This window comes from Mercenaria mercenaria, chromosome 3 (assembly GCF_021730395.1).
Source record: "Mercenaria mercenaria strain notata chromosome 3, MADL_Memer_1, whole genome shotgun sequence".
NCBI lineage: Eukaryota > Metazoa > Mollusca > Bivalvia > Venerida > Veneridae > Mercenaria > Mercenaria mercenaria.
Window position 1 is genome coordinate 45,448,928 of NC_069363.1, and position 72,089 is coordinate 45,521,016.

The following is a 72,089-nucleotide window of genomic DNA, read 5'->3' on the forward strand; positions in this document are numbered from 1 at the left end:
AAATAAATAAATAAATTTCCGTTGTGAGTAGGTTTCTTGGCAAGGAAACGTACTTAGTCATGAATCCCGAATCAAGTTTCAATTCGCTATTAAAGTCAAATAAAGAAGTCCAGCACTTAAGGCTTTTAACTTCATGTACAACGGCAATAGGACCGGAAGTTGATTTGTTGATAAGTAGGACCTAAATACAGGTTCAATGTACGAAAAAAATCCAGTTAATTCAAGCCTGTCTTCAGAATCGCATGTTTGCTAGATTCTCACGAAACTGTTTATTACCTTTATAACTTGAGTAATGTATATAAACAGGGCATTTATGTTTAAATTAAATATTTTATTTTCTAACATGGAAAGTAATGCCAATCAGGCTATGATTTAGATCCCTGACCAAGCGATGAAAATATACATGTTGTTACATGTGTACTTTTACATGTATAAACACCTAATATAATTTGATTTTTATGCACCCGCTGACTTAGTGAGGCTAGAATTTTTATCAGCTTGTGACAAGGAAATCGATGGAGATCGGTGACAGTAAAATACTTTTATACGTGAAGTAATTGACATAATGCGACGTTAACCAACAGCTATCGAATGGGGCAATATCTGTCTGCTGACATTATCTTGTTGGAAGCATTGTACATGCTGAAGCTCAATGTTATAAACCGAGGTCATTTATCAATCAAAGCGTACCTCCAAGTACATTGATGACGTCTCTGTGAAGGTGGTGACTCTGTGATAAAATCCACCAAAATGTGTTAGGAATCTTGGTGCAGTATTGACAACAGTATGGATAAGGAACAAAAGTCAACTCTGTGTGCCGGGCTTGGAATATGCACAACTACGCAGAATAGGTAACATCAGACGGTATTTACCAGTGATGCCACAAAGCCCTTATCACACAGCCTGGTTACTTCACGGTTAGATTAGACTACTGTAAATGCCTTGTAAGTGGTATTCCAAACAGCACACTTAACAAGTTGCAACTTGTCCAGATCACGGCAGCTCGCGTCATCACTAAGGACGGCCCCGTTTCACAATCATATAACACCGGTTCTGAAGGAGCTCCATTGGATGCCAGTGAAATACAGGGTGCAGTAAAAGGTTCTGACCCACACCTTTAATTGCGTGAGGTCCAATTTTTTCAGATCAGTCTAGGACAAATTCAAGCACACGACCCTATCCTTTTTATTTGCTGAATTTTCTAGGATATTTGAAGTATGAAAAAATCAGAGAGAGTTTAATCATATTCTACATTGTAGAAAATTTCGACCAAATTCGTGCAAGAACTACCTTAAAGGCTTTACACAATCCGTCCCTGTCTATATTTGGAATATGTATTAGAAGTGTGTAAAACCGGTCAGTAACCTAAGATCACCAAGTCCACGCTGTAACTGGTTATGCCGAAAACAAAACCATGATGTATGGGCAATCGCAGCTTTTCGTCACCGCTCATAGCTTTGGAACTCCCTTCCGTCAAGATCGGGGAAGCTTAACACGGCTAGCTGCTTTCAAAAGCCTGCTTAAAAACCCCACTTTTCAGCGTAGAACAGTATTTTATCCTAGGGTCACTTAAATACTTTTAAATATGTATGTGTATTTGTCTTGTTTTATCTATATGTTTTACATTGAATTTCATGATTTTTGTTAATGTGGAGTACATTATTTTTGTATGCGTATTTGTTTGTATTGTTTGCAATTTATTCTGTAAAGCACGTTTGAACGTGTACATGTGCATGAAAAGAGTGCTATATAATAATAATAATAATAATAATATCTATGTTATGCTAAATAGTGTCTTCATATAGTGTCTTGGTGGGAGAAAAAAAAATTTGCAGGGTCTATTAACAGGGCTTCAGTTCTATAAAAGATTATCATAAATGAACGTTTATTAATGCTTAGGCCAAAAAAATTGTATTTGTTTTCAGTCTCCATGAAAAAAAAGATTGAGGTAGGTAGGTAGGATTTTTTTATCGAAGGACAGGACACCGAACAAAATTCTCAATTTTTAACTAACGCAATTGCGGCAATATGATGTAGACAACGAGGGAGACTTCTTTAAAGAAAAAGTAAACATGCTGTCTGTTTCTGCTTGCAAAAAAATCCTATAGAATTATCTGGAAATAAAGACAATTTGAAACTTGGAACATGTTGTCTGGGACCTTTGCTGAATTCCATTACAAATACAATATCCTGATTTCAGGAGGTGTTTTATAGGAAAAATGGCCTCTTGATGTTCCTGTGGCACTATTAAAACTGAACTCGACTCTTGACAGCCAGAAAAATATTGATCACTAGGTGGCGTTTGACATTTGCATGTTACCACGGTTCGTAGATGAACAGACTGAATAAACCTGGTTCGCAATATTGTATTGTGACTACATCTTTAGTTCCAGACGATTGTCTTTGTGTGCTGACTACATTTAAGCAATTATTGACATCTATTAACAGCCAAAATACTATAAAATAAACCAGATACCGAAAATGTTTTCAAATATAATGCCAGAAAAACTATAATTTCAAATGTTATACGTGTGTATTTAGAATTCATACACTATAAAGGCAATGTTTATAAAAGAACAGCTGTTGCATATTATCTACATTTTCATTAAACTGGTTATAGTCTATTATTGTTATGCTAGGCGGGTGAAAAAATAAAATACAGACAGGAAAATTAAAATCCTGTTTATTCAAAAAATATGTTTTATAGAAGGATTGAATGGAAACATGTCTTGTCAAGTTTTAACACATGCATCTATAAGTGTTTGTATAATTTTCAGCTTGAAAAACCAGAATTTTGCTATATATATGGAATCAATTGACAACTGGCGTTTCATATAAAAATGGTTATTTATTTTAAAAGTTCTTAACCGTTTTAAATTTTTACCCATCTAGAAGAGGTTTAGGCATAGTCACTAATAAAACGAAGTAAAAATGCACATAATTCTCTTTATACAGTTAAATACTCTTGTATAATATTATTACAGAGCCGATTAATCATGGTGTCTTGTTTAAAGTGGCATTATGCGCATCTTACTGTTTTTGCGATTGTTTTTAAATTAGTCACTTAGTGTTTTTAAAAAAAATTCAAGTTATTAAATATACACTCAACAAAATTCTTAATCGGTCAGATTTTATTGTACTTACTATTTTTGTTAATAATGCATGTATTTACACCGAAATTTCATTACCGACATTTTAAATAGGTCCTGCAGTATTATTGATTTTTTTTGAAGACTAACGCCAAAGTAACCACATTAGGCGTTTTGACCAATTTAGACGTGATAATGAACATTTTGACATGACTGATCGGAAAGTCCTACCGAAAAAAACACATATCATCCGTGAAACTGCACAAGAGCAACGCGCCCGGGCAGTCGGACTCGGAATTATACATCAAAATTCAAAATCGGTCACTTCAATGAATTGTACTGTGGATTGGATTTCGCCAGTAAGAGCGCGAATGGTAGATAAACAACGTTTCAGGTTCTTGTAAACGGAACTAAGGTTACAAATGGAAATTAACCATCAAAAGTAACAGCTACAAACAAATTACATCAAATATTTTTTGGAAATGCAACAATAATTACACACGTCGTAAATGTAAGTCCCGGCTAGGCCACATTCCGACAGCTCGCTGTTCAGCGTGTTGATAAAAAAAAAAATTTTATTGTCAATTTCACCATGATATGTGTTTTTCTAGTTGAACTTTTGTCAAAAATGCAAAGTGTTAACGAACACCTGCATTGTGGTGCCACATGCCCTGCACGTGCAATCAGCTATCCAGTATTAGGCAAACGTCTTAATGCGGTTACTTTCTTGGTGAGTCGGTCAAAAATAAATTTAATAAGCTGCAGTACCTATTCAAATGTCGGCATGTCGAAATTTCGTTGTAAATACATGCTTTATTAAAAAACCGTAATAGAAAATATTTAAACTGACGATAGGAATTTTGTTTGAGGGTAGATTAAACACTCCCACAAAAAGCAGAACTGAAAGGCCATTCTGTCCCCTGCAGACAACAACCAATTAAAGCAGAGAACCAAAATTACAATAAAGTGATGTATTTTATTCTGTTCTTGGAATGTGCTGATGTCATCCAAGTCCTTACCAGTTTCACTTGAGGTGGGTGAAATCAAAGGCAAAGCAAAATCTCTTCTCTGGTGGAATTTGTTCCCAGTGACCCCCGGATCTTAGAGTCCGCTTGCTCTACCACTGCTACATTGAGACCAGGGAGTCCAATTTGTGGGTGACTCATACAAGTCATGTGCGAAAAATGTCACCCAACAATGATTTGGACGGCACAACAAAATTTGTAATATTATGGGTACATATAGTATTAGAAAACAATGGCAAAATCTTTGTGCCTGGACAGACTTCTGGAAAGTCATTGTCCTGACCGAAGTTTTTTGCACTAGGTCCTGCGATTTCTCAAACAATGCTGGACAGTTGTTTTTATATCCGACAGCTTTGTGAATAGAAATATTTTTATAAAAAGACGGAAATACGTATCCAGTCGTACCATGTCAGTCTTTTCAGGATAATTTCCAATATGGTTTTGTCATAAATGCCTCCACAACTTCACATTTGTAGTGTTTACATTTATTAAAAGGAGCTCTTTTTAGGAAAACCAAAAAGGGAGAACGACTTTTCTGACAGGATAATTTTTTCGTTTGGACTGGCAATATTTTTGGCTTTGTCGGTCCGAATGACCAGTTAGAAATTTTTGTAAACTTTTAAGAAGTCTGCGGGAATTTCAATTTTCACTGCGTCAGGCTTTGGCATGCAGTGATATACAAATCCTCCGGTGTATTATTAAAGACAAAAATATTTTACATCAAGATTCACAACGAAATTTATACCTTCAACTTTGTAACCTCTTGTTTCTTGACCACTTCTGCCTGTCGTGCGGGAGGTCTTTAGACACTTTCGGACCACCAATTCATGTGCAATTTTTTCCTCCAAATGATTAGTTTGAATTATGTCAGACAGACGGACAGTGCTCAAAAATGTTCTTAAAACGTTTAGTTCTTTCACCAAACCTTTGTATGCATATTTGCGAAATGGCGGGGAAAATATTTTTGAATATATTAACACGTATAATGGCAGTACAACACGAGTCTCGGACTCTCAATTTATACAATCCATTTGACCCGTACAGATTTTAACCAAGGTGAAATATTTATGTACATCCACATCCGGGACTGGTATTTGATAAAGACTGTGACAACGTTCATACCAAGACGAAAGGGAGACAACCGAGAAACCCTTGTGTAATTTGTGACAAAGGATTAATTAGTCTTAGTATAGCTATCAGCTGTGAGTTTTGTGAAAATTTGATATATATTTATATCTGGTGAGCAGTATGAAAACCCCAGTGGCAGTTTAAGTTTTTGTGTCAGAAATGAAGTTTTGTGTATTTACCATTTAACCAAATAGACTCGGGGCGTTGCATTTTTCATGTGAAAATGTCATCCAGTTTGCTTATAGAAGGTCGGTGGTTCTACCCAGGTGCCCGCTTAAGATGAAATAAGGCAAGGAGGGGCATCTGGGGTTTTCCTCCACTATCAAAGCTGGAAAGTCGCCATATGACCTAAAATTATGTCAGTGTGACGTTAAATCCAAAACCAAAAATAACCAAACAGAATATAGTTTAGCTTAGAGTATGATAATCATACTGAATACTATATACATATCAGCATTTTTTTTACATATGACAGTTTTAAGAAGATAGGACTGTACTTTATATTGTTTCACACCTATATATTTTTAACCAATTGGAAGCTTTCCTGTCTATCATGCAATACAATAGAAACCAATATTGTACCGCATTTACATTTTCTTCTGTATAGCAACATCCGAAATCTACAATCTACAAACTCCATATTTTTTCATATTGGACTCCAGTCCCAAAAATCCATATTTTTTCATATTGGACGGGACAACTCTTCCGATTCCTTTCAAGGAGACATTTTGAATTACTTCCCTTGTATATACCGATAGAAGTAAAATTAAAAAGAAATGCGATAACTTTCTTATTTTTGAACAAAACATGTAAGTGTATGCACTCAGCTTTTTAGTTAGAACGTTTCCTATCCAATAATTTTGGTTTCGGTCCAAGATTTCATTAAAAGTTGTTTTCGAATTTTTTGGCACTGGGAATAAATATCATAGATCTACGTGTTATCAGAGAAGAACTTATTAAACAAATGTGTGTAGTTGATTGTGAGTTAAAATGCGTGAATTTTTGTTTTTACATTTATGTTTTTTATGGTGTGAAATAAAGAGGTAATGTAACAATGTGGAGTACAATACTGAATTCTATTGGACTCGTACACAGCAGGAATTACCCACATTTGGACTCGGTATTCGCCTCGTCCAAATATAGATTATTACTGCTGTATACCCGTCCACTAGAATTCAGCATTGTAAAGGAAAAAAGCCGGAAAATGTCCAGTATGAGAAAGAATGGACTAATCCACTGGCGCCAGACTAGAAAGAAAATGCCTCTGTACAGGTTATAACCTACCCCTAGGTATTCTATAATACCTAGGGGGTTGGTATAACATGTACAGAGGCATTTTCTTTCTGTTCTGGTGCCAGTGGACAAATCCAGGCGCAAGGCGCCGAAATTGTCCATTCTTTTACATAATGGATAGTTTGAGGCTTTTCTCTGACTTAAAACATGGTCCTCACGAAAAAGTCAAGATTGTCGTGATATTGTATAATTTCTCTAATATTTTCCTCTTTAAGGCAAATACAATTTATTGATTTGTGTCTCTACTTAACTAAAAACAAGTCAAACGGAGTTAGAGTTACATTGCATATAAAGATATATTGCAATTAAAAGAGTTTTAAACATTAATGATATTCAGTGCTGATTCATGGAAAAGTTTTAAATAGGCCTTGTTTTGTTATATTTGCATGTTTTGAAATACATTTACAACACTAAAATTTAACTTGGCCTTATGATATGTACATGAATAACTGTCCACGTTTTTTTCGTGCTGAATTTGCAGTTTTATTTTATATCGAGTAATTTGATTCAAAGACGGGTCCAGGTGAACAGGTGAAGACATTCTAAAATGTATGTATATATTTTTCAAATTTTACTCAGCATTTTTAGCTCGACTATTCGAAGAATAAGTAGTGCTATCCTACTCACCACGGCGTCGGCGTCACACTTTGGTTAAGTTTTTCGTACCGGTCCACATTTTGACAAAGTCTTTTGAGGTAAAGCTTTGAAACTTGCAGCACTTGTTTACCATCACCATGACCAGTTATAGGCAAGAGCACATAACTCCATCAAGGATTTTGGCTGAATTATGGCCCCTTTTGACTTAGAAATCATGGTTAAGGTTCATCAAAAGTGTTTGGAGACCATCACCCCTCAGGTGAATTTTGATTTTGGAAATGTATTCCTCAAAGACCGTTACTATTTATTATAAATACACTGAATTGTTTAGAGGAAGTAGGGAATACATTATACAAAGGTAAGCTACTTTAAGAATAAGTATTTTGTGTAAAATTACATGTACTCCTATCGTCACAGTTCTATTTTGTAGAAAATATCAAACTTCTTTTTCAAAAGTATTTTTTCTTTAAATATGTTTTGTTTGTGTCTGTAACATATTTATCTAGGTACTCCCAGTGTTGAAATACAGTTAACTTACATATTTTCTGAAATATATGAGTTTTTTGTCATTTTGACAGCTCTACTTTCACTTTCGTTTTGCAATTTTTGCAACGTTTTGAAATGTGCATGTATCGTAACAATTTTAACACTGGGAATACCTGGAGAAATATGTTAGGCACACAATAAGTATAGACCTAATGTCAAAATAGTTTTGAAAAAGAAGTTTGATATTTTTTTACAAAACAGAATGTGGACAAGCAAAGTACATGTGATATAAGAGAAATTTTATTATACCGAACAAAACAACCTCTCTTGAAAGACATTTCTACTCTTTCTGAACAGTTTGGTATACAATTTATGAAAAACAAAGGCTTATGAGGCCTAAAGACAGAAAGCGAAAATTCACCCGAGGGGTAGTCTCAAACAATTCACATGAACCTTAAGTTTTTCGTACCAGTTCATATTTTGACGAAGTCTTCTGAGATAAAGCTTTGAAACTTTCAACACTTGTTTACCATCACCATGTCTAGTTATAGGCAAGAGAACATAACTCCATCAAGGATTTTGGCTGAATTATGGCCCCTTTCGACTTAAAAATCTCGGTTAAGTTTTTCGTACCAGTTCATATTTTGACAAAGTCTTTTTAGATAAAGCTTTGAAACTTTCAACACTTGTTTACCATCACCATGTTCAGTTATAGGCAAGAGAACATAACTCCATCAAGGATTTTGGCTGAATTATGGCCCGTTATGACTTAGAAATCTGGGTTAAGTTTTTCGTACCAGTTCATATTTTGACAAAGTCTTTTGAGATAAAGCTTTGCAACTTTCAACACTTGTTTACCATCACCATGTTCAGTTATAGGCAAGAGAACATAACTCCATCAAGGATTTTGGCTGAGTTATGGCCCGTTATGACTTAGAAGTCTGGGTTAAGTTTTTCGTACCAGTTCATATTTTGACAAAGTCTTTTGAGATAAAGCTTTGAAACTTTCAACACCTGTTTACCATCACCATGTCCAGTTATAGGCAAGAGTACATAACTCCATCAAGGATTTTGGCTGAATTATGGCCCCTTTTGACCTAGAAATCTGGGTTAAGTTTTTCGTACCAGTTAATATTTTGTGTAAAGTGTTTGACATATGGCTTTGAAACTTTTATCGCTTGTTCAGTATAATAGTCTCTATCTGTAGGAAAGAGTACATAACTCTGTCTTCTATTTTGGCTGAATTATGGCCCTTTTTGAACTTGGAAATTTGTTCGGTTTTCATACAAGTCCATGTTTTGTCAAAACTATTTGACATATTGCTTTTAAACTTTGAACACTTGTTTATCATCATGATTTCAATCTGTAGGCAAGAGTACATAACTCTGACAACGTTTTTGGCTGAATTATGGCCCTTTTTGGACTTTGAAATTGGTTCACACATTACCATTTAGTGCAAGACTTATCGAAATCCACAAATACAAGAACATTGTTTGTCTATTTGTTTTTCTTTTGTGTGAATATCTGTGGTAATATTCTGAGCCCATTCTTCAATCAATTCTTCGAATAGTCGAGCGCGCTGTCATCCGACAGCTCTTGTTAATCAAACAATGAAACAGATATGCAAAGAAAATTTTTATTTTCTCAATAAGTATTAAGTTATGAAAATAAAATTTAATTCAGTTTCTTTTCATTTCTGCTTTTGGAACTCGTTTTAGCTCACCTGAGCCAAAGGCTCAAGGTGAGCTTTTGTGACCGCTTGATGTCCGGCGTCTGTCGTGCGTTGTCCGTCGTTCGTCGTCCGTCGTCCGTCAGTCAACATTTTCTAAAATCATCTTCTTCAAAACAACTAGTAGATTCAACCACCACGTTTTAGCTCACCTGTCCCGTAGTGACAATGTAAGCTTTTGTGGTCGCCCTTCGTCCGTCGGCGTCCGTCCGTCCACTATTTCTTGTGAACACGATAGAGACCACATTTTGCAATTGATTTTAATCAAATTTGCACACAAATTGTATTGGCATAATATCTCGGATCCTTTCAAAACCGATCCCGTCATGGGTTCTAGAGTTACGGCCCCTTAAAGGACAAAACTTTGCTATTTTAGCGTTTGCAGCCATATAGAGACTTCATTTATGGTTTGATTTGATACAAACTGACAAAATTGCAAAATATCCTTAACAACAATAGATCTTGGATTCCATGATGTGTCGATCAGATCCATTCATAGGTTCCGGACTTACAGCCCTGATTGACCCCTGAAATAGCCAAAATTTAATAATATTTACCTTGTGAACACGATAGAGGTGAAATTTTACATTTGATTTTAACCACACTTACACACAACTTAAGTCATAAAAAAATCTCGGTTTCTTTCGAAAACTAGCTAGATTCCATTGTGGGTTCTTGAGTTACTGCCCCTGAAAGGGATAAAATTTTCTATTTTGGCCATTTCAGCCATATAGAGGTTTCATTTATGCTTTGATTTGATACAAACTTGTACAGGTTGCTTGTCTTGATGGTTTCTAGTTCGAAGCTGTGTCATGTGGGATAAAAAAAACTAGGTCACCAGGTCAGATCAAATCAAAAGCTTGTTAACACCCTAGAGCCAAAATTTTTAATCCTGTCTTTATAAAACTTGGTCAAAATGTTTATCTTGATGATTCCTATGCCAAGTTTGAAACTGGATTATGTGGGGTCAAAAACTAGTAACCCGGTCAAATCACAAGAAAAGCTTGTTAACACTCTTGAGGCCACACTTATGACCCTATCTTCATGAAACTTGGTCAGAATGTTTATCTTGATGATTTCAAGGCCAAGGTTAACAGGTGAGCGATATAGGGTCATCGTGACCCTCTTGTTTGTTAGTTATTTTTACAGAACAAAAATTGTGTTTCTGGACTCTTATATGTGTATAAATGACAAATCAGTTCTGTTTTTGAAGATAAAATTTACTTATAAAGTTTTATTGAGAGTTAAAGTCATGTCCTAGATTTTGACACGTAAGACGGATTTCAGGTTTTTTGTGCAAAAGTGACCACAGCTAATTACATTTTTTTCCTGCTATATGCAATTGATTTATTTTAATATGACTTAGGTATCTATTACAAGGGATGATTTCCCTAATTTCTTTAGACAAATTACGCAGCCATTCAATAAAATTATGAAAATAAAATTTTGGCCCCATTCAAATACATGGTACTTTCAATTTGTAATTCCAATCTCCACACTTTCCAGTCATAAAAGTCGCACAGTATTTAAGATACCTTCTATGCAACACAATATTGGTCAAGCCAGAGTTCTATAGGAAAAACATGAAAAATGTTCTTCTCTGAAACCTAGAGGCGCAGAGCTTAGATATTTTACATGTGGCATTGTCTAGTGGTCCTTTACTAAGGTTGTATAAATCATGACCCAGGTTCCATTTAAAGCCCCACCCCGGGGTCACTTAATTTCGACTACACGAAGTATGGAGGGCTGTCCTACTCGACCCGGTGTCGGCGTCGGCGTCTTTCCGCGTCCCGACCTTGGTTAAAGTTTTGATGCACTTTCTCTTTATTTCTGTAATTACTTGATGGATTTGTTTCAAGCTTAAAGCAGTTATTTCTCATCATCACCCACATCATACGGCACAAGGGATATAACTCTTACACCAATATTTCATGAATTATCCCTCCTTTTAATTAGAATTTCAGGTTAAGGCATCGCCATAGTGGCGGCCATTTTACTCAAAATTTTACATGCAAATTTTCGTAAAAATTAAAGATGACTAAGAAGTAACAATAAAGTCAATAATTTTGTCATAATTATGTTCTACATATCTATGTGAACATATGCAAGTAAAAGGATGTGCATTTCACTACCTGTATAATGCCTTTATTCGATATTTTTCTCTGGCCAAAAAGTCTTGGGGAATTTATTTTGAAATTTTACCTGGCTACTGAATTTATCAAATTTGTTTTATCTGTTCACACATAATTTACAGGTATATAAACATGTGATATTATAGGTCGACTGTTTCTATATACATATAAATCAATATATTTAGTGTAGTGTTGCGATGAACAAACGATGTGTACTGGTTTACCTGGCTGGCTGTGGTCAGTAATGCATGTTCAAACAACATTTTAAATTAAATTTACATGGGGTTGTCTTTTTGTGTCTAATACAATAACCAGGAAAAAGGGAATTTATTTTGAAATTTTACCTGGCTACTGAATTTATCAAATTTGTTTTATCTGTTCACACATAATTTACAGGTATATAAACATGTGATATTATAGGTCGACTGTTTCTATATACATATAAATCAATATATTTAGTGTAGTGTTGCGATGAACAAACGATGTGTACTGGTTTACCTGGCTGGCTGTGGTCAGTAAATGCATGTTCAAACAACATTTAAATAAAATTTACATGGGGTTGTCTTTTTGTGTCTAATGCAATAACCAGGAAAAATTTCGACAAAAATTCCGTAAGATTTTGTAGTATACATATTGTACTTCAAAAAGAACTAAATTTTATCTTTGCAATATGCATTGTAATGGAGTTTGACTGAGTGTAAGATTTCAATATTTTGAGGTAAACTTTCGGTCTAAACGTGACTCGAACATTTTACAGGCGGCGTATGTACTATATATCATATGCTTCTATGTTGATGATAATTGACCAACTGTTAAGCCCGCCCGCTTAGCTCAGTAGGTAGAGCGTTGGTCTACAGATCGCGGGGTCGTAAGTTCGATCCTCGGGCGGGGCGTAATTGTTCTCCATGACTATTTGATAAACGACATTGTGTCTGAAATCATAAGTCCTACACCTCTGATTCATGTGGGGAAGTTGGCAGTTACTTGCGGAGAACAGGTTTGTACTGGTACAGAATCCAGGAACACTAGTTAGGTTAACTGCCCGCCGTTCAAAAACGACGTTAATCCCAAAACAAACAAACAAACATTGACCAACTGTTAAGGCTTTAGTGCAATTTTCAAGAGAAAAATACTCGGCCTAAAAATATGAACTGCTACTGAGTTGTGACTGTGGCGATGCCTTAAAGTTTTGGTGCACTTCCATTTTATCTCAGTTATTACTGTATGTATTTGATTTAAACTTAAAATAGTTGTTCCACATCATCACCCACATCATATGACGCAAATCCCTAACTCTAGCAGCAACTTTTAATGAACTATGCCCCTTTTTTCTTAGAATTTAAGGTTAATTGTGATGCATTTTCACTACATCTCTGTTATTACAGAGAGGATTTGATTAAAGCTTAAAACAGTTGTTCCGCATCACTCACATCATATGACACAATGAACATAACTCTTGTACCAATATGTCATGAATTATCCCCCTTTTAACTCCCTGGGGCCACAATGCGGCTATAGGCGTTATATTTTATACCCCTGTAGCGTCAATCCGACTATACGCGCGTTATCAGGTCTCTCCAGGACGGCGATCGACGAGTACTGTCGCAGCACCGAGATGATGCCGATTGCGTCACGTACTTGTCAAAACAAAAGCAAGATCAATTTTCATACTATCTTTTATTTCGCATATATAATTATCAATTGTATTAATAATCAGTTCCATTATCAAAATAAATGTTTGTAAATATGCGGTCATGTAAAAAAAATAAAGACGAGCTTTTTCGTTCATAATGTATTTGACTTTTCAAAAAGAGTACAATAATGTCGTCTGGAAGTGATCTTTCTAAAAATAAATGAAATAATCAATATCATTCTGATTCTGACATATCAGTTCCGCCGGTTGATGATTCCGACGATGAAATTTCGTTGATTCAGTTAGCTGAACATCAGAGAAATGAATGGTTGGTTGAAATATTTGTACACGTACATCGCATAAAATACAATTGATAAAATTAACACAACAAGACATGTTTTATAAAATAAAAAATGTGTGTGTAAATAAAAGCATATTTGTAAATATAATACTTCAAAGATGGTTGTAAATATCACAACTTCCCTGTACTTTACACACGCTCAGCACGTGTCAGACAATGTTCGTGTACATGTTTATAAATAGATTATACATCGATATAAACGCATGTAAATATCAAGTAATTTTGATGTAAATATTCTTTTTAATAATGTACATTTTTTTTAGCTCACCTGTCACCTGTTGTTATTTTTGGCTTGTGAACACGATAGAGACCACAGTTTGCAATCAATTTTAACCAAACTTGTACACAACTTGTATTGGCACAATATCTCGTTTCCGTTCGAAAACTGGCCATATCCATCATGGGTTCCAGGGTTATGGCACCTTAAAGGGCCAAAATTTACTATTTTTGGCTTGTGAACACGATAGAGACCACATTTTGCATTCAACCTTAATCAAATTTGCACATAAGTTGTATTGGCATAATATATCGGTTCCTTTCGAAAACTGGCCAGATCCCGTCATGGGTTCAAGAGTTATGGTCCCTTAAAGGGCCAAAATTTACTATTTTTGGCTTGTGAACACGATAGAGACAACATTTTGCAATCAACTTTAATCAAACTTGCACACAACTTGTATTGGCATAATATCTTGGTTTTTTCGAAAACTGGCCAGATCCCATCATGGGTTCCAGAGTTGTGGCCCCTTAAAGGTGCAAAATTTGCTATTTTGACTTTTGCAGCCATATAGAGACTTCATGTATGGTTTGATTTGATACAAACTTGCAAAATATGTTCAACAACAATAAATCTTGGATTCCATGATGAATCTGTCAGATTCAGTCATAGGTTCTGGAGTTATTTTAAACCTGATTACCTCCCCTGATTTTAATCAAAATGGATTTATATCAGTAAGTACTTATAATACTCATTTGAAATTTCATTATTGTCATTAGTTGGACTGAGACAATCAGGGTATATAACTATGGACTGATATTATGTTAAATTACCTCCCTTTATTTCAAATTAAAATGGGTATATCTCCGTAACTAATGAAGATACTGATCTGAAATTTCATTTATGCCATCAGATGGACTTGGACAATCAGTGAAGATACATATTGACTGAATTTAGGACAAATTACCTCCCTTTATTTTAGCTCACCAAAGCACAAAGTGCTCAAGGTGAGCTATGAGCTATTTGTGACCGGTCATTGTCCGGCGTCCGCCGGCGTGCGTCGTGCGACGTCCGTCAACATTTGCCCTGTGAACACTCTAGAGGCCACATTTATGGCACATTCGTTATGAAACTTGGTCAGAATGTTTGTCTTGATGATCTCTAGGTCAGGAACGAAACTGGGTCATGTTGGGTTAAAAACTAGGTCAGTAGGCCAGATCAAAGGAAAAGCTTGTGAACACTCTAGAGGCCACATTTGTGAATTAATCTTAATGAAACTTGGTCAGAAGGTTGTCTTGATGATCTCTAGGTCAAGTTTGCAACTGGGTCATGTGGGGTCAGAAACTAGGTCAGTAGACCAGATGAAAGGAAAAGCTTCTGAACACTCTAAGAGGCCATATTTGTGGCCCAATCTTTATGAAACTTGGTTAGAATTTTTGTCTTGATGATCTCTACGTCAAGTTCAAAACTAGGTCAGTATGCCAGATCAAAGGAAAAGCTTGTGAACACTCTAGAGGCCAAATTTGTGACCCAATCTTCATGAAACTTGGTCAGAATGTTTGTATTGATGATCTCTAGGTCAAGATTTAAACCTGGTCATGTGGGGTCAAAAACTAGGTCAGTAGGCCAGATCAAAGGAAAAGCTTGTGAACACTCTAGAGGCCATTTGTGACCCAATCTTCCTGAAACTTGGTCAGAATGTTATTCTTGATGATTTCTAGGTCAAATATGAAACTGGGTCATGTTGGGTCAAAAACTAGGTCAGTAGGCCAGATCAAAGGAAAAGTTTTTGAACACTCTAGAGGCCACATTTGTGACCCAATCTTTACGAAACTTAGCCAGAATGTTTGTATTGGTGATCTCTAGGTCAAGTTCGAAACTAGGTCATGTTTGGTCAAAAACTAGGTCAGTAGGCCAGATCAAAGGAAAAGCTTGTGAACACTCTAGAGGCCACATTTGTGACCCAATCTTTACGAAACTTGGTCAGAATGTAAGTCTTGATGATTTCTACGTCAAAGTCGAAACTTGGTCATGTAGGGTCAAAAACTAGGTCAGTAGGCCAGATCAACTCTGGTGAGCGATATATAGTGGCATCATGGCCCTCTTGTTTATGTAAATGATATACCTAGCAGCTTCTAATAAGATTGGTTTGAAACGTTATTTATGTCTTGCATTGTAAGAAATTTCTACTTTTACTTACTTTTCTAATATATTGTTGTAAAGGATTGTACTCTGTATCTTCTACATGCATATACCAATGCATGATTACCTCCCCTGATTTTAATAAAAATGGATTTATCTCATTAAGTATTTATAGGACTCATTTGAAATTTCATTATTGTCATTAGTTAGACTGAGACAATCTGGGTAGATACCTATGGACTGATTTTATGTCAAATTACCTCCCTTTGTTTCAAATTAAAATGGGTATATCTCCGTAACAAACGAAGATATTGATCTGAAATTTCATCACATGGACTTGGGCAATCAGTTTAGATACATATTGACTGAATTTATGACAAATTACCCCCCTTTATTTTTTATGTTAAGGTAAGGAATAGCCATTATGGGCATTATGACATACCCTAATCATTTGTTTGTTTTGGATTTAACGCCGTTTTTAACAGTATTTCAGTCATGTAACGGCGGGCAGTTAACCTAACCAGTGTTCCTGGATTCTGTCCAGTTCAAACCTGTCCGCCGCAAGTAACTTCCAACTTCCCCACATGAATTATCAGAGCTGGAGGACGAATGATTTAAGACACTGTCTTTTATCAAATCGTCACGGAGAGCATACGCCCCGCCCGGGGATCGAACTCGCGACCCCGCGATCCGTAGACCAACGCTCCTCATACTGAGCTAAGCGGGCGGGTATACCCTAATCATCGATGAGACTGACAGAATATATATTGAAGTAGATACCTATAGAAAAGTAAACATTTGTTTCATAGAAATAAATCGAGGAAATGTTTAGAACAATCCTTTGTTAATTTTGTCCATTATATAGGTTATTGTACCGATACTGCTCTATACACACGTTTATTTTGCTATACCTGTGTAACTGTCCATTCTTAAAATAATGGATACTTTAATGGACATCTATAGTAACAATCGTGTGCGTTGAGGAGTGCGAGTACGTTAACTATGAAATAAAAAAATCGAAACGAAAATTCTGCCTTTGCGACCAGATCAGACCAAGATCAGTCTGCACGTCCGTAGGCCAGTAGGTCATATTCATGGTCACTGAAAGTCAGTTTTAACATCGGTGGTCACTGAAAGTCAGTTTTAAGATTGGTGTGCAAAACTGTACATGCCATCCAAATTTCAAGACTGTGTTTAAAAACAAACAAGAGATCAAAGAGTGATCCTGGCGCCCACCAATGTGCCATTTTTGAGTGTTCCAAATTTCAAGACTTATTGACTAGCTCAAGGTCAAATTTCATTTCCGTACACAACACTGTGCATGTGGTCCAAAATCAAAAGCTGTAGGTTGAGAAATGTGAAAGTAGGTCACTAGATCAATTTCAAGGACAAAGTTCTTTGTACACAAAACTATGCATGTGCATCAAGTTTGAAGGCTGTAGTTTGAGAAATTTGAAAGTAGGTCACTAGGTCAGTCTTAAGGTCAAAGTTTATTTCGGTACACAAAACTACGCAAGTGGTCCAAATTTGAAGGCTGTAGCTTGAGAAATATGAAAGTAGGTCACTAGGTCAAAATCAAGGTCAAATTACACTTCAGAACACAAATCTATGCATGTGGTCCAAATTTAAAGCCTGTACCTTCAAAAGTGTGAAAATAGGTCACTCGGTCAATGTCAAGGTCAAAGTTTGTTTCGGTACACAATCCTATGCAAGTGGTCTAAATTTGAAGCCTGTAGCTACAGAAATGTGAAAGTAGGTCACTAGGTCAATCTTAAGGTCAAAGTTCATTTCGGTACACAAAACTATGCAAGTGGTCCAAATTTGAAGGCTGTAGCTCGAGAAATGTGAAAGTAGGTCACTAGGTCAAAATCAAGGTCAAATTTTATTTCGGAACACAGAACTATGCATGTGGTCCAAATTTGAAGCCTGTACCTTCAAAAATGTGAAAGTAGGTCACCAGGTCAATGTAAAGGTCAAAGTTTGTTTCGGTATAAAAAACTATGCATGTGTCCAAATTTGAAGGCTGTAGCTTGAGAAATGTGAAAGTAGGTCACTAGGTCAAAATCAAGGTCAAATTTCATTTCGGAACACGAAACTATGCATGTGGTCCAAATTTGAAGCCTGTACATTCAAAAATGTGAAAGTAGGTCACTAGGTCAATGTCATGGTCAGAGTTTTTTCTGTGCACAAATCTATGCATGTGGTCCAAATTTGAAGGCTGTAGCTACAGAAATGTGAAAGTAGGTCACTAGGGCAAAATCAAGGTCAACTCATGTCAAGGTTCATCTTGCCACTCAAAACCATACATGTGGTCCAAATTTGAATGTTGTAGGTTATTGACAAGAAGATTTTCAAAGTTTTTCCCTATATAAGTCTATATGAACCATGTGACCCTCAGGGCGGGGCCATATTTGACCCTAGGGGGATAATTTGAACAAACTTGGTAGAGAACCACTAGATGATGCTACATTACAAATGCCAAAGCCCTAGGCTTTGTGGTTTGGACAAGAAGATTTTCAAAGTTTTTCCCTATATAAGTCTATGTAAACCATGTGACCCCTGGGACGGGGCCATATTTGACCCTAGGGGGGTAATTTGAACAATCTTAGTAGAAGACCACTAGATGATGTCACATACAAAATATGAAAGCCCTAGGCCCTGTGGTTTTGAACAAGAGGTTTTTAAACGTTTTTCCCTATATAAGTCTATATAAACCATGTGACCCCCGGGACGGGGCCATATTAGACCCCAGGGAAATAATTTGAATCATTTTGGTAGAGGACCACTAGATGATGCTTCATACCAAATATCAAAGCCCTAGGCTCTGTGGTTTTGGACAAGAAGATTTTCAAAGTTTTTCCCTATATAAATCAACGCAGAAAACGCTACAAAACAGTGCTGCCTTCGTTACGTGTCAGTTACCGCGCAAAATTAATAGCTTTTATCTGAAAAGTACGTAATTCTGAGCATTTATTTTTATTTCATCTATTTTTAAACAACAGTTATTTGCTAAAATATGTTTATGAGTCTTTTGCGTGCACGCTTCGTGAGATCCGATCTGGCAAAAACCCGCTCGAGCGGAATACAGCATCCCAGATCTAGCTACTGTTATAATGACCCTTTTATTATATACCTCTACCTTTTTGTTTGTTGTTTTGTTACGAAATCTTCAATGTTTATCGTATGGTGGCATATTTCTGCATACGAAAACATTTTATTTTTACGAAAACTTTACCGTTTTTCATGAATTTTCGCGAAATGTATCTGGTTTTCTTATGTAGAAGTGGGCACTAAGGTAGCAGGGTACACTTCAAATTTTGCCCCCCGTCAATATTTGTTATAATTAGAACTTTGTGATTTTGGATGTCTGTAAATTAAGGTGAGAGATAATGATTGTTAATTCTTTAGAAAATTTAAACAGCCGATACATGTAAAATTCTGATTTTTGTTGTAAAACTAACTGCTGCTAGCTTTGTATGAATCGGTGAGTCACCTTGGCGCGGGAAATTCAAATCACGGAAGGGTTCCGTGCTTGTTGATTGATACTCGGAACCTTTTTCGCTATTTTATGAAAAACGAGCTGGATGGGCCCCCATTCCGTTTATATCCTGAAGTTCAGTAGGGACTATTAAATTGAGAAATGCAATAAAATTGGGCATTGTTCCTGCAGCGGGCTCATTGCAGGCTGTTCAAAAAGTGCAAAATCGATGATTTTGGCATGCTATTTTAAATGGATTGTGTAAAACTTCCGTTTTGTTAACTTTCTGTATTCTTGTATGAGAGTCCTGATATTGCCATTAATTAAAAGCACAAAACATGCACGCAATTTATAAAATGGCCACCCTAATTCTGCTTATCAGGGAAGTGCAATATTGCGACTCGCTACATGTAAGCCTGACCGTGCCCAAAATTTTCTAATCTAAGTGTACCCTGCTACCTAACGCATTTTTTCCACATAATATTAGCAGTTCTTTTAGTGACAAGCTTTTATGTTTTCGCGAAAACTTTTCTTTTTTACGTGAAAACCCATACATTTTCGCGTTACTTACCTGGTATGCAGAAATGTGCCACCATAATTATTATCGATATTAAAATGGAACTAAGGTAAGTTTTTATGTGCGCTATTTAAAGAACTGTGTCAGGTCATGCATATTAATGAAAGTTGTCCGGCAGCATACAATACGGATGGTACAATACGGAATTTAAAAGGTAAAATACGGATTTTTTTCTGCCTTTCCATATTTAATTGTGAAATACAAGCCGATCTTTTACAGAATTTATATAGGTATATAATAATGATCAATATTTTGCGGCTCTTGTGTGGTTGTATTTAAATGTTATGAGGAATGTAAGAAAATGGATGATGGTAACTGATGTTATTGGGAATATAGCTAAGTGAAAGGTTACTTATTACGGCCATTTTCAAATAAAAATTGGGATATTTGTTTGTTATACCTTTATTCCATTTCTATTGATAATTTGGTATATTATATTATAAACTATGCTCTAAAATTGTTCAGTAGAAAATAGTGATTACTTGAATTAAATTAATGTTACCGTGGAAACGAATCGCATAACCTGTATATCTAAATGTAAAATTCAGCTTTTTATCTGTATTTCAGCATTAGCCATGAGAATAATAATTGCAAGCACAATTATTTTTCCATAAAAATTTCAGATGAGTAGTACTGCTGTAAGTTTTTTAAGCTTTGAAATTTATTTAAATAAATGCAAATAACACAAACATATTACTTACTTTAGAAATAAAATATTTTGAATATTCTGAAGCTACATTAAACGCGAAAAGTAATTTTATTTAATCTTTTTCAAATAAATTACGATAAAAAGCAAGCTATAAAATGTTTTTAATGTCTCTGTTGACATGATTACTTTAAACGTTAAAGACCTGCTCCAGTCCTACCTTTTAACCTTAAATTGTCACTGAAAAAGCATGAAAATCCTGACTATGAACAGTGACGCCTGTCAAAATAGAGTCTATTTCATATAAAATTCTATATAAAATATATGCGGTTTTGCGTGCCAAAGTGTGGTGCGTGGCCGTTAACTGTTACCTACTGAATCATGGGTTGCATACACACAATAGAATTTGAATAGCCGCGGAGCAGGGCTTTAAGATAAATAGGGTACCATGTAAAGTGTTGAGTATTCTGCTAATAATATTACCATTATAGTCCATGTTGATTATTAACAGAATATCACTGAAGCATTAATAGCATTAATAAAATCCGTTATCATACATAGTTGTTTAAAAAGAAGAGAAAATGCGTTACCATGGAAACACGAGCCATACGACATATACATTTTAAACTTATTTTAGAAAGCTAACGCGCATACTAATAAAATTATCAAGTACGCAGACGGATAACAGTGAAATCGAAATACACTGAAAAGTGTTTAATATCCGTATTTTCCTTCTTTCAATATAAAATACCCGTGGAGGGATACCTGTGGAGGGTCATGTACTTCAAACCTAGATAAAACTTGCACTCAAACGGACAGAGATAAACGAGCTTGAGATTATAGCAGCGAAAATATTACGAAATGTACGAAATACAATAAACTACGAAATTCCGTTAGGGTCATCGCCTTTGAATATTTTGATCTGAAACATGACGGTACGGTGATGTAAACGCGAAATCACGAAACTACAATAACGAAAACGCGATACTACGATGATGATAACGCGATACTATGATAACGAAAACGCGTTAATACGATAGTACGATGATGATAATGCGATATACTATCGTGTTTTCACCATCGTACTGTCGCGTTTTCAAAATCGTAATATCGTGAAATCGCGTTTTCGTTATCGTACTATCGCATTATCATCGTACTATCGTGTTAGTACAATCGTACTGTCGCGTTATTACCATCGACTGTAACGTTATCATCATCGTACTCTCGCGTTATCACCATCGTACTGTCGCGTTATCACCATCGTACTGTCGTGTTATCACCATCGTACTGTCGCGTTACTATCATCGCACCATCGCCTTCCGTTGCGCATGTGCATGCTCAAGATTAGAAGTTTAGAAGTTATACTTTTAGAACTACAGCTCTCGCGATAGGGCGGTATGTAGATTCGAACGCGGGTCCTCGTGTGTTAAAATCATGATTTTTATTGACGATCCTCCTACAGCTGCTAGTTAGCCAAAAGCAACATAATCAATCATTCATTTTGTATACCTTTTCAGCTTTCGTCAACTTTAGAGACATTTACAGAAACTGAATTTAAATAGGCGAAACGTTTGGGATTTTGAACAGGTTCAAAATGCAATGCAGATATAATTTGACTGCATTTCTCTTTCCTGTAAAATCATAAATAAAATTTCTGAGAAAAGGGCGTTAACTCTGACACTTTTGGTTGTAATCCGCTTTACCTTTTATTTTGACATGTGAAAATCGAAAATGAAATGCTATCTATTTTTGCAGAAAATTGCCAGACTTTGATGCATTAAGATGAAAATATGTGCCATGCAAACTACAAAAAATATTCTTCGGTTATTTGCGATGCTCCGATTTCAGTGTGATTATGCGTCGATAACTTGACCTTTACAAGACATGCAATTGCTTCAATTTTCAGTGTAGAAATAAAAGTCATCATATTTGTGAAAATATTCATCATATTCATCATCATATTTGTGAAAATATTCATGTCAGACCAAAAACAAAACAAAAAAAAAACGCTCTGATTATGGTACAATATGACATTCTCTATTGTTGTTATTATCCCCCGACGAAAGTCGGAGGGATATAGTTTTGGCGTTGTCCGTCCGTCCGTCCGTCCGTCCTTCCGTCCGTCCTTCCGTCTTTCCGTCCGTCCGTCCGGAGCCATATCTAGGAAATGGTTGGGAATATTTATTTAAAACTTCATATACATGTTCACCACAATGAGTGCTTGCGGCCCGTCAAGTTTCAGTCAGATTGCCCATGTAACACCAGAGTTATGGCCCTTAGAAGTTTCTAGTGTTAACTATATAGGGTACTATAAATATGGCAATTTCCGCATCATAACTTTTGATATATTTGACCTAGAACTATGAAACTTAAACAGAATTTAGATAACCATAATGTGGTTGTGTACACACAATTTCATTTGGATTTATTTGTAAATTAAGAGTTATTGCCCTTTAATTGTATAAAAATCCACATATTTGTACATAACAAACTTACCATTTTGTAGAATTTCATTAAATTTCTTTCATTCTTTTCCATGAACATTTATTGTAAACATGTGAAGTTGTGTACCCACACCTGGTCACCCCCTTACCTTGATCACACACCTCCCCCCCCCCCCCCTATCTTCCGACCCCCCCCCCCCCCCAACAAAAAAAAAAAAAATCATTCCTTATTTTAGATTTTTTTCAAACAAACTTCACATACATGTTCACCACTATGAGGTTATGGGGCCCATCAAGTTTCAGACAGATTGCCCAAGTAACACCAGGGTTATGGCCCTTAGAAGTTTCTAGTGTTAACTATAATATAGGGTCCTATAGATCTATAGATATGCCAATTTCTGCATCATAACTTTTGATATATTTGACCTAGAACTATGAAACTTTAACAGAATTTAGAGCACTATAATGTGGTTGTGCACAGACAATTTTGTACGGATTTCTTTTTGTAACTTCAGAGTTATTGCCCTTTAATTGTCTAAAAATCCACATATTTGTACATAACAAACTTACCATTTGGCAGAATTTCATTAAATTTCTTTCATTCTTTTCTGTGAACATTTATTATAAACATGTGAAGTTGCGCACCCACACCTGGTCACCCACTTGCCTTGGTCACACCCCCTCCCCCTCCCAACCCCACTCCCCCTCCCTCCCAATTTTTTTTTTTTTTTCATTTCTTAATTTAGATTTATTTCAAACCTTCCAAGTTGTACTATTCCCCCACCTCACTTCTCCACCCAGTCATGCCCACCACTGATCATGCATCCTCCGCCCCCCCCCCCCCCCCCCCCCCCCCAGCTTCACCCTTTTACCTTTTTTTTTTTTTTTTTTTCATTTTTAATTTTCAATCAATACATGTATATATAATCAGCATGTGAAATTTTGTTTCCTCTCCCGTTCCCCTGCACCCCCACCCCCTAAAAAAATAAATATATACATATATCTATATATAGATATATATATATTTCCATTCCTTTTTTTTTTTTTTAAATGTTCAAACCTTCAACATGTTAAGTTGTGACTGCACAAACCTTGCCCTCAGCCATGTTCAAGATATCTTATCTGTGTTCTCTTAAGGACATCTGATCTTTTATGTCAAATGTACATGTAAAACAGCAACACCTGGTGCCAAACCACTCAAAGACAATATTTCATTCCAGTTAAACTTCAAGCTCACATTTCAATTAACTGCATTTAATTTTAAAAGCTAAGCTTATTACAGTAAGCATATCCCATTCAAAATAAATTCTTTAGTCCGGATCAAAGTATCATACATTTATTGTGTACTCTTTAATTAAACATTTGTTTTCTGTTAAATTGATTTTGACTAATGAAATTATTTGCTTCTTATTAACATCCTTAACTTTTTGCCGGATATATCTTTTTGCCATTCCTCACCACAAACCCTTTCGGCGGGGGATACCAATTCATCGAATTTGCTTGTTAATCTTATACTATATAGAAAACTCAAAGCGATTGACCTGCAGAGTTTGTGCCAAACTACATATTTGGTTTTAGCTGAAAAAAACGTTATACAACCAGTGGAAAAGCAATAGAAATCATTTTGAATTTTAACAGTGCTTAAATAACAAGATAAATAGAAACCAGAACACTGGAGGTGAAATTCTTCTGTGCACCTTGGTACCGGAAGTGCAACTTGGTACCGGAAGGCGATAGTACGATGATGATAACGCGAGAATACGATGGTGATAACTCGACAGTTCGATCATGATAACGCGATAGTAAGATAATGAAATGGCGAAATTACGATACTACGATAACGAAAACGCGATAATACGACAGTAGGATGGTAAAAACGCGACAAAAACGATTGCGAAGACGCGATAGTAAGTCGCATTATCATCATCGTACTATCGTATTATCGCGTTTTCGTTAGCGTAGAATCGCGTTATCACCATCGTGTTGTCGCGTTTTCATTATCGTACTATCGAGTATCGCGTTTCAGATCAACATATTCAAAGGCGATGGCCCTAACGGAATTCCGTAATAAATTGCTACAGAATTTACCCTAGAGTAACAAGGTAACCTACCTCCTTAAATACAAACAAAAAATTGATATTAGTTTCTTCCGCATCCTCGCATGCTTTTGCGTAAGCCTGGGATCCTATTTCTTTTATTAAAAAGGAAGGTATTGTGAAACTGCACTTATTATCCCCCGACGAAAGTCGGAGGGATATAGTTTTGGCGTTGTCCGTCCGTCATTCCGTCCGTCCTTCCGTCCGTCTTTCCGTCCGTCCGTCCGTCCTTCCGTCTTTCCGTCCGTCCGTCCGTCCGTCCGTCCGGAGCCATATCTAGGAAATGGTTGGGAATATTTATTTAAAACTTCATATACATGTTCACCACAATGAGTTCTTGCGGCCCGTCAAGTTTCAGTCAGATTGCCCAAGTAACACCAGAGTTATGGCCCTTAGAACTTTCTAGTGTTAACTATATAGGGTATTATAAATATGGCAATTTCTGCATCATAACTTTTGATATATTTGACCTAGAACTATGAAACTTAAACAGAATTTAGATCACCATAATGTGGTTGTGTACACACAATTTCATTTGGATTTATTTGTAAATTAAGAGTTATTGCCCTTTAATTGTATAAAAATCCACATATTTGTACATAACAAACTTACCATTTTGTAGAATTTCATTAAATTTCTTTCATTCTTTTCCATGAACATTTATTGTAAACATGTGAAGTTGTGTACCCACACCTGGTCACCCCCTTACCTTGATCACACACCTCCCCCACTATCCCCCGCCACCCCCCCCCCCCCCCCCCCCCAAAAAAAAAAAAAAAAAAATTCATTCCTTATTTTAGATTTTTTTCAAACAAACTTCACATACATGTTCACCACTATGAGGTTATGAGGCCCATCAAGTTTCAGACAGATTGCCCAAGTAACACCAGAGTTATGGCCCTTAGAAGTTTCTAGTGTTAACTATATAGGGTACTATAGATCTATAGATATGCCAATTTCTGCATCATAACTTTTGATATATTTGACCTAGAACTATGAAACTTTAACAGAATTTAGAGCACTATAATGTGGTTGTGCACAGACAATTTTGTACGGATTTCTTTTTGTAACTTCAGAGTTATTGCCCTTTAATTGTCTAAAAATCCACATATTTGTACATAACAAACTTACCATTTGGCAGAATTTCATTAAATTTCTTTCATTCTTTTCTGTGAACATTTATTATAAACATGTGAAGTTGCGCACCCACACCTGGTCACCCCCTTGCATTGGTCACACCCCCTCCCCCTCCCAACCCCCCTCCCCCCAAAATCTTTTTTTTCATTTCTTATTTTAGATTTTTTTCAAACCTTCCAAGTTGTACCATTCCCCCACCTCACTTCTCCACCCAGTCATGACCACCACTGATCAAGCATCCTCTGCACCCCCCTCCCCCCCCCACCTCCAACTTCACCCTTTTACCTTTTTTTTTTTTTTTAATTTTTAATTTTCAATCAATATTTATAATCAGCATGTGAAATTTTGTTTCCTCTCCCGTTCCCCTGCACCCCCACCCCCTAAAAAAATAAATATATACATATATCTATATATAGATATAGATATTTCCATTCCTTTTTTTTTTTTAAATGTTCAAACCTTCAACATGTTAAGTTGTGACTGCACAAACCTTGCCCTCAGCCATGTTCAAGATATCTTATCTGTGTTCTCTTAAGGACATCTGATCTTTTATGTCAAATGTACATGTAAAACAGCAACACCTGGTGCCAAACCACTCAAAGACAATATTATTAACATCCTTAACTTTTTGCCGGATATATCTTTTTGCCATTCCTCACCACAAACCCTTTCGGCGGGGGATACCAATTCATCGAATTTGCTTGTTAAAATATTAATTTGTCAAATTATTAAACGCGCATTAGAAGGTTGTCCTGCTTTTTCAATTGATTTGATATATTCAATGCATCTGTATAATAGAATTCCACTGAAGCCGGTGCGTGTGACCTATAGCACATCTCAAAACTTCTCACAAACAAACTCAATCAAACCGACTTTGCTATTAGTTTGCTTTGTTGCGGTCTATGCTTCCAAAGCATCTTCTTACAGATTTAATTATCCCTCGCCAAAGGTGGAGGGATATTGTTTTGGTGTGTCTGTCCGGATGTTCGTCCGTACGTTGGTGCGTATGTGCATGCGTGTGTGCGTGCGTGCGTGCGTCCGTCCGTCCGTCCGTCCGAAATTGAAAATACTTATAATTCAAAAAATATTTAAGCTTGAATCAATTAACCTCACATAATATTATTATCAATGAGCACATGACCTTTGCTCACACATAACATTATTCCCATTAAAATCAGAGTTATCCCCCTTGATTTGTTTTGTTTGAATAAAAAGGAAATGCTTATAATTCAAAAAGTATTGCAACTAGAATCACTAAACCCCATATAGTTATTATTTAGCACATGACCTTCGCTCAGTCCTAATATTATCCCCGTTGACCCAGTAAAAACAGATTTTCTCCTTGTAAAACAAATGAGAATGCTTATAATTGAAAATGTACTTTAATTACAATCACCAATCCTTACATAATGATTAATTAGCACAAGACCTTTGCTCACATGTAGTACTATTCCCCTTTACCTACCCCCCCCCCCCCCCCCCAACCCCCACCCCTTGATTTTGTACAAATTAAGGGTTTTTAGCTGTAAGTAACCTATTGATCTATCTTCATGAAACATTTACACAAATAAGGATCACTATAGGGCAGTGTCGCAAGATCTCTTTATTACCCAGAATTATTGCTCTTTAATTATTTTACGATTCCTAAATTCTGATATAACAAAGTAATCTATCGTCAATAAATTAATACAAATATAGATAACCATGGGTCGGTGATGCATGCGTGTCTCATCAAACTGCAAAGTTATTGCCATTTAATGAAACTTATAGATCACTAAGGAATTATGTCTCCCACACCACTGTGGTAGGAGAATTTAATGACAAGTTTATTTCATTTCCTCCAGAAGGTCAGAGACTCGATGAGGAATAACAAAGCATATATACAAATATGGCGATACAGTAAATATGATATAACCGAAAACCATCATAACATATAACATGTGATTATATGATTAAGTTATCACTTTAGACATGTGTTCTACAATAACAGGGTCAACAAACTAACACAAATACATCGTATGTACTATAAATACAAGTTCTTGTGTTATAAAGTACGTTACAAGCGAGTATAACTGACCACAAATATATGTTTCTAGCTGATGTAAGAAAATAAACGGTCAACAATATCACATGCAAGGTATATCTTTCTTTACGATTACAACATGTTCTTGTATTTAATCTAACCTAGTCACATGTTCTGAAGTTCATATACTAGTTTAAATGAAAAGTATGCATCAAATATACATAGATTATTACAAACAACGAAACATTACTTACTAACTAGAGCTATCACTAAAGGTGATGAATGTACCCCCCGCATGCACTGACACAGTACATTGCAATTTGACGCACACAAGATTGCATAATTATGTGGACTGTATGTATATAGACTGTATGTATACAGTGTCAGAATAATTTGTATATTTAATATATATTGATAACGTAACACATAAGTACAGATAGTGCTTGACTCCCTTTTCATGTTGTCATTGCTATAATTATTGTTGAATTGCTGTAATTAATAGAATTTGGGTCATTTGTCGCTGATTTGGGTTCATTATATAGATAGCTGGATCCCAGCATCACACAATATGTCATATACAAAAGTTAAAGGGAACCAGATATTTGACAGAGCAAGTACTCGTTGTAAAACGTTATGTTTAAATTTGGACCAATCAGAAACAAGTTCTAAAAATAGCACGTCTGCTGGGGTATAAATAGGTAGATGAATGATAGAGAGCTCATTCGGTATCCAGCGGTCGAAGAAGACACATCGAGGATTCAACTAATAATTTATCCCAGTACCTTGATAAGGAGACTATTGCAGTAACCCTGTCAGGGCGGATAAATTATTAAAAAGAAGACTTTGGAAGTTTTTAGACTAAAGAAGAGTAACAGAATTTCGATAAGGTTTCGAGCTATAGGGCCAGCGCATAGGAGTTTTACCTTAAGGGTAGTTGAATGCTATATACGATAGCATATATAAGCTGAGCATCGGGAAGCGGAGACAGAGACCCAGAGTTTGGTAATCTACTGAGATAGTAGGAGGGTTCCAGCTTATAGACGATTCAGCATTATTGGCGAAGTACAGCCAAGGCATCGGGGATATACCTATATGGTAGTTCAATGCTACATATGATAGCATATAAGCGCTGAGTATCCAGGAGTCAGGGCAATTATATAGAGTTTGAAAGGACAGAGGCCGAGCATCTATGCGATAGGACTCGTATGTTGTTGATTCAAAGACATTATCTGACAGGAACTTCAACAAAAAGACCAGTCAAGTATAGAGTCTCCAGCCTATAGGAGTTTGAGCTAATCATTTTTTATTGAAGATTGATAGTTTGAAACATTTAGTGATTTGCCTGATCCCTGAAATTGACTAGCTCATAATAGAAATCATTTACGAATCATTGGTACACGAATCATTTAGGCAAGGTAGCCAGAGGAAAATTCTATATATGAGATATTTGGTCTCACCAGCTATACGTTTTAACAAAGGACATTCTACATCGTTTGTCAGCTAGTCTAAGACATAGTCACCTTAGCGATTGGACCCAAACCATTGTTCAAGATACTAAAGGCGTAGGCAATTCCCTGGGTCATATAACCAGTATCCTGACATACAGTATAGTAACAAAAAACAAAGTCCCATAACTATGCAGAATATTTATCTAAAAGAATGTAAAATGCACAATGCACCATGCACAACTAGGGTTGGTACTGATCACTTGTGTGAAGTTTCATTAAATTGTGTGTAAGGGTTTGGTAGATTAGGCACGCACAAGATTGCATATGCAGATTGTATGTACATAGTATTTTAACAAGAAACAAAGTCCCATAACTCTGCAATTCTTGTCGCTGGAAGAACCTCACATGCCCCGTGCACAACTACTGTTGTTACTGATCACTTGTGTGAAGTTTCATTAAATTGTGTCAAGGGGATGAGGAGAGATGGCGCGCACAAGAGTGTGTCTATGTATATAGTATAGTAACAAAAAAAAACAAAGTCCCATAACTCTGCAAATTTTTTTTCTGAAAGAACCAAACGTGCCCCGTGCACAACTACTGTTGTTACTGATCACTTGTGTGAAGTTTCATTAAACTGTGTCAAGGGGATGAGGAGAGATGGTGTGCACAAGATTGTGTCTATGTATATAGTATAGTAACAAAAAAACAAAGTCCCATAACTCTGCAATTTTTTTTCTAAAAGAACCTAACATGCCCCATGCACAACTACTGTTGGTACTGATCACTTGTGTGAAGTTTCATTAAATTGTGTCAAGGGGATGAGGAGAGATGGTGCGCAGAAGATTGTGTCTATGTATATAGTATAGTAACAAAAAACAAAGTCCCGTAACTCTGCAATTTTTTTTCTAAAAGAATCTAACATGCCCCATGCACAACTACTGTTGGTACTGATCACTTGTGTGAAGTTTCATTAAATTCTGTCAAGGGGATAAGGAGAGATGGTGCGCACAAGATTGCGTCTACGGCCAGACGGCCAGACGAACAGACAGACAGACAGACAGACAACCTGAAACCAGTATACCCCCTTACAACTTTGTTGTCGGGGGGTACAATAAGTGGAAACGAGAACAATATATGAAAGATTATCCATTTTTCGCTTGACCTTGTTCAAAAATCGAAACGTTTGCAGCAAGGTCAAGCTATGGTGATAACATACGTAGTAACAATATATATATATACATACTGAAGTAGACATATTTCAAAATATAGAGACCCTACCATTATAAAAACTATTCCCGTATACTTGGTCTTATTATATGACATAAGACCTAGCAAGGAATCATTACTTTATATCAATGTAAAATGTCTGACATTTAAATATAATGTGATAATTGATTACGATCATATTCTTATTTGATGTAAAATTCAAATTATTCGTTATTATATAAGATACTGCTTCTTAGGCTAAATGCCTTGCAAATATAGTTTCCCAATTTTTTTTATAATATGTTCATTATCATTGTTAAGCAAGTCTACAAGTTTCTGCATATTTGGGCGTTTCCAATAGTACATAGGTATATATCTCTTTCGTAAAACATTAAATATCTTACATTCTAGCATAAATATTGCAAGCACCGCATTTTCTTTCAATCAACGGCGTGCTTACAGGTTTGGAACATCGACCAGTTTCAATAGCGAGCCTATGTGACGAAACTCTTAACTTTGTTAAACTGGTACGAAATTTTCTTAGGTTTAAAATGTCTAAATATGGTTGGACAGTAAAACTTGATATATATTTACAAAATGTGGCTCTGCTTGAGTCAGTTAATCTACCAGACCAGTTTTGTAAGAACTGATCTTTAATTCGTTGTTTAATATTACATAAAAACAGCTCCGCATTTCCCACATCTTGAAAAAACCAAGCATTATAGAATCCAAGAATGCATTGTAAGTCTTTTAACAAGGAGCACCAACTTTTCTTATTTGGGTTAATATCAACGTCGTCTTTCAGCATAAGATAAACCTTTTTAGTATATTTATTTTCATTCGTTTGTAATAGTTTTACCCAAAATTTAATTATGTTAAAAACATCTATGACACTCAAACGGCATTCTGCCCAGCGGTCTCCTTAAAAAAAGTCATTCTGAGTGTTTTTCTTTACTCCCAGTAAACGCTTACAAAACTGTAAATGAATACTTTCCATCTAAGAACCATGATTAAAACCCCAAACTTCACTTCCGTAATTAAGAATAGGTGTAATGAGTTTGTCAAATAATTCTAATCTATGTTTAACAGATATTTGCGTAAATTTATATAAGTATTTGTTCGTCTTAAAGATAGCCTTTAAGGCTTGACCGCTGAGTGTACTTTGTGCCTCAGAGAAAGAACCACCGGTGGTGAACACAATACCTAAATATACAAACTTATTTATTATTTCAACTTCCTGATTTTTACAATAAAAACAAAGATTTGCAGGTAAACGACCACCTTTTCTGAAAACCATATTTTTTGTTTTTAATGTGTTAACAACTAATTTCCATCTTTTACAATATTCTGATAAAACTTCTAAACTATTTTGCAGCTCAGCACTGCTGTTTGCAAATATCACTATATCGTCAGCATATAATACTACAAATACTTTGAACATGTGCACATCTATGCCTGAAAGGCCATTTTTTTTTATAAAACTGTCTTCTATGTCATTTAAAACATGGAAAATAGGAAGGGAGATAAACCTTCACCCTGTCTAACTCCCACCATGCAATCAAAAGAGTTACTTAACTTATTACAGTATTTCACCTTAGACTTGACTGCAGCATAAATGGATCTAAGTATCTCTAATATATTTTCTCTGATTTCAAGTTTTATAAGTTTTGACCACAAATTATCTCTAACTACATTGTCAAAGGCTTTACTAAAATCAATAAATGCACAATATAACTGCTTATTGCTATTAATCATATGCGTAATAAGTCCATGTAAAACAAAAATGTTATCTGTTGTAGCCATATTTGGTCTAAAACCCGATTAAGCCTCAACATAAACGGAATACTTCTCAGCCCATTCTGATAACCAGTTGTTTAAAATTCGTGTAAAAAGTTTTCCTAATGTACTTAAAAAAGTAATGCCTCTATAGTTATTTTCATCATTGATGCTTCCCTTTTTATGTAAGGGTACAACAAAACCTTCAGACCAGCTGTCTGGAAAGTATCCAGTTTCAAATATGTTATTAAAAAGTGACAACAAAAAGGGTGTTAATACATGTTTTCCATGAATGAAAAACTCGTTTAAATACATATCTGGTCCACCACTTTTATTTGAATTTAACTGGCTAATAGCTTTTGATAATGATTGTTCACTAATAGGTACATTTAATTCTTCAAACATTGTACTGAATTCATCACGTTCATATCGTTCAATAAAGTACATAATATCTTCGTCGGGTGTAAAGAAATGATCACCAGGGTTATTTACAGATTTAAAATATTGCTCTAAAATATCCAAAGAAATGTTAGATTGCTTAATTCCGGCAGACTTTTTAAGCATATTCCAGTATAATTTTGCGTTTTTATGTTTAGCCTCTGCTAATTTTTGAGTTTCTCTTTTATCGTGATCAGTTCTACACCTTCGAGTACAATTTTTATATTGAGATCTAGCATTAACCATATTTAATCTATTGCTTTCAGATTTATCTAATCTATATATATTTAACATTCTATAAAAAATACATCTTTTTTCATATCATTTATTTGTATACCAATTTTGACCATAATTTATATTTGTATGATCATTTGATGTGTATTTACTTGAAGTACGCTTAAATAAAGGGGACGCTACTCCATCAACAATGTATGCTAATTCATCTATACAAGAATCAATGTCATTCTTACAGGTAGATTTAACAACATTATTATTAAAAGCTTCAAGTTTACTGATGGTCTCTAAATAGGACAGTCCCTCAATATAGTCATCTTTCCGTCCACTAGTCCAAACATATTTATCTTTCACATACCCACTTTCCTCACAAGTAATCTCAATGTTCGATATAGTTTTTATATTAAAAAGTTAGCGTAAAGTCAATAAGACAGTGATCCGATGATATATTTGGATGGGAGACTTTAAACATATCGATATACGAAAATAAATTCTGTGTACCAATAACATAGTCAACGACACTCGAGCCTCTGTGACCTACAAAAGTATAACGGCCAATATAGTTATCATCACCTACCCGACCGTTTAAAATGCGCAGACCGGTCTGTTTGCATAATTCTAATAGTAATGATTTACTCCTGCTTGTGTGTGTGTGTGTGTGTGTGTGTGTGTGTGTGTCCGTCTGTCACAAATCTAGTCCCCTCTCTAAGTCGAACATTTCTCATCCGATCTTCAAACTTGAACGAAATGTGTTTGCCAATAAATCCTTGGCCAAGTTCGATAACAAGCCAAATCCGCCGAGGCACTTCGGAATTATGGCTCTTGAATTATGTCTTGTTGCATAAATGACTCATATACAACTTATCATATGAATAGTAATATATGAGTCATTTATGCCCCAAGACCTAATCATGTCAGATGATTAGGCAGTTGAAGTCTTGGTGCATGGTTGACTCATATACTATTATTCAGATGATTAGGCAGTTATGGGAAACATGCGCTTTTCTCAAAAGCGGCTCTAGTTTTCCCCTTGATTTTTTAAAAAACGCTGAACAGTCCTTTTAGTTTATACTACATTGTAATTTATTTTAGCTCGATTGTGATGAAAGCTTCAAGCTTATTTGAACCACTCTCGAGTTCGCTTCTTGCAAAAACCAATGAGAAGTCGTGGTCGTCACCCCAGTGGGGATCAAACCCATGACCCCAGGTCCTTTTGTACATAACTTGCGTATATCTGGGAATAAATGTTTTTTAAATATACCCACCACATTCACAAAACAACTTATTTGGCGGGAGATATTAATTCTCTGTATTTGCCCGTTAATTAATGTTATTCATGTAATTTCTAATGTTCCTGTGTTTTGGCAAGCGTGGTTAAACAACTTGCTTACATACTATTATGATCATTTTGCCAAAAAAAGGAAACATTATTCCATTGTTCGAAGAATAAGCGTATCTGTCGTAGGTTTCCAGATTTTGGTTAAAGTTTCGGTGCTCTTACCATCTTTGAAATCACTTACTCTGCTTCAAACTGAGTATTCGTTTCGTATCATCAAATATATCATTTAGTACAATGTCTGTAACTCCGCTAACAGTATTTGAGCCGCACCATGAGAAAACAAACATAGTGCGTTTGCGACTAGCATGGATCCAGACCAGCGTGCGCATTCGCGCAGTCTGGGCCCAGTTGTTCGAAACTTTAACAGACTGTTAAACTAATCACCTGTTAAATTTTGATTCAAAATACTAGTCTTGGTGGGAAACACTAGTTTGATGTTTTATTTTTACTGTAAAGACATTTTAGTGTTTATAAACCTCAAGTCGTACATTTGTTTTTCTGAGTTTTCTAAAGTGTCAAAATATTAATTTAAAAGTTAATCGGCTGTTAGCTTAATCACCTGTTAAAAGTTTCGAACAACTAGCTCCAGGTCAGGATCCATGCTGTTCGCTAACGGTTTCTCTAATTGTAATAGTCTTTGAAAGCGGACAGCATGGATCCTGACCAGACTGCGCGGATGCATGCTGGTCGAACAGCTCATTTCATGATTTACCATAATTCAGTTGACTGAATCATTTTTCATACTTTTTGCATTCGTTCATCTGATAAAAACAATATTTCAGTAATCCCTTTAAACACGAAGCGATTTGCGATAACCCGTTCTGTACAACATGATAAACAAGTAGGGGTGGGTGAGTGGACGAGGGGGCGGGGGAGGTGGGTGGCTGTCAAAGAGGCTGCCGGTCCCTCCTTCCCTTACCAACCACAAACAAGCTAGCTCAAAACAACTGGGCCTGCAATATTTTCATTTATGTCATGGTGGACGACCTGTAAATTAACCCCCTTTTCTATTCTATTGCATAAAAATATAAGAAAATTATAATTAACCATCATTAGAAGATGATTGTTTTTATTAGATTAGAAGTATTCTTAGAATTGTTTAGAACAGGAGGCTGGTCACATTGGATTTTACTGGGAGTGAGTGGATAAATATGAGACTTAAATCACATAAAATATAACTCCCTGTCGAATATTAAAATGAGCCGTTCTATGAGAAAACCAACAAAGTGCGTTTGCGACCAGCATCCGCGCAGTCTGGTCAGGATCCATACTGTTCGCTAACGGTTTCTCTAATTGCAATAGGCTTCGAGAGAGAACAACATGGATCCTGACCAGACTGCACGGATGTCCAGGCTGGTCTGGATCCATGCTGGTCGCAAACGCTCTAATGTTGGTTTTCTCATGGCGCGGCTCAAATATTTTTTCAGGTTTATAATAAAATACACAGTGAGTAGAATTTAACAGGATGCAATGAGTATGACTGAGTACTTTACTAACCTTTTCAACCAATATTTTTTTGGGGGTATGAATCACCATCAACTATAGCTCTGATGGTGTCCGTTGCCACACTTCTCGGACAGGGAGAAACATCTTCCAACGACGACACATCGTTCCTGTAACACAAATCTATATTTTAATGGCAGATGGTAACATCTCAAGATGGTGTTTAGTTATCTCTTTTATCTTTTTTTTTTTTTATTTTTCAGATTGACCTTTGTTACTTCATCGAGATGATTGAAGGAACTTTGTGGCATTAAGTGACGCAGTGAACATTACGACTGTGCGAAGTTAAGATTAGGTTATCATGTGCAAACTGATACCTGCTCTAAAATAAAGCTGACACACAGAATAGTTATTGCCTACTGCAATTTACAAGAAAAGCGAATATGCTTTTGCAAAAAGTGTTATGTTGTTATAGAAAAGAAACGATAATAAAAAGACTGTTATGGTTGGTATGCATATGTTTAACATTCACAGCATATATGTTCCATTTTATGTTTGCTCTGCCAGTTCGTCACATGACAGGCAATATTTCTCAAAGCAATCAGGTCCGAATCATTGCAAATAGAAACCAAAGTAGCAATACAAACTCACTATATGAAAATCCTTCAAATTACTTACAATCCGATAGATTTGATTTGATAATCAAAATGGTATATGCATATTTCTATGCTCATAAAAATCAAGTTCCACAAGTAGTGCAAGTCGCTTATGCCGAACATTTACGAGTATGGAATAATTTCAAAGAATACTGCAACAAAAGAGATAAATCCTGGTTCGATGGAAAATTACCATGCAGAAATAAAAATAAAAAATCTGACTTCATTTTATCGTTCCATAAGACCATAGAAAGCACCAAGAATTTAGGATTCAATTCTAGCATGTCAAGGATTCCAATAGATAGAAGTGGATTTCTTCTAAATGGTGCACACAGACTAGCAGCTGCAGTAATTTTGTCGGAGGATGCAAGCTTTGAACACCACAAATATACGCGACGTTTTCACTGGGGATATAAGTTCTTCAAAAGCCAAGGGATGTTGGAGATGGAGTTAAATGTGGTTATGTTAGAATGGATGAAAATTCAATTGAAGTTGAAGTTCTTGAACAAAACAGTATCTATTATTTCCGTATTTTCAAACAACCGCGGCAAAGATAAAGCTATGCGTGAAATTGTGAAAGGACGATGCTCAGCAGATAATGACATTTTATATGAAAGAGAAATCAACTTCACTAAAAGCGGAATACGGCAACTGATATCTCATATGTATGGACAACAAACTTGGCTGGAAACTAAAGTTCAACAGATGCTGTTAAATTATAATTCAACACACAAAGCATTATTTCTCTTTGTCTATGCAAACGATGCAAGGGCTCTAGTTCAGTGTAAACATGCAATAAGAAAACTTTACAATGATAAAGTTTTTAAATCTACAGCTCACATTCCCGATAGCGCAGAGGAGAATTTAATATTAGCAGAAATGATATTAAATCCGAATTCTATACAATTCATGAATCACGCTAAGAATGCGTCTGAGTGTAAATTAATTGCGAAAGAAGTTGCCAGTCGTTCATCTATAACACCAGTAAGTACACTACCAGGTATATACGTGGGTAGAGATGACGTCATGATTGACTCTGGAACAGTGCTTGGTTTGTTCGGTCTGCGCAAACGAACAGATGTTGACCTTTTATTCTTACATGATATTGATAAGTCCTTACTTGGAAGTCGCCATGGAATTTCTGTACAAGCTCATGCTTTTAAGAACAATTCCGTCTCACAAGAACGTGCATGGGGTGAGGACCATTTCAGTGACAGTGGGCCAAAGGATGCATGGGATTTATTTTATGATCCTAATAATTTCGGGTACTGTTATGGTATTAAATTTGTATCATTAAAACAGCTGGTTAGATACAAAATGAAGCGAAATGAGCCAAAAAAGGACAGATTTGATGTAGAGCTTATAAATGAATTCCTGGATACCAATTAAATGAATATTTTAACTTGATTTAGAACGGATGTATATTACACTGCAACATCTTATGTCAATATTTGGTATGATAATGTAAGGAGTGAACAGGACAGACAGAACAGATTTTTATTGTGCCCCCCCCCCTCCCCCTCCCATGAGTGGTGGGGGCGGCATATAGATTTGGTCTTATCCGTGCGTGCGTCCGTCCGTCCGTCCGAAGGTCGTGACGCGCCTAGCTCGAATAGTATTTGATACAAATTGATGGAACCTTGCATGAGTGTTTATCATGATATGAACTTGCGCGCCTCCTATTTTTCGTCTGGCTTTGCCCCCTATTTTCAGAGTTATGGCCCCTGAAATAGTCAAAAATGCACATTTTCACCTTGTGACACGCCTAGCTCAAAAAGTATTCGATATAAATTGATGAAACCTTGCATGAGTCTTAATCATGATATGAACTTGCGCACCTCCTATTTTTCATCTGGCTCCGCCCCCTATTTTTAGAGTTATGGCCCCTAAAATAGTCAAAAATGTACATTTTCACCTTGTGACATGTCTAGCTCAAAAAGTATTTGATATAGATACAAGAAACCTTGCATGAGTCTTGATTATGATATGAACTTGCGCACCTCCTATTTTTCATCTGGCTTTGCCCCCAATTTTCAGAGTTATGGCCCCTGAAATAGTAAAAAATGCGTATTTTCACCTTGTGACACGCCTAGCTCAAAAAGTGTTTGATATAGATTCATGACACCTTGCATGAGTCTTGATCATGATATGAACTTGCGCACCTTTCAATTTTTCATTGGGTCGGCCCCTTATTTTCAGAGTAATGGCCCCTGAATAGTCAAAAATGCACATTTTTACCTTGTGACATGTCTAGCTCAAAAAGTATTTGATATAGATTCATGAAAAACTTTCATGAGTCTTAATTCTGATATGAACTTGTGCACCTCCTATTTTTCATTTGGGTCCGCCCCCTATTTTTAGAGTTATGGCCCCTGAAATAGTCAGAAATACACATTTTCACCTTGTGATGCAGCTAGCTCAAAAAGTATTTAATATAAATGGTTGAAAACTTGCATAAGTCTTTATCATGATATGAATTTGCACACCTCTAATTTTTTGGCTGGCTCCACCCCCTATTTTTAAAGTTATGGCCCCTGAAATAGTCAAAAATGCACATTTGTACCTTGTGACATGTCTAGCTCAAAAAGTATTTGATATAGATTCATGAAAAACTTGCATGAGTCTTAATTCTGATATGAACTTGTGCACCTCCTATTTTTCATTTGGGTCCGCCCCCTATTTTTAGAGTTATGGCCCCTGAAATAGTCAGAAATACACATTTTCACCTTGTGATGCAGCTAGCTCAAAAAGTATTTAATATAAATGGTTGAAAACTTGCATAACTCTTTATCATGATATGAATTTGCACACCTCTAATTTTTTGGCTGGCTCCACCCCCTATTTTTAAAGTTATGGCCCCTGAAATAGTAAAAAAAATGCACTTTTTCACCAAATTATGTGCCTAGCTCAAAAAGTATCAGACGTAAATTCAGGAAACCTTGCTGGAGTCTTTATTGTGATGTGAACTTGCACACTTGGCATTCCTCTTGAGAATCTTAGCTCTTATTACAGAGTTATAGCCCGTGAAATAACCAAAATAGTGGATTTTTTGTTTGTGATGCTCATAGCTCAAAAAATTAAGGGCCTAGAATAATGAATCATTTTCATAAAATGATTGTTGAGGCTATACCCCATTAAGACATTTGAATTATTGGCCCTCATTTATGACAAATGTACCAGTGGGGGCACACCCTGTGTCCTACAGACACATTCTAGTTTCAACACAAATGACCAGAACACATTGATTCATAGTGGTAATTTAATGACAGAATATATGCTATGTAGTTCTAGTTTGGATATTGAAATAGTGTAATATAGAGTATGTTTGGTGGCAAAAGGAGCAACCAATGCATTTTATACACGATATTAAGGGAACCCTATAATTACAATACTCAGACCGCAATTCTTTGCAGATAGCAACATTTCATTTCTATTTCATATTAATTGCTATATTTTATCAGGTTTGATTAATTGCATCGTAAGATATCTCAAAAGCAAATAAATCGTTTCTTAAAGACAGCTTTTGGAATGCTTCTGTGCGTGTAAATATTTCAACGGGAATTGTGATGTACCATGTTAAAGTGTATATTCAGTATTCTGTACTGTATCCGTTTTATTTTCAATGTCACATCGACCTACTTGTAGCAATCAAGATATGTAAAAGAATTGAACAAATATATAGCAGAAAGGTGTTTATATCAAATTAAACATTCTGAATCAGTTATACGCCATGCAGAATAATTCACTCTGGTTACGCCTGTACGTGAAATTATTTCAAACTGCATATGACTTCTTCGGTTTGTTTCACGCTTATGCTTTATCACTTAATAAACACAAAAGTTTTTCGCGTGGTTTATCGTCTGATTTACTACTGTTCAGAGTTCAGATGGGCAGGAAGTTAATCATATGGACTTGTAAATATCCAAACATTTGACCAATTAACTGTTGAATATCAGACAATAAAACAGGAGAAGATCTCAGTTATTTTCATTTTAATATGCTCATAGGAATATTATTATTAAAATTATGCTGAAATATATTCATCTAAGCAGCAGTGAATCGGACGTCAGCTGGCAATTTTACGTCATAAGTGACATCATAATGGCCATTCACCGGTCCGCACTCCTAAACCGTTGTATATCTGAGAAATTTAATATACAACGTTTGAAAGTCTTCTTTGATGAACTGACAAAAATCGAGCGATGTTAGAATTTCATAATATAATAATTCTAATTCTGCAATATAATAAATCATTTTACGTTTTTGACAGAGAATGTTTAAACAACGCCTAACGACTGTGGCTAGTTGTGATGACTTAATATATACCTAACACGAATTTTCATTGTATTTGTTTACTCTGTCATATGATTATATATTTATCAACAAATAATGACCAGAAAGAAATTGTTCCAACTAAATGTTTTTTGACTGAAATCTACTTCTTAAAGGGAAGGAATGCCTAACAATAAGCTGGGTTTATATGAAAGCGATTGTCCAGTCATTCATAATATTGAAATCGCTTTTGGAGAGATATTTTGAAATTCAAGAATATTGCTAAATATAGCAGCCATTTCTAGTGTGTTTATGACGTCATTTATACTCCGTCGTATTAATTCATTTAGTAAGTACCTTTGAGATAGGTAAATTTCTATAGATTCTTGACTTTAAGATGTTAAACATGATCATTTCTTTCGTTCTAGTTAGAAAACGTAGAGAACGTAGAGGAATTGTTTACAAACTAAAGAAATACAGTTACAGCAAATATGTAAAAATGAATTAAATTCGCCATTTTTAATGTTACCATGGATACGAATGACTATCATTTTTATAAATCATTGAAATGATGTTTCTTATTTCTTAGCCGATTTCGAAAATTCTTTCACTGCCTTAGATATTTTAAGAGGGTCTCTCAGATTCAGATGAAATCAACACTGAAACAACGCTGCCTTTCCTTTTAAAAAAACTTATCTGAAAAGAACCGATCTAAAATTTCAAAAACATCAGTATTCTGTAAAATAAAAATACATTCTTAAGATTTTTATCTTATTTCATCAGTAGTGGTTCGAAATAAATGCAGAAAAATAATCAAATATATCAATAACATTGAATTTGTTCTTTTGATCTTCAGTTTTTCAAATCACCTATGTTTAGATGAATATATGATCGCTCAAAACAAACGTCCTGGTTATTTCACCAGATATGTTAGCTAGTATTTGCACGTTATATATAGCATTTGTACTGACTTTCTGTACATATAATAGTTTAACTATAAATCAGTAAAATGCGCGAAGTTTACAATATAAGGCATTCTAACTGTGTGTTTGAAATATAAAATATCCAGAAGTATACTGTCAATCACGATGTTTCAATTATATCTACAACAAAACCCCAAGGTTATCAAAGGGTATTGATTCACTTAATTCTTCAACAGACTCATAAGAACATGTAGCCATGCCGACGTAGAATTACTAACCTTGACACGATTTAGTGCCTTTGGGTATATGGCCAGCTCGTTTATTAATAAGTTATACAGTTTTTGATAAAAAAGAACTCGAATTTATTCGTAATATTACAAAATACAGTGGTTCGGTAAGTATAACATCCATACATTGGAGTCCAGTAAATACTGGTATATTTGGTAACCTATTAGAAAATGTATGTAAATCTATCATGTACCGTTTAGTTTGTCTTTCTAGTACCGTTTAGTTTATGCCTATTTTGTCCCGTTTAGTTTATGTTTATCTTGTACCACTTAGTTTATGTTTATCTTGTACCGTTTAGTTTGTTTATCTTGTACCACTTAGTTTATGTTTATCTTGTATCACTTGGTTTAAGTTTATCATCATTTAGTTTATGCTATCTTGTACCACTTAGTTTATGTTTATCTTGTACCACTTGGTTTAAGTTCATCATGCACCACTTAGTTTATGGCTATCTTGTACCACTTAGTTTATGTTTATCTTGTACCAATTGGTTTAAGTTAATCATGCACCAATTAGTTTATGGCTATCTTGTACCACTTAGTTTATGTTTATCTTGTACCACTTGGTTTAAGTTTATCATGTACCACTTAGTTTATGGCTATCTTGTACCACTTAGTTTATGTTTATCTTGTACCGCTTAATTGATGGCATTCATCTACCGTTTAATTTGTATCTATCTTTTACCATTTAGTTTATGACTATCTCGTACCATTTAGTTTATGGCTATCTTGTACCACTTAGTTTATTGCTATCTTGTACTATTTAGGTTTATATGTATCTTGTATCATTAGGTTTATATGTATCTTGTACCGTTTAGTTTATGACTATCTTCTACCACTTAGTTTATGTTTATCTTGTACCACTTGGTTTAAGTTCATCATGCACCACTTAGTTTATGGCTATCTTGTACCACTTAGTTTATGTTTATCTTGTACCAATTGGTTTAAGTTAATCATGCACCATTTAGTTTATGGCTATCTTGTACCACTTAGTTTATGTTTATCTTGTACCACTTGGCTTAAGTTTATCATGCACCACTTAATTGATGGCAATCATCTACCGTTTAGTTTGTATTTATCTTTTACCATTTAGTTTATGACTATCTCGTACCATTTAGTTTATGGCTACCTTGTACCACTTAGTTTATGGCTATCTTGTACTATTTAGGTTTATATGTATATTGTACCATTGAGTTTATACGTATCTTGTACCATTTAGTTTATGACTATCTTCTACCACTTAATTTATGGCTATCTTGTACTATTTAGTTTTTATATGTATCTTGTACCATTTAGTTTATGAGAATGTTGTGTCTACTTTGTACCGATTAATTCATGTCTATATTGTACTGCTTAGTGTATGTCTACCTTAAGTGTAGTTTTTACTATCTTGTATCATTTAGTTTCTGTCTACTTTGTACCGTTTACTTTATGACTACTTTGTACATTTACTCTTTATCTATCTTGTACCATTCAGTTTATGTCTATCTTGTACTTATGTCTGCATTTTATCGTAACTGATATTGCAAGCCTAAAGTAATAAAGTAAACAATATTTTTTTTCATTTATTATTTCAAATCCTTTATTGGAGGCTCTTATACTCTACACTTATTCTGCATGATTTTAGCTTCAAAACTTATAAGCTCTGACTTGATATATCTAATAAAGGTTTGCAATTCGACCATATTACTAGCAGAATATATATACTGGACGTCATTGAAAAGTTACCACTTAATATATACCTCTTTACTTTTTTATACAATATCGACGTCACTTTTTCATGGTCTGTGCGCGGTCTATTACTCATAGACCCTGTCTGATTGTCTCCTAACCCATTTCATGACTGTCGGGTGAGAACAGCACATACGACGTGCAATTTCACGACATGAACGTTCGGCGTCAACCATGCCAATCTTTACACCAGTGACGTCTCAGTTGCGTCAAAAATGTAGTCGTGTTATGCTTTTAACATAGTCCAATATGATTTTTAAAATATAAGGGCCATTAGGGTGGTAACTTTTCAGTGACGCTGAGTATATATTTATGTTTTACCAGATCATAACAAGTGAGGATGCCAATGGTTTAGAAAATAGATACTGCCCTACAAATTTATTAACTTATTATCTACATAAATGAATAGAATGAACATGAAAAATGAATATTCACACAAAGAAAACAAAAGAAAAACACAACAAAGGAACGTTTGTTTTATCGTTGGTTTAAACACATACACAAAGATAATTTGATATAGCTAAGGACGTTCGGTAAAATAGATCAGAAATAGTTTCAAAATCAGGAAAACGAGCGTTTTACATACACTTTGTGTTAATTCTTAAGAATAATACATAGTTGAAATGGAATGTCTAGATTTTAGTTTTCAGTTGTAACAATGATGAAAACATGAGGGCAATTAAATAATATATGACAATGAAGCTGTTTAAGCTTTAAAGTTATTCCAGAAGGTTTCTTGTTTTGATTTTATAAGAGACCACAAGTTGAGGAGTTTAAATAAATTTAGATATTTATTATCCCATGATGCAAGGCAATTCGAGAATAATTCGTACTTAGTATGTGTTATTATTGTTTAGAACTGATTACGTTTAATCTAATCTGATATTATAATAAAAATATTACACCTTAATGTATGTATTTACAATCTGTAGTGACGTTTGTGAGAAAAAATCCAGTTATGCACAAATTAACGCTTTTTAAAACCCCTTCATTAAATTTGTATTTATATCAGAGAATATGAATCCGGTGTTTCTTTTCATATAGTTTACTGACTCTTAGTGAAAACTGGACTTTAAGCTTTGCTTATCGAATCATATCAATTATACTAAGAAACTTTGATAATGTGGCAGTTGATCTCAATACAATCGACACTGTTTATTTTCTTGCACACCGGACTGGCGTTTCCGGTGATTTTACCCATGCCGGTGTAATGAAGTATTTCGACCCCCATAGAATAACGACACCCCGGTCATTATTCTATAGAAAATGTGACTCCTTTCCTGTAAAATATTGACTCTCCTTATAAAAAACTGACTCCCTTTGAAAACTCTATAGAATAACGACCCCCCGGTCTTTATTCTATAGAAAAACTGACCCCTCCAAGTAAAATACTGACTCCCTAAAGATGACTCCCTTCGAATCTCATAGAATAACGACCTCGGTTATTATTCTATAGAAAAAGTGACTCCTTCCTTCCATGTAAAATACTCACTGCCGAAATTACTACATTCGAACTCTCATACAATATCGATTCCCGGACATTATTCTATTTAAAAAAGTTACTCTTTCCGTGTAAAACACCGGCTCCTAAAAAGACTTTCGACGATAATATCTATTAAAAAGTGATCCCCACCAAACCTAACGGACAATTTTACTAGATCTACAACTCTAATACCCTCCATTGCCAATAGTTAACATTTTGATTGTACTACTACTACTACTGGCGCCGCTACTTCTATTGCTATTACTACATGTACTTCTTCTTCTTCTTCTTCTTCTACTACTACTACTACTACTACTACTACTTCTACTACTACTACTACAACTGCTACTACTGATACTACTATACCTGCTTCCACTAATACGTCTTGTACATCTACCTCTTCTTCTCCTGCTGCTGTTGTTGCTCTCACTTATTCCTCTGCTGCTGCTGCTGCTGCTGCAGCTGCTGCTACTGCAACTGCCACTACCACAGCCACTACTACTACTACTACTACTACTACTACTACTTTCTATTGTTGCCGCTACCGTACTTTACTGCCACTGCTAAGTATTGCAACTTCTATTAATAATAAGTTCTATGCTAGCAGTTTCTTGTGCAGTTTTCTTCTGAAGAATTACTTCATACCGAAGTTTGAAGGGATTATTGACACTGGTGTGTTTTGTGAACGTATTGTGAATTGCTATTTTCCTGATATTCCTGATACAGCGTCTAGAAATAGAATCCCTTTTTCCGTTGCGGAATGCTCTGATTTCTGTGTCAAGTGATGGTATCTGGGGCTAATGGTCAAACGGAAGGACGGACGGACGGACAAGGGCAAATCTATATGCCCCCTCCCCCGAGTGGGGGCATAAAATGCAGCAATTAGACCTTAGATACATGAGTTATCACTAAATTTGACCAAATGACCGGGGGTCGTTTTTTTACGGGAGTCAATATTCTTCGTGAGGTTCAGTTTACTTCACGTGGGGGAGTCATAGTACTATGATCTGGAGGTCATAATACTATGACCGGGGGGTCACTTTTTCTATAGAATAATGACCGGGGGTCATTATTCTATGGGGGTCGAAATACTTCATTACACCGGCAAAACCCATCTGGCACCCCCATGCCAGATGACTCTCGTGCTGTTAATGACAACTAGTGGTTCATGCACTGATAATATATTGTTTATGTAAAATTTAATTTCCCGCGCTCTACTATAAGAAAGAGTGCTACAAAGAAAATATTTCTACCTGTTATTTGTAAAATACAGTATGCAAGAAAAATAATCTGCCAGAATAAAATGCTAACATGTAGACGATATGCAAGAAAAAATATCAGTCATGTGTTTACAAATCGGATGGAAATATCCGTCCCTCGGTCACCTGCGCATGAGCGGTAATTCGGCAAGCCTCATTACCACCCAATGCGCAGGTGCCCTCGGGACGGATATTTCTATCCGATTCGTAAACACATGACAGATATTATTATTCTTGCACACCGGACTGGCGTTTCCGGTGATTTTACCCATGCCGGCAAAACCCATCTGGCACCCCCATGCCAGATGACTCTCGTGCTGTTAATGACAACTAGTGGTTCATGCACTGATAATATACTGTTTATGCAAAAATACGAAAAAAGCAGATACCTTGATAGTTTTTTCTCCGTTACATATAGTATAGGCCTATTTCTCGATTCAAAATACGTTAGTTTACCGTAAGAACATAACGTTACGCTACAAACGATGAAACTAAAGTGGAACTTTGTTATGATGCGTAACGCGAAACATCATGACGTCACTTCTGCTTACGGACGTTAACTTCCCGCGCTCTACCATAAGAAAGAGTGCTATAAAGAAAGTATTTCTACCTGTTATTTGTAAAATACGATATACAAGAAAAATAATCTGCCAGAATAAAATGCTAACATGTATACGATATGCAAGAAAAAATTGGCAAGCCTCATTACCGCCCAATGCGCAGGTGCCCTCGGGACGGATATTTCTATCCGATTCGTAAACACATGACAGGTATTATTATTCCAATACAGGTAAATCCAGTAATTGCTTTACAATAGATCTGTGACGGATTATCTTTGAACACCCCTGGACTTATTGGACTCAACTGCCACATTATCAAAGCTTATTAGTAAGCGTTAACCTTTGTCAATCTGATGTTTTTGTATTTTTATTAAAAAGGTTTTCCACAGTTATACTTGATGCATTTATGTAGATTCAATTTTGAATACCACCTTGCTTGGATTAATAATTTGAAACACATTCCCTACTTTATTTTCATGAAACCTAGTACGAATGATAGTATTATATTAATGGGTCGCTAGATCAAATTACAAATGTACATTATACCTTTTTAACAATCTTGTTTCTACCTTTTCTACCTGATATGTGTGAATCATGCTCAGAATATTTCTTTCATTAAATTTAGCTCAGCTTAGAAACACTTACCTGTGAGCAAGACACCGCCACTAGGCAAGACCATGGAGAAAATGTAAAAGGTTTTGACCCCACAGAGTATACTCGATCTACATGAAACAAACAATAAAAAATGATTTGATATAGTAGCTAAATTCTTAACCCCGGATGAGACAGTTTTGAACTTGACCTTGATGATACAAAAACAAATGTTTTGACCGGGTGTCATAGGATCTGAAAAGCAACGTGGCTTCCTTTTATAAATGTTAACAATATTTTCCCATGATTTGACCTTCAAGATGACAGTTTACAGTATCGAACTGGACATAGAATTCGTGCAGAAAACGTTTAAACCAAGTTTTAAGTAGATAAGGTAAATACTAGGTTCTTGGTTTATCACATTAAACTCTAAGAGGTCACATTTTACCTAATGTAGCTGGGAGGTTCTCAGATTGTTAGTCAATGATGGCATGCATTTCCACTACCGTCCACGAAAAATCTCAATCAAAACGATTTTACAAAATCTAGGTGAAGTCCGAAAATGTGTTATAGGGAGTCAAAAACTAGATTAGTATGTCTGGAGGTTACATTTTCGTTTTGATTTACATGAAATCGGCCAGAATATTTGTCTTAAAGTTGGTGGAATTTATGACAATTTTACAATAGGATCATTTTGGGTTTGCGACAAGGCCACTAGGCCAAATCATAGAAGAAATCTTGTTATCACCTTAGAGGCAATATTTTCTACTAGCATTAAATAAAACCTGGCAAGAATGCCAGTCGCTATGTAATTCAGGCTATGTTTTCGGTAGTTGTTAATTGGGGTAAAAATAAGGTCGCTAGATCAAATAATACAAAACATTATTAGCACTGTAGATGACACATTTCTACCTAATCTACATGAACCTTGGTCAAAATTTTGCTGATAACTCATATCGTAACAATGGAACATCCGACTTACAAAAACATTGGATAAATATGTAAATCTGCCTGTCACATGAGGTTTCGTATACAGTCAGTAACTTTATAAAAGGTTTGGGCCTTACTTTGTCCTACTTTCACTTAGATAGATTCGGTCTTACAGTGATTATAAACACGTTTTAAAGAAAAAGAAAGTTTTAACCGCCTCCAGAACATAAAATAGTAAATCTGCGAACAATAAAGATAATTATGTTTACTAGACATTTATTAGCTTTGAAAGCTAATAAGCTGCTCACCAGAATTTGAATTTGTGGGACTATCAAAATTAAATAAGAATTTGAACATTTACCATAACTCATCACTCCACTTGGTCCCTACCTTAAATAGCCGTAGCATCCATAAAATCATATATACATCTGCAGCTATGACAACTTTGCACTTAGCGACAACATACACGCTGTTTGAAATAGACAGTGTAATGCTCTTGATCTTTTTTTAACGCGACTATATCATATATGTATTTTAATTTTGTTTTGTTGTTACCCTTTCATTGGCGTCGGCGTCAAAAAGTTTTGCATATAGGAAGATTTCTCTTAAATTACTAAGATAACACTTTCATTCTTCACACATGTATTCGGCATTATGATGTGACCTCACAGAACATATGAAACAACTCTAGCTGTTATTTTGCCAAAATTATACCTCTTTTTAATTTAAAAATTTTATATCAATTTTGCATGTCAGCATGTTTCTCTCAAGACTTACTTTCTTTCGCATCAAAGGATGACGTCTCATGGCAAGTTTCAAGACATTGCCTTATGTTTTGTCATAATTATGCCCCTATTAAGCCTTGAGTGGATGCTAAATTTCTAAGCTGGTAGGAACGCCTTATATAGTCGAGTCGCTGTCATTAGACACCTCTTGCTTTGTTTGCTTTTCATATGGACATGATTACAAAAATATCTTACCCATATGACAAAAGTTTATTCAGAGATTTTGTATGATTGCATGAGCTTCCCACCACGTCAAACATAAATCTCATCTTCAAACAATAGAATAAAATCTCTGTAACACTCTATTCAAATCTCCAACGGTACAGTATCCCGTAAACGGGTGAAACCGGTTCAGTTACATTATTTTATATAACTTAATTGAATTATAATAATCAAATATGTAAAAAAAATTAATGGCATCCTTACTAATCTTTTCTTCCGCTTAATACATATATAATTTTCATTTGCACCGACAACACACCCGAGAAAGTGGTTTTCTCAAATTTCATTTAGCTGTAAGACAAAAAAATATGTTACTGACCCGTTTATCGGCGGTGTAACTTGCGCGAGCATTGAGCTGTTTTATCACTCCATCTTGTGTCTCATGCTTTTACGCTTTTTTTAGTTGTTTATGGTCCAGGAGTATTGTATTACATCTAAACTATACCTTACATACTAGTTTTTGTAACATAAACCTATAAAACTAGATGCCCACGGGCAACATGTCGAGTCCGCCAGCTGTCAAAAGGACTAGGAGTTGCACATGACACCCTGTCTCATTGAGGCAAACATTTATGCCAAATAAAAAATGATTGTAAAAAGTTACAATATAAGTTATTTATAGTAACAACAAATGGAAGTAAATCTTTAAAAAAAATCTAAGTCCACACAAAAATCCTTACCAGTAGAGATAGGTCAAAATACACCTCAAAATTGGATGCAACATGCATATTGTACTACAGAAAAGTGGTCTTAATTTTTCCCTACGACCAGTAATAAAAAAAGTTACAATATAAGCTATTTATAGTAACAAAAAAAGGGAAGTAATTCTAGGTTACAAAACACCATAATGGTGAACAATTGTGCCAAGTTACATCAAAATCCCTCCATGCATGAAAAAGAAATGCTCCGGACAAAGTCATTCTTGTATCTGACCTTTGACCTCTAAGTGTGACCTTGACCTTAGACCTAGGGTCCTGTTTCTTGCGCATGCCACTCCGTCACATGGTGGTGAACATTTGTGCCAAGTTACATCAAAATCCCTCCATGCATGAAGAAGAAATGCTCCGGACAAAGTCATTATTGAATTTAACCTTTGACCTCAAAGTGTGACCTTGACCTTTGAGACAGGAACCTGCGGTTTGCGCATGACACTCCATCTCCCAGAGGTTAACATTCATGCCAAATATAAATGAGATTGCTCCATGCATGTCAAAGTTATGGAAAAATTATAGAAAGCACGTACATCATGGAATAGCTAGAACAATGTTCTCAACTATTCAGGAGAAAGATAATTTGCCTGTCTTCACAGACCATTCTGCAATGAAAAACGTTGTATTCTATGGCAGCATTGTCACGTTTTCTTTACTGTTTTCACTGCATATGAATTCATTTACAGATTTAAAAGTATTTACAACACATATTTTTTCTCAGACTTAAATGAGTTTTTACAAATAATAATTTAGTGTATTTCAGACATAGCCGTCTAGTTGAGTCTGCTGTTCTGACAGACAAAAACAAAACAAGGATAACTATCCTAGGATTCGCAATGTTTCGAGAACGCAGCTCCCTCAAACGCCAAACCAACAGCAGTATATGTATAGATGTGTACATGATAAACACATAGACAACGTAAAGCATACAGACAATGAGCGAGGACGAAACGAACGAAGAACGGAGTTGGGCATTGGTTTGGAACGGTCAGTGGCAACAACACCATCTGAGCTTTTAAACTGGCTAATGGTGTACCGAACCTCATAGTTTACACTTCCTCTTTTATCTCTTTTATACTACATTCCACCTTCAAATAAAGCATCTGATTATACCAGAATAATTATCCCATTATTATTTGAAGTAATATATCTAATATCACTTACAAAGAATTAGGAAGTAATCTATTTCGAACTCGTGTTATTCAAAAACACTTTAATATTTTACCCAAGAAAACATGGGTCAATCAATATTAGTTTGCATTTATCATAGTTTTATTTTTTAATAATATATATTATTAAGTGAAACAATATATAATACATCATTATTAATTACAAGCGAACAACTGGAAATGCTATCATTTGAAAAGATGTGTTTTCATTACTCTAGATACATTATTGAAATTTGAGTAATTTCTCAACTTAACAATCCTGCCAGTCGTAAGACGTTTGAAATATTCTTTGAGTACGGGTAAGTAAATAAAGATATTATTCGCCACTTCGTTTTATACAACTACTGTTGTTAAATCATAATTGAGCCGCGCCAAGAGAAAACCAACATAGTGGGTTTGCGACCAGCATGGATCCAGACCAGCCTGCGCATCCGCGCAGTCTGGTCAGGATCGATGCTGTTCGCTTTCAAAGTCTATTGCAATTAGAGAAACTGTTAGCGAACAGCATGGATCCTGACCGGGCTGCGTGGATGCGCAGGCTGGTCTGGATCCATGCTGGTCGCAAACCCACTATGTTGGTTTTCTCATGACTCGGCTCATATTAATCTCATAAACGACATTGTCTCTTTGCAACTGACCGGAATTGTGGACACCATGTTTTACATATTTTTATCGTGGCTGTGCCAATCATGAAAATATTGAATCTAATGTTCACTCGGTGAACTTAATTTTGATATTAAAGATCAATATGTCAAGTTCTGAGTTATTTCGAACGAAGTAGGATATCAAAGGTACCGTCTCATATGTTATATAGTACTAAATCCATAAGTCCTGTGTCGAAAAAGAGGTGACTATTCAGTCTTATTGTTACTTCTGCAATAGAAGTGATATTGCTGAAAAGACTATTGCAATACATTGATTTATTGATATTTCAGCCTACAATTGTAATTCTGTGACAATAGCCGACGGCATCTCCAAAATATTATATGCAAATATAAACAACCTTAGTAGAAGAAATGATGTTAAAGTAGTGTTCTGGCGATCATTTCTCCTACCCCTTTTTTTTGGCTAATATTACACTTAATAGTACGAAGGAACTAGCGGAATTTGGAGAGCACAACTGCCTTTAATCAGTCGTACGGCAAAATGACAAGAGCACCTTTTGTTCATGCAAATAAATGACGATCTTGGAGGAAGTATCGCTGATAGATATTTAATCCTAACTTTTATCTTAAGAATGCTGTATGATTTTACTATTCAATTTTATACGCATATATGGATTTGCATTGTAAAATGCTGAAATAGATAAACGATTTTCATAAAAAAAATAAAAAGGATGTTTTAGAAAAGTGAACGAAAGAATTAATTAAACACGCGTTTTTAATAGTTCTAGAGCTGTTTACTGACAGCGCATTCGACTATTTGAAACTCTTCCACTTTATACAAGCTTACATACAAATTCCGTGGGTTTATTTCTTATCCGGAGCATGAATTTGTAATTCCTTGAGGGATTCTGTGATAAACATATGTTACACAAATGTTTATCACAGCTCCCTAATCGCTTAAACGTAAAGGTCGAACTTTGGACTCAAGCATAGTAAGTAAGTAAGTAAATTCTTTATTTAAAGAGGGTAACCCATTTAGCAAAGCTAATCTTCCATGGGGCCCTCTTACGACTAGAATGAACGACTAGAATGTACAGTATTGTGATCATAGTAACAAATATTTAACAGAAATCAAAGAAGAAATTATATATGCATAAAATAAAAGTAAAAATACATGAAATGTAGTTAGCATTAAAATCCATTCATTCGTCGATCCATTTTATACAGTTAAATTTAAAACATGACAATGAAGATGAGGTTTTGATTTCTATTGGCAAACAATTCCATACAATTGACCCTGAGTATAAAAGACTACCTTTAAATATTTCACAGTTTGTATCTGGTATATAAAAATTTAAGTTTGTATTAGAACGCAATATTAAGGGTGTGTATTTGTTTGTGGCTTTTGCAGAAACATTTCATTTATATAAGAAGGATGTAAGCCAGTTGACACTTTATACATAAAGCATACCTTCTACATATTTTTATCGTGGCTGTGCCAATCATGAAAATATTGAATCTAATGTTCACTCGGTGAACTTAATTTTGATATTAAAGATCAATATGTCAAGTTCTGAGTTATTTCGAACGAAGTAGGATATCAAAGGTACCGTCTCATATGTTATATAGTACTAAATCCATAAGTCCTGTGTCGAAAAAGAGGTGACTATTCAGTCTTATTGTTACTTCTGCAATAGAAGTGATATTGCTGAAAAGACTATTGCAATACATTGATTTATTGATATTTCAGCCTACAATTGTAATTCTGTGACAATAGCCGACGGCATCTCCAAAATATTATATGCAAATATAAACAACCTTAGTAGAAGAAATGATGTTAAAGTAGTGTTCTGGCGATCATTTCTCCTACCCCTTTTTTTTGGCTAATATTACACTTAATAGTACGAAGGAACTAGCGGAATTTGGAGAGCACAACTGCCTTTAATCAGTCGTACGGCAAAATGACAAGAGCACCTTTTGTTCATGCAAATAAATGACGATCTTGGAGGAAGTATCGCTGATAGATATTTAATCCTAACTTTTATCTTAAGAATGCTGTATGATTTTACTATTCAATTTTATACGCATATATGGATTTGCATTGTAAAATGCTGAAATAGATAAACGATTTTCATAAAAAAAATAAAAAGGATGTTTTAGAAAAGTGAACGAAAGAATTAATTAAACACGCGTTTTTAATAGTTCTAGAGCTGTTTACTGACAGCGCATTCGACTATTTGAAACTCTTCCACTTTATACAAGCTTACATACAAATTCCGTGGGTTTATTTCTTATCCGGAGCATGAATTTGTAATTCCTTGAGGGATTCTGTGATAAACATATGTTACACAAATGTTTATCACAGCTCCCTAATCGCTTAAACGTAAAGGTCGAACTTTGGACTCAAGCATAGTAAGTAAGTAAGTAAATTCTTTATTTAAAGAGGGTAACCCATTTAGCAAAGCTAATCTTCCATGGGGCCCTCTTACGACTAGAATGAACGACTAGAATGTACAGTATTGTGATCATAGTAACAAATATTTAACAGAAATCAAAGAAGAAATTATATATGCATAAAATAAAAGTAAAAATACATGAAATGTAGTTAGCATTAAAATCCATTCATTCGTCGATCCATTTTATACAGTTAAATTTAAAACATGACAATGAAGATGAGGTTTTGATTTCTATTGGCAAACAATTCCATACAATTGACCCTGAGTATAAAAGACTACCTTTAAATATTTCACAGTTTGTATCTGGTATATAAAAATTTAAGTTTGTATTAGAACGCAATATTAAGGGTGTGTATTTGTTTGTGGCTTTTGCAGAAACATTTCATTTATATAAGAAGGATGTAAGCCAGTTGACACTTTATACATAAAGCATACCTTCTGGAAAAAAGACGCTTATCAAATCTTTGAATATTAAGTAATTTCAAAGCTTGATCAACATCTTGAAATTCGTTACCTAAAATAGTGCGACAGGCTCGTTTTTGTAGTCTTATAAGTTTGTTTGTGTTAATTATAGACGTTTTCCACCAAATAATAGCACAATAATCCAAGTGCGGTTGAATGCATGCTTTATAAAACAAAGTTCGATATGATACTGTTAAAAAATCTTTGATTCTATACAGTCGCCAAATATATGATGCTACTTTTTTGCAAACATGTTTAATATGAGTATCCCACTTAAGATTATCTTGAAAATATATGCCAAGAAGTTTTTCGCATGAACTTTGTCCAAGTAAAATATCTTTGTAGTTAAGCTTAAGTTTACAATCAAGTAAAGCACGTTTTCTTTGAGCAGTTGCAATGAAAATTACCTTTGTTTTATCTGTTTTTAACTGCATACCATTATTTAAGCACCAACGTTCTAAAGAATATAATGACTTGTTTAAATTTGTCTGTAGCAAATCCTTGCTTTTTTGAATATCGTAAAACGTTGTATCATCCGCGTAGAGGTCGGTAGATGTCACTGTATTTCCGATTGTAAGTGGTAGATCATTAATGAATAAGAGAAACAAAAGAGGCCCTAATATTGACCCTTGAGGCACGCCACATGAAATTTTATTTTTGTTACTTGAGATGCACAAGTTGATAACGGTTATGCAAATAAGAACTAAACCAGTTTATTGTTGATTCACTACATTTACAAAGTTTTAGTTTCAATAAAAGGATATCGTGGTCTACAAGGTCAAACGCTTTTCTAAAATCTATCATTACCGTTCCTACAAGATATCCCTCATTTATTGCATGCAACCATTTATTAAGCATAAATGAAAGAGCTGTTTCAGTCGAGTGTGCTTTTCTAAATCCACTTTGAGTTTCATGTAAAAGTTTGAAATAGTTCAAATGATTCATTAGGCTGTCATGTACATGTTTTTCAATCAGTTTTGACAGTGTTGGTAGAATTGATATCGGTCTATAATTGTTAACATCGTCATGGTTGCCATTTTTGAACAAAGGTTTAACTTTTGCATTTTTCCATCTATCAGGAAAAGAGGCCTGTAGCATACTGTGTTTTATAACCCATGCAATACTTTCAGCTATAAAAGGAGCGGATAGTTTCAATAGTTTTGGCCCAATTTGGTCAAGTCCAGTAGATTTTGATGTATCAAGATTTTGCAAATATTTCAGAACCTGCTGAGAAGATATCAAAGGGATATTGAATAATTCACCGGATGGCACTTTAGAATTTACATAATCAGCAATATACTTAAAGTCGGATTTAGGAATTGGATCTTTTATTTTTTCTGCAACTGTCGCAAAGAAATCGTTGAAAGCATTTGCCTTTTCTTCATCGTTTATAACAATTACATCATTTATATTTATCCTTTTTATTGCTACATTTTCTTTTAGATTTTGATTTGCGCCAAATTCCTTGAAGAGTTTCCAGTTAGTTTTTGGATCATGTTTTCCTTCTGCAATTCTTTTTTCACACAACTGTTTTCTTTGTTGTCTTATCAACATTAAAACTGAATTTCTTTTATCTTTGTATAATTTTGAAGATTTATCATGGGCAAGAAGATCACGCTCTTTTATTGCTTGGGATATTTCTGAAGTAAACCAGTCTGGTTGATATTTACGCCTTACACGTTTTATTTGTATTGGTGCATATTTGTCTACAATGTTTAAAAATGCTGAGTTCCACAGCTCTAACATATTATTTACAGTACCACCATCCATGATCTCATTTATGCCTGAATTTTGAAGGTCATTGCAAAAATCGATTTCATTAAAATTCTTAAAACTGCGATACGAAATTGTGTCATGTGACAATGATTTACTAGTTGTATTTAATTTTCTATTACAAAAAAAAAACAGGAAAGTGATCACTATTTCCAATAGAAGGGACGCTTATACTAGTAAGCCTCTTATGAATGGTTATCATGATAGCAATAATTCGTGTCTAGAGCAAAACTTTATTACACTATAAAATAAGATCACGAATGGCAATAATAGCATTTTTGGATTCAAATTTGTAAATCTTACTTGGTAGCGGACTTTGTATTGCATGAAAATTTAACTTGTTTAAATGTGGCCATTCCTGTGGGACTCTTGTTCTTGTTTTGTTTTTAATAAAAAATAAATAAGTAAAAATAAGTATTAAGTAGCTGGTTTATAAATACTGCTAAGCATTAAACCACACTGGTTAGGCAAAACGACAGTCCTCGCGTTGTTACGTCAGACCGAGCGTATTTGACCGCCAAGGCTCGAGAAAAAATGGCGAATTCAGATAAGGATATTCAGGTGAGGCATATTTCTGCCCTTGTATTTTCCATCGTATGAACAATTTAATTAAATGACCAGTCTTACGGAATATCCAAACCATCTCTCCATCCGCCGAAATATTTTATATTACTAGAAACAGAATAGTTTCGGAGTAAAACGCAACAAAGTTTAGCGAGTGACGTTCTAGTGACGATGAAACATGTAAAATTGTTCACACTTTGTCCTCTGTTTATCAATATCAACGTAATCCAGCCATCATCTGGTACCTGAAGACACTATATACATCTGTAATGGGTTGCTACAGAACTTATTTTGACGAATGTATTCTTTATGCCGTTTAAACGCACTTTTTAAAGTGCAACGTTAGGGGGTACCGATCGCAATACACCGTTGATGTTCGAGAACCACTTTCGTAAATGATTTTTACCTAAAACAAACGCCAAATATGTATTTATCCTTTAACAATCAATTGTCATGAACATACACTCACCGGGGATCGAACTCACGATCTCGCGATCCGTACATCTTTGCTCTCCCTATTGAGCTAAGCGGGCGATACTTTGAATTCAGTTGCCCTACGTACTAGTACGGCCTGGTTAATTCCAATAACCTTATATCAAACTGTTTATTATCAAAACACTTAAACAACTGCCGTGTACATGAATTTGATATTCTTTTATCATATATCTTGATTCCAAAAATTAAATGCTTAACAAGAAAAAGACTTTCACAAATTTGACTACTTATAATTAATCTTGAGCTTAGAAAGTGAAAGTTTTCGGCGTACTGAATGATATACAAGGATGGATACTTGCATGGAATATAAGTCGGCCATTTAAAGGTCCATTACTAAGGGAAAGTGAGTTGGCAATTTTTTTCATAGCCAGTGCATAGACTTCTGCAAGACACTAAATAATGAAGATTGGCAGGTCAAAATTTACAGAAGGTCTTTGGAACTCAAAGAAATGTATGTGTATTATGTTGAAATTTCAATGAATCGACAAAATGACCCCCCAGGTCTTTTTAACTTTCTTCATACTTCATAGAAAAATAATTGTACATATACTGCGATTTATTTCGAATTTCTACATACCAACTTTCATTTTCCAATAAAATGAAATAGTTTCTGTGCTTTTTAAATGAAATTAAAATGTTCACTTTCCTTAGTATTGGACCTTTAAAGATTCGTGTATGAAATGGTACGGAAAATATCACACTGACCCTGACCTTGGGTGAGGCTAAACGTGGAATCATCTTTAGGCTTATTAAATAAACAAGAGCTGTCGGAGGACAGCAACGCTCGACTATTCAACAGCCTTGTTGACTGAATGAATATGAGTCGAAAAAGGGGCATAATTTCAAAAAAGCAAAATAGGGTTATGGAACCTGCATAGTGCTTATCAGCTCATGACAGTGGATAAGTGTGTGAAGTTTCAATCCATTCCCATTAGTGGGTACTGAGATACCAGCTTACATATAAGAATTTAACCCAAAACTCCTAAGTTTAAAAAGGGGCATAATTTTGTAAAATGCAAAGTTGAGTTATTGACCCTTTGCACTGCATGTCATATCATGACAGTGAACAAGTGTGTGAAGTTTCAATCCTTTCCCATTAGTGGATACTGAGATACCTGCTTACATACAAAAACTTAACCAAAAATTTCTATGTTGAAAAAGGGGCATAATTTTGTAAAACAGAAAAATAAAGTTATGGGACCTGCTTTGTGCATGTCAGAGCATGACAGTTAACAAGTGTGTGAAGTTTCAATCCATTCCAATTAGTGAGTACTGAGATACCAGCTTACATACAAAACCTTAACCAAAAAATTCTAAGTCGAAAAAGGGGCATAATTTTGTAAAAAAGCAAAATAGAGTTATGGAACCTGTGCAATGTAAGTCAATTTATCACAGTGAATAAGTGTGTGAAGTTTCAATCCATTCCCACAAGTGGTTACTGAGATACTAGCTTACATACAAAACCTTAACCAAAAATTTCTAAGTAAAAAAAGGGGCATAATTTTGTAAAAAAGCAAAATAGAGTTATGGAACCTGTGCAGTGTAAGTCAGTTTATCACAGTGAATAAGTGTGTGAAGTTTCAATCCATTCCCACAAGTGGTTGCTGAGATACCAGCTTACATACAAAAACTTAACCAAATCGGGACGCGGACGCGGACGCCGACGCGGACGCCGACGCATGGGCGAGTCCAATAGCTCTACTATTCTATGAATAGTCGAGCTAAAAATGATGTAAGATCTGGGCTGATGCACATAAATTCATTGTCCAAATTATATCAAATTACAAAGATATTACATTTTTCTAAAGATTTATATTGTAAAATTATAATTACATGTATTTATATGGCACAAAACCACAAAATATGTTTTCTTGGTAGGTGCAATTATTTCATAAGAGAAGTGAGCTAGACTAACAATTCTACTCAAATGTGAGGAAATAAAAAGTAATGAACGGATAACAAACTGTAAAATCAAGGGATTTCCTATCGCCTTTATGCAGTCTACAGAAAAACGTGTAAACTATAATATTATATAGTAATCCACTTTCTTAAAGTTCACTTTTCTCCGTCAGCGGTTTATTTTCTTACAGAGTAAGAGGTCCTTTATGCAAGAACTGCTTATCGCATACCATTCTTGTATCCAAGTCCTTCTGCATATGAATGCACACATCTGCAATGATCCCGACACCTATTTTCCATGAAATTGCGACCATAAACTGGGTACGTTTAGGTAATACCTGCATAGAACACCTGCAACACGTTGACTTGAATTGATGTAGTCGTTTCTGCCGTTCAAGTTTGTCTTTTCTTGTGAACATGTTTTTCGATTATTTTATCAACATGGATCAAGAAATGTATTTTCTTGTGAACATGTGTTCCGATAATTTCGTCAACATGTATCATTAAATGTTTAACACTGTCACTAGGCTATACCACATACGTGTGTTTTATCGTTTGTTTTACGGTAATGTGATTCGTGACACATACAGAACAGGCGATTTCGTTCCCCTGCATGGATCTGCTAAGCAATGGCACAAATCTGAAAATATAAAGCAAAGCGTTTGTGACTGCCATTTCACTTTAAGGACTTAAGTTTTAATGTTTTACGCCTTAATTAAGTCACGTTCTAGCTTCCAGCTTTTTCTTGCATGAACAATTAATATATGCCCATCATGGAATTTTACCTTCTTGTTAGAACTACTGTTGTTCCACTAGCTATACCTTGACAGTAGTAGCTTCCTCGACTTAAAATATCACAACAGCGAGAGCGTATGCAATGGTCAAGAGGTAACAAGAAACTAGGGAAAATGAATTCGAAACTTGGGTCTCAAACTAAAATTACTAACATTAGGATATGAATGACATGTATAATTTTTTTTTTTGCCCTGTCACGCTAAAGAAAAAGTCAAGCTTTTGGATTTGTGATAGAATTCTGCCAAAAGTCAGTTTTCTTTACTGATCAACAAAAGTATTATTTCTTATAATTAGAAGGACGACGTACGTTGTCATGATTACACGTTTTAGTTTACTATAGTTTATTAGTAAAGTATTAATAAAATCTAAAAGAAGATCATTTGCAAACCAAGTAAAATAAAAGAAGACTTCGTTTGACTGGGCTTTTTTGCGAGAGACGATGAAATGTGAAACATCTATGCCCTCTGGTACCGGTTAATACATGTATACAGAAAGACCGCAGCTGAAGGACCGAAGTAATAAGAACAAAACTAGTAAGGTCAATGTAAAAAAAGAAGTTCTACGTACAGAAATGCAGTAGAAGAATAAAGAATTCAGACTTTCGGCGTTAAAGGATAAGTATTTGGTAAAAATCATTTACGAAAGTGGTTCTCGAACAGCAACGGTGTATTGCGATCGGTATCCCCTAACGTTGCATTTAGAAAGTGCGTTTTAACGGCATAAGGAATAACTCCGTCAAAAATTATTTTGTTAGCAACATTACTCATATATATAGAGTGTTTAGGTACCCGAAGATGGCTGGATTACTTTGATATTGATAATGCGATGATAAATTGTGTCCAATTTTACATGTCTGTTTGTCATTTGAACATCACACAACAAACTTTGTTGCGTTTTACTACGAAACCATTCATTTTCTAGCGATATAGAATATTTCGGCGTATGGACAGATGGTGTGGATATTCCGCATAGGCGTAGGAGCAGGGGGGGCCAGCGGGGGCCAGGCCCCCGCAAAGCTAGGAGAGGGGGGGGGGCCCAACTATAGTTTGGCCCCCCCAATATTTTGGAAAAGAGATATAACTTGCAGTCCAATATAACATTTACTTAGCATCATATAATTCTTTTCAATCTGATATCTGATTTGCATTTCCCTTGTATTCTGACTTGTCTCTTTCCGTAGTGTGAGTACTGAAATCTGTACGCGCCACCCCAAGATATGTTTGATTACATTTTATAAAAATAATATATCATTGAGCGCAATCACTACAGTTCCGGTTTGAGCGTCTGCAAAATCTATGTAACTATTAAGCCTGTTTTTTTTTCTTCATTGTCCATTCAAGTGAAATGATATTTCCACAACTTTATATCACAGTTAGACAAATGCAGCGCTAATTGATTGTATGTCCAGGGCTTCAACAGAATGTAAAGAAAATGACACACTTAATTAGAACAATACATAATGTGACTGATTAAGACAGAGTTCACTGCCTGTACAAGGCTTTAAGGCTTTGTCATGTATAATGCATCGGGGATACCTTGCCGCACCCCCCCCCCCCACCAGCCCCGGTTCGAAAAGGTTTGGCCCCCCCCCCCCCCCCCCCCAAAGTTAAACTCGCTCCTACGCCCATGTTCCGTAAGACTAGTCATTTAACTAGAATGTGCATACAAGTGAAAATAGAAGGAAGAGAATAAGCCTTACCTGACCATTGGTGTCAAAATTCGCCATTTTTTCTCGAGCCTTGGCGATCAAATACGCTCGGTCTGACGTAACAACGCGAGGACTGTCGTTTTGCCTAACCAGTGTGTAAACATTAGAGTTTAATAACTTGGCTTACGTAATAAGTGAATTCTAGTTTCAAAATCAATTCAATGTTGTATTATATATGGAGCATATCTAAATACCAGTTGTTTCGGGATATTGTATACAAATAGATTCCATTTGATTTCAGAATGATGTACATCTGCTACTATTTTTCTGCCGTGTTGGAGGGGTTAAAAGTTATTATAAACATTTGATTACAAATGGCTTTTAAAAGTATGAGAAGAAGAACTGAACTGGAAATGGGAAAATTTTGATACTGAGAACTAAGATTTTTATGTGTTATTCCAGAAGAGTGTTATATTAGTGTGAATATTTTATATGCGCTAGAAGTAACTTTTGGGTAAGCTAAATCTTGTTCAAGTGTAAGGAAAAGCGCGGGATTTTTAAGAAACGAACGATAACTGTTGTTACCCCAATATTGCGTCAGATTTATTAGTGCCGTGTGCAAAGATCCTAAATCTGGTTGTGTTCGATTGAATGATAAGCCGGACTAACTCAAGGCGAATTCATGTGAAATGTATATGAAACCATTGACTCAACTCATTATAAAAACACGTAAACAGAAAATACGATAAACTTATTCCCATATCAATCACAAAATCGTTTATGAGCCTTTCGATAAAGAAACACACACGCTTGATAATCGTGCTAGTATAACACAGACTGACCAAATCGAATATATCCAACTTTTTCGTCTAAAAATAACCCGAGAAATCCCAAACAAGGAACTCCGATTTGCACACGTCCACGTTCAACACATGTAAAACTGGAATAGAAAGGAATTGATAATTTTCTCTTGTTGCTCTAAATTTTAATTGTGATCGAATAAAAAAAGTACGTTAGGTTATATTGAAAACTTTTGTATTAATGATTTAATTCACATTATGCTAAATTTTTGGCTTGAAGTGCTGAAACACCTCCAGCTGTCAAACCGGCAATGATTCGTACTAATTAATTTTCGACCCAGGGAATTTTCAAAATGGGGTCAAGAATTAATTTGGGTATGATTCTTTTGTTATCTTGATGTGTTAAAATCTACATCTGACACAGACGGAAGGAGGGGCGATGTATTTTGTTTGTGAACCTGAACTACTTGATCCCACAATCTCGTACGCAGTATGTCTAGGTATTCCGAAATTCTAAAGCAGTTCCGAATCACTTCAATTTTTTCTTCACACATTGCCAATAAAATGTAAATGTTTTGTCGGTTGAATGTCCCTTAGTAACACGATTAATACCACAAACTTTTGAGAAGTTGCATGTTATATTGTTCTTGCAGGGGAGAAAAATGTTGTAGAAAGTGATTCGGAACTACTTGACTGACAACGTTTGGAAATGACCTCATATAAAATTGAAGGCTTTCTTATTTTCAAAATAACTTTTTTTGCTGATGGAAATAAACAGTCATGGCTATATTTTGAAATGTTTATTGCGTATTTTTTCGTAATTCTGTATATTTTTCTTTAAAATGGCAATTATTTGCAAATTTTTGATGAAAGTCAGTATGTACCCTGTGACCAAACTAGTAATCATAAAAATGAAATTATACCTTTTATTTTTTCATCTTGCCATATGAACTCTAAACCCCAAAGGACACAGTTCTGTTTGACATATCGAACGTTTTCTGTTAGGTGATTCGGAACTCCTATACACACTGTACCATAATAATTTGTAACTCCTTTTTTCCAAGAACAATTCGTTCATGGAATGGTCTTCCATACACATACAGTCCAGCCCCCGTTTGATTCTATTCACAAAGAGGCTGGCAACTGTAACCTTCTGCAACTGTAACCTATCTATCTATCTATCTATCTGTTTATACTGCAGCACTCCTCTCTGCGAGTATTATGTGCAGCTGCGCGCCTGAACAAGAAGTTAAAAGTAGATTGGAAAGGAGGATAAAAGTAATACACGGTGTGTATTGCAGTATAAATACAGTTGATAGTGTTAAAAACAAGAAGGATTTACAGATAAAAGCAGTTTAAAAACAGGTCTGTCATGTTAAGCATTGTGTACAAGTTTGGTCACACCCTGCTTAAACTGATTCAGGGTTGGGGCTTGCACTAGTTGTACTGGAAGGGCATTCCAAAGTACTATGGTGGCTGGGAAGAAAGAGTACTTATAGTAATTACAGGGAGTGAGGATCTGGATATAGGAGTGGGGATGCATATGTCTAGTTAGACGGGATGGGGGGGGGAGTGGCACAGCAACCAAACCATTCACTATCTTGTAGAACATAAGGAGGCGTGAATCAGATCTCCTATCTTCAAGGGTACGCCATTTCAGCTGACATAGCATGTTTTATGACACTGCTGTAAGGGGAGTAGTCATGATTTACCCATCGCGCTGCCCTCCGCTGAATCATTTCGATCTGGTGGATGTTTTGTTGCATGTAAGGGTTCCAAACACAGCTAGCATATTCTAGCTGTGGCCTGACTAGTGATTTATAAGCTGCTTCTCGAACTTTTGGGTTCTTGCATGGGATGTTTCGTTTAATGAGGTTTAGTGTTCGGGTAGCTTTGGACGTGACTAAATTGATGTGTTTATTCCAATTTAGATCTGAGGATATAGTGACCCCAAGGTACTTTGCATCAGGAACTGTTTCCAAGACTTGGCCATGGAGTGTGTACTTCGATTTAAAAGGGTTTTTTGACCTTGTTATGTTCATAACAGTGCATTTTGAGGGGTTGAACTCCATGTCCCACTTACTTTCCCATATCTGTAACCTATTTAGGTCTTGCTGGAGATGGTTTCATTGGGCAGGACTATTTACAGTTAAGTAGAACAGCGTTCATTGGCGAATAACCAAAACCTGTGAAATCCAGGTTTGTTTCCTCTCTAGTTTTGGGAACATAGCCCTATACCCCCGATATTGGGGAATTTTGACGCGAAATGTTCCAAACTTGGAAATATTAGTCCCATAGGATATATAAAGATGTGTTTAAGTACGTTCCATCACTTCATCTCTTATTTAACATTGTACAACCTCTTTAACACATACTGCCATTACAAAATGTCCATAATTTTTGGTCAATGTTTGTGCAAATATATTAAATTTGATGAACTTTTTTTTTCAAATGTAGATTGGGAATTTTTGGCCTATTTTTGGGAAAACTAATACATTTGGCATTGGGAATATAGCCCATATAACGGCTTATCAAATCGCCGAAAAAACCCTGAAATCAGATTTTTTCAGGCAGGTCATTAATGTAAAGTAAGAATAGAAGGGCCTAGGATGTGAGCCCCTGGTAGAATCCGGACGTTACTGGAACTTCTTCTATGTTTCACCATTCACAAGACAGAACTGGCGCCTGCCAATCAAGAAAAGACTTGACCCATTGCAACGTGGTCCCCTGAAACACCATGTTGATGGAAGTTTATACAGAAGTTTTAGATGGTTGAAACCTACAATGCTTTAGGAGAAGTCCAGAAGATCAGGTCCGTCTGGTGGCCCCCCTTGAAATTTAAGTTTCGGGATTCGATCTTCTACAAGTTCAAGTAACTGCTTTCCGCATGACCTTTTCTCTCTTAACCCATGCTGTAGGTCATAGGGAAATTGTTAACCTGGATGCTTTGTAATATTAGAAGCATGATGTGTGCCAGTACCTTACAGAGGATGCAAGTTAGGGATATAGGCCGGTAATTTGCAGGATTGCTTTTGTCACCCATCTAATCTATATCTATGTTTTTAATCGAAGTAACTAGTTCAAATCTTATTAACTTTGCACCTAAATTAGCAGTCTGTCCCAGTTATAATCAGCAGTACACAGTAGATATAGATTGTGGAAGCAGTTCTCAAGCTGGTGAGTGGGGGGGGGGGGGGCATTTTACAGATCGTTAGGGTTATTTGCAGGGACCCGGGGGAGGGTATTTTGAGGTAACCGTGGTATGTAAGGGGGAGAGAGGGTAAAATGTCTTCCAGACAGGGGGTGGGAGGGTGGATAAATAGATAACTTTGCTAGATCTTGTGTACTTTGGATAACATTGACCATATATGGTGTCAGCCAATTGCTATTCACAGGGATCAGCCTACAAGGCGATTTGAGCGATTATCGTCGCTGAAAGTCCGCCCCACTTCGCTAATTATCGCCTCCGGGCGAAATCCAAATCGCCGGATTTTTCAGCGAGTTATATCTGTTTTACTTAAAGTTCAAAACTTGATGCATATTCATGATTATATTATCGATAAATCCCATAGTCAAAAACCCCCTACGTCTCGCACTTGGCCCAAACTTCAGCCAATCGTAAGCGTTAGTATCTAACAGTGTCACAATATTATTTGTAAGCCGCCGCCATTTTGGAAAAATTTTCAATCGGCTGGTAAAACCGCCGATTAACTTAACGAGAGCATGATTTTATATGCAAACAATTGTATATATTCTTTCTTTTTATTAAAGATTACTTCAAAAATTATTTCAATTACCATAGTTACGGTCAAGATTCTGTAAATGAACGGCTCGGGTACTGTGGATAAAAATGATTTCGCGGACGTCCAGAAATGCCGTAACAAATTTGTAAAAAGATCGCCATTAACTACAAGAGTTTGGTATTATTTTCGGAAAAAAATAATAATAAATCAATTTAAATGTATATAATCTGAACAAGTTGGTGCAAAAACTCGTGCATTATATAAGTACGCGACTCGAAACATTAATGAAAATTTTCACGCCGTTTTGATCGAGCACCTGTTAAATTTAACGAATTTCGGACATGTAAATTTCGGATAAAAATTTAAAGGCAAACTTTTTCTATAGCTAATTTTATACTTTATTAGAAATTCATGAAAATGATAAATGCAAAAATCATTTCCTAAATAAATCTGTTTATTAAGTTTACAAGCTAGACCCACAGACAAGTGGGATATATATAGCAGAAACTGAATGCTATGCCGATTCTTCTCCTTACATTTCTCAACTCTCCCTAAATGCTGTGGAGGGAGAAGTACACTTCTCCCTAAAATTTTTGGAACAACTGATCCTGTTTCACAGCTAATGTTGTAATGTTGACACCTGACTATAAATAAATATTTGTATCTTGTAATTATGGCATGCAACATGCAACTGTTCAGGTTCCTTCCAAGTTATTAATAAGATCATTCAATGCCTTTGTGTTGCTCTGGGAGGAAAACTGGTGGTTTCAAAAATAATTGTAAATTTATAGTATATAGATTTGTAGCTAAATATAGATCTACCCCAAAAGCTGATGAAACCTCAACACTTTGGATTCGTTATATTTAGTTGTTATGTAAACGTGTTGCATCAGGTTAACTATATATACTTTCTGTACTCCTTGATATCTTCATGTTTTAAGATTGCTTAATACTTACAATAATATTTGATGATTTTAAATGTTCAAAATTTAATAAGACAATATATTAACTTTTTCAGAGTTGCACACCTTGAAAAAGTAGAACAATGGTGTTATCGTGTAGGTTTTACTCTAATCGTTTTCCGGAGGTGGAAGACGTGGTGATGGTAAATGTACGATCAATTGCTGAAATGGGTGCATATGTTCACCTGCTGGAGTACAATAACATCGAGGGCATGATACTGCTAAGTGAACTCTCAAGGAGACGTATCAGATCTATCAACAAACTTATTCGAGTTGGAAGAAACGAATGTGTGGTTGTCATCAGAGTGGACAAAGACAAAGGTTTAAATAATTTCTAATTTCTAATCTGCTGTTTTCCGATACACTTGTCTAGGTTTGAGTGAAGAATTTTCCCTAGACCCCAGTTTCTTGCATCTTTGGTGCAATTTTTTGCAAAGTACCAAAATAAATATTGAAAGAGTGCCTACTTTGAGTGACTCAATCATTAGGATCCTTGACTAAAGACTTTAATAAATGGCACCAGCAGCTCCATTGCTTGTCCCTCAACAATAAAAGGAAGAGCTGTTTTCCCTCTTATATAACAGTGGCCATTAACAGGTACCTTTGACTCTTTGCATGTATCAAGATATTTATTCCTCTGCCAAATTAGCTTATTGCACCCCCCAATGCATGCCCCTTTAAGGCTTTCCATATACTCTTTCAGGGCTCCAGATAAAATGCGTATTAGCATAAATTACACTTTGAAATAATGCATATATATATATATGTTGAAAAAATTACTGTTATACATATTTCCTTGTCGTTAAACATCACAGCATTTATCACCCATTTTACTGGAAATACACCAAACTTTCAAATTAAAGGCTGACATATTTCCTGACTGGTATTTCTCAACTTTCCAAAAGCTATTTCCTTGAAATTTGAAGTATTTGCTTATTATTATTTTGCTATCATATAAAATAGGTGACCACTATAAGAAATACGGTAGGTTTGAATTTTCAACCCCTATGTCACACTTTTGCTTCATTATTTTGAAAACCACCCATATACGCATGTCTGATAATTATAAATTTTTAAGCATATACAAACGTGTATGAAATTACAGAAACGCACGCAATGACTTTTTACTAGCATAAACAAAGTCTGAATCGTCTGGATGCGTTATGTAACAGGCACGGTTGCATGAATTCCCTCTGTGAATGTACACAAACCATTGAATTACTCCTATACACCTAGGTTAAACGATATTATACACTCAATGTGTGCATAAATCAAGTATTGGGACTTAATATGGTGGGTACATAGGGTATGTTAAAGTGGTGGTCGATTTTATAATATCAGCTTTCAGTGCAAACAACAAAAAATGGTCGCTTTCTTAATAATGTAAAAAGGGAATCAAACACTACGCATTTCTTTAAACCAACGAAAATGATCCCCAAAACAATTATTTAATATGTAGATTAATATTCTATGGATTCGGTAGCAGGTGAAAGCCAAACTAGCCAATTAAGGAGAAAATCGAAGCAAAAACTTGAATGCTGAATATTGAAACCATACTGCAGTGAACTGCAAATAAATTCATGGGGGTTACACCCAGTAAATATATTATAAAATTGATTTCTGTTTTTTCACATGTACACATTCTCAGGAGTAAAATCACTCCTAGTCAGTTTCAGATTTTACTAGAGCTATTTTACTCATTCACAAAAATTATGATGAGTAAATACTCATTAACCAAAAAATTATCTGGAGCCCTGCTCTTTATTAAAAAAAACAACTCTGAAAGGGAACTACAGTACCTTCTTTCATGTTGACGCCATCATGAATGAGGTGTTGAAAGTGACCACAATGGATCCTAACTAAATTGTGCAAGTAAACCAAGGACCTTCACTTGTGAAGTGGCCTGAATCCATGAGATTCTTCAATATTAACAGCAAAAATTAAGCTCGTTATCTGTTTTGATTACTTAAATGGTTGTTAGTCACAATGCAACTGCAGTCAGTCCGAAACAAAGTTGCGAGTATATTCAAAGATTTTAGCTAAAAATGAGCTGCACCATGAGAAAACCAACATAGTGCATTTGCGACCAGCATTGACCAGACTGCGCAGATGCGCAGGCTTGTCTAAATCAAAGCTGGTCGCAAATGCACTATGTTGGTTTTCTCATGGTGCGGCTCATTAATGATCTTTCTATGAATATGAAGTTTGGTCTGTGGTCATATTATGAACATGAGAACATAAGTTTTTGTTTCTAAACTATCCTAAAAATGCCAAATTTAGAGAAAAAAGAACATGCCTGAGTCGGGATTCGAACCCGGATTGCTACAGCAATAAAAAAATTTCAGCGTGTTTGACCAGACAGACTAGTACACCACGGAGGAATATGTACTTGATGATCGTTGAATTTAAAGTTTTATAATTAAGTCAGTTTACCTCAGGTATCCTGTTACAAACGCTTTTCAATATTAAATGGAAAAATTTTCATATTTTCATGTTTGTTACAAAAACGGTATTTAATAAGATATTTCTAACTTGATGAAATAATATTCATACACTTAGTTATTTACTCTGACAGGCACATGTTTCTTCAAATTTTCGTTCCTATTTTTCCAGGTTACATAGATTTGTCAAAACGCAGAGTTTCACCAGAGGAAGTTGTAAAGTGTGAGGAAAGGTTCGCAAAGGCCAAAGCTGTAAGTAACAAAGGAACTTATTCTTTAAGACCGAAAAAAGTACCTGTGTTTAAGGCTACCATGCTTACCCTTAAAAGTTTGTCTCAACTTCAACTCCCAACCCTGAAGTTTTTTCTGCTGTCACAAGACAAGTGAAGTGTACTAACCCATTTTTGTTTGTTTGTTCAAGAAACCCTAAACACGGGTATTCTTTCTGGCCTTATCAGTTAGGCATTGAGAAGCTTGTTTGCTTGAAATTTTTTACAACTGCTAAGAAATGAAGCATTCTTTAAGTTTCTAAAACTTGATAAATGGAGGCATAATGCTGATAGTACCAATATTGTTGGAAATCTGAGTTGATCAGAATAAAAAAGCCTGATCATTGATATAATCATGATGTCAGAAAATAAGATGTATTTGACAGATCCAGCAAAACTAAGATGAAAAGCAAAATTTTTATACGCCCAAAGGGACGTATTATGTTATACCCCGTGTCCGTCTGTCCGTATCAATTTCGTGGTCCGCTCTGTAACTCGTGAAAACCCCTTGATGATTCAACAGAACTTGACAAATGTTCACCGCATCAAACAACGTCATAGCGCATGTTCTTGACGGCTTGCTTCAAGTCAAAGGATCACATCTTAGGTCAAAGTCAATGAATTTTTGTTTCCTGTCCCCGCTCTGTTTCTCTTGAACGCTTGAAAAGATTCAAAGAAACGGCACAATTGTCACCACATCAAGACACGTGCAGAGTGCATGTTCCAGATGGCTTGCTTCAAGGTCAAGGTCACACTTAGGGGTCAAAGGCCATATCGAGGGCTTGGTGCAGAACTATTGTAAGTATATATAAATAAAGAACAAGATATTATAGTTTTGCGCCAAGCCCTCGATATGTCTTATTTTTGTGTGTGTATATTGCTCTGCATTGCTTTTATTTGGCAGTTCCCTTTTTTGTTCACTTCAGTAATTTTGTTTTTAATTACTTCCTTTTTATGTTACTATAAATAGCTTATTTTGTAACTTTTTCATTATTGGCCGGAGGGAAAAACCTTGCTTTGAGCATTGCAGTGTTCTTGTTTTTATATGAGGGCATTAATATTATTCCAGCAATTTTTTCAGCATTTAAAACATGTTAGGAAATTGTTATTTGTTGCAGTTCTGTCCAGTAAAATGTCGTTTTATGTGCACATTATTATTAGTTAAAGAGTGGCAATTTCGCTTTATTTAGCAATTTCAGGGGCATTTGTCAGAATTTGTCAATGATGAAAAATTGTCTTCGTCCATTTATTCATAATTTGTCAATGTTGTGATAACTCAGGACTGCACTAAGGCATGCCACGCTCAATAAAATACTGTAAAAACTGTATGCTAATTCTTTCATTTAATGGAAGAAATTTCCTTCTTCTGCAGGTAAACAGTATACTACGTCATGTTGGGGAATTGTTGGGCTATAAAAATGATTCACAGTTAGATGATCTCTACAAGAAAACTGCTTGGCAGTTTGATGAGAAATTTAAGAAACC

At 35.4% G+C, this 72,089-nt stretch overlaps 2 protein-coding genes across 2 annotated transcripts in view; both read left to right on the forward strand.

Moving 5' to 3' along the window:
- Positions 1–7,003: 7,003 nt before the first annotated feature.
- Positions 7,004–40,748, forward strand: LOC123524927 (uncharacterized). Its single transcript, XM_045303546.2, has 2 exons — positions 7,004–7,084; positions 36,378–40,748. Exon 2 carries the CDS (start codon positions 36,558–36,560, stop codon positions 38,157–38,159), a length of 1,602 nt encoding a protein of 533 aa, XP_045159481.2. The 5' UTR covers positions 7,004–7,084; positions 36,378–36,557; the 3' UTR covers positions 38,160–40,748.
- Positions 40,749–63,251: 22,503 nt separating this feature from the next.
- Positions 63,252–72,089, forward strand: part of LOC123524928 (eukaryotic translation initiation factor 2 subunit 1-like) — a 12,882-nt gene continuing 4,044 nt past the window's right edge. The window contains 4 exon segments of the mRNA XM_053538338.1: positions 63,252–63,397; positions 67,951–68,215; positions 70,508–70,587; positions 71,977–72,089. The exon segment at positions 71,977–72,089 is cut by the window's right edge and continues 40 nt beyond it. Of these exon segments, the coding sequence (XP_053394313.1) occupies positions 67,978–68,215; positions 70,508–70,587; positions 71,977–72,089 (431 nt within the window). The 5' untranslated portion in view covers positions 63,252–63,397; positions 67,951–67,977.

Excerpts from the sequence above, each read along its gene's own strand:
- LOC123524927 (XM_045303546.2), top strand. The coding sequence starts at position 36,558 with ATGCTTTTGCAAAAAGTGTTATGTTGTTATAGAAAAGAAACGATAATA.